This window comes from Juglans regia, chromosome 8, assembly GCF_001411555.2.
Source record: "Juglans regia cultivar Chandler chromosome 8, Walnut 2.0, whole genome shotgun sequence".
NCBI classification, from domain to species: Eukaryota; Viridiplantae; Streptophyta; class Magnoliopsida; order Fagales; family Juglandaceae; genus Juglans; species Juglans regia.
The window spans coordinates 28,892,395-28,950,649 of NC_049908.1; the positions used below are offsets into that span (position 1 = coordinate 28,892,395).

At 35.3% G+C, this 58,255-nt stretch overlaps 3 protein-coding genes across 3 annotated transcripts; 1 reads left to right on the forward strand and 2 right to left on the reverse strand.

Moving 5' to 3' along the window:
• Window positions 1-2,450: 2,450 nt before the first annotated feature.
• LOC109009742 (probable linoleate 9S-lipoxygenase 5) lies at window positions 2,451-7,047 on the reverse strand. Its single transcript, XM_018990345.2, has 9 exons — window positions 6,770-7,047; window positions 6,142-6,434; window positions 5,703-5,943; window positions 5,234-5,572; window positions 4,783-4,868; window positions 4,486-4,593; window positions 4,054-4,358; window positions 3,687-3,950; window positions 2,451-3,434 (listed from the first exon to the last, which is right to left on the reverse strand). Exons 1-9 carry the CDS (start codon window positions 6,951-6,953, stop codon window positions 2,681-2,683), a joined length of 2,574 nt encoding a protein of 857 aa, XP_018845890.1. The 5' UTR covers window positions 6,954-7,047; the 3' UTR covers window positions 2,451-2,680.
• A 16,247-nt stretch (window positions 7,048-23,294) lies between these two features.
• Window positions 23,295-36,470, forward strand: LOC109009740 (aminopeptidase P2). The gene is made up of 13 exons (XM_018990343.2): window positions 23,295-23,695; window positions 24,322-24,447; window positions 24,616-24,735; window positions 25,590-25,865; window positions 26,152-26,324; window positions 28,148-28,402; window positions 29,521-29,672; window positions 30,175-30,365; window positions 31,376-31,484; window positions 31,570-31,724; window positions 32,487-32,579; window positions 33,793-33,873; window positions 36,105-36,470. Exons 1-13 carry the CDS (start codon window positions 23,381-23,383, stop codon window positions 36,174-36,176), a joined length of 2,118 nt encoding a protein of 705 aa, XP_018845888.1. The 5' UTR covers window positions 23,295-23,380; the 3' UTR covers window positions 36,177-36,470.
• Window positions 36,471-37,190: 720 nt separating this feature from the next.
• On the reverse strand, window positions 37,191-46,008 carry LOC109009739 (long chain acyl-CoA synthetase 7, peroxisomal-like). The gene is made up of 23 exons (XM_018990341.2): window positions 45,781-46,008; window positions 44,354-44,414; window positions 44,167-44,244; window positions 43,932-44,003; window positions 43,756-43,837; window positions 43,248-43,353; window positions 43,098-43,174; window positions 42,558-42,602; window positions 42,357-42,443; window positions 41,790-41,879; window positions 41,562-41,641; window positions 41,370-41,463; window positions 40,710-40,798; window positions 40,537-40,625; window positions 40,186-40,315; window positions 39,954-40,072; window positions 39,677-39,800; window positions 39,506-39,592; window positions 38,503-38,606; window positions 38,341-38,426; window positions 37,821-37,907; window positions 37,658-37,744; window positions 37,191-37,488 (listed from the first exon to the last, which is right to left on the reverse strand). Exons 1-23 carry the CDS (start codon window positions 45,902-45,904, stop codon window positions 37,390-37,392), a joined length of 2,097 nt encoding a protein of 698 aa, XP_018845886.1. The 5' UTR covers window positions 45,905-46,008; the 3' UTR covers window positions 37,191-37,389.
• Between the last annotated feature and the right edge of the window lie 12,247 nt (window positions 46,009-58,255).

Sequence of the window (58,255 nt, forward strand, 5' to 3'; positions counted from 1 at the left end):
ACGAAGTCGTTTGATCTGCGGTACTAGATCGAAAAGTCTCGACAATTAGCAAATTAGAATATATATATATATATATATATATATATATATCCAGAAAGAAAATGACTGGAAATTAATTAATTAGTTTGAAGCTTCGCCTTTTATTTCCACTTGCTAAAACGCGTATGCATCATGCAGCATGAAATCATCATGATATCAAATTGATAGATATAATGAACAACTTAATTCTTGAGATCTTGCTTGGGAAAAAAAAAAAAAAAAAAGAAACATAAATCAGATTTTGGGTCTTTAAACTAACTAATTTTAAAGCATTCTTTTGGTTTTGGGGTTGGATGATCATCATCATGCATTTGGTTTTTAAATTTTGGGGGCTTTATGTCAATGAAATCTAAGCCATGCATTTTAAATAATATTTGTCAGTGAAAAGTGCTACCGAAACTTTAAAAAAAGAAAAAAGAAAAAATAAAAGATGGCCGAGTTCTTGATTAATTACCCCGTAGAAAACTTAATTTTTATTTGTAAGATCTTGTGCAGTTCAAATAAGATGAGATAAAATATTTTAATTGTTGAAAGTTGAATAAAACATTGTTATAATATAATTTTTGTTTTGAGATTTGAAAAAGTTGAATTGTTTATTATATGTTGTGTGAAAATTTAAAAAATTTATAATGATTATATATATGAGATGAGATGTGATGAGATAGTTTGATTTTGTGTAATCAAATCAGTCCTAAATCTTTTTTTTACACACAACATACTGTTATAATAGGTCATATTATAAGTGGTGTGTTAATTACACCGATTTATGTGTAGCAAAACTGTATCCATTTTATCAGGACTTTATGACTTAAACAATAATTTTAGAATAATAATTTTATAACCAAACAATAATTTGAAGTGCTTCAAATTTGCAAAATTGAACTTTAGAAGGTCAAGCTGGTGAGTATATTTCCTTCACCTACCATAAGTTATAAAATTAAAGACTTCCTACCAAAGAAAACAAACAGAGAAAGGAAAAAACTTTAATAGCCAGTATAATTAATACTGTTCACTTAGGATCATGGGAAGAGGAAAAGTCTTTTAAGGACCAGTTGGGTCTTTGTTTTTTCATTTAATAGAATAATGTAGTGTTCCCCATCTCATTAAGGATGTCTGACCCCATACCTCTTTCCCTTTGAAAAAAGTAATAGAAAAGGTAAAAAAGTAGAACGATTTATGTTCCTCAACTATAAGTTAATGAAAATGAGAGACAGTGCAATATCAACGAGAATGGCAGATATATATGTGTGTCTGAAATTAATCTTAAATTTGTGTTGGATGGATGGGGCAGCATTGGAATAGGATACTTCATAGGAAGAACCAACGAGGTACTGATCAAGATTCTTTTTAAAAGCATCACTGAGATAGGCAGCCATTTCAAAACATCGCAGAGATATCTACAACAAAAATTGCATTTGTCGTGAGAAAAAAAAAAAGTTTTTTTCATGAACTTGTGATTTGGTGAAAAAAAACTCTGTCTCTATCAATTATATGTCACGAGTCTCCAACAAAATAAATTGGTGGCAAAAATTTTTTTCCGACTACGAATATACTTTTTTCCACAACCATCGCTCTCCAAAAAAGAAGTATTTATTGTAGTGGTTGGTTTAAGCCTCTTGCATGCTCTATTTGGTTCATGTCTCAGCCTATCTTCATCAGCAGCTTTGTCATGTTGTTCATGTGGTTGTTGTTTAGTACTAAACGGATGAAGTTCAGATAAGTGTTTGGTTTTCAATGACATGAGTTAAATGACCACTACTTGTTTTAAAAATTTAAATTTTTTAAATAAATAGTAATTTCATATAATATTAAAATAGAGATCCTGACTTTGAGTTTTTACTCTATATTTTATCTTATTTAATTTATTATTTCATGTATTTATTATCGTTCCACTTGGAATATTTGATTTTAAAACAAGTGGAATATTTAACTTTGATAACCAGCAATATTAGATATTTGAGACAGTACCAAAGGGAATTCCATTGCCACTATTGGCGATACGCATTTTATTTTTGTTGTGCCACGTCATCCAACTTCAAATTATTACTAGCTAATTTCATCATTTAAGTTTAAAATAATTTGAAAGTCCGTTTAAATAAATATTAGACGACTTAACATTTTAAAAGTTAAGAATATTTTAAATTCTTCCCTTTTATATAATTTATGAGCCAGCTTGTTAGGTACAAGTGGTTCGACGCACTAAATCGCATATCGACATTGACATGATTTTTTTTATTGAAAAAAAAAACAAAAGAAGGAAAATTTTGAGAGAAAAAGAATGTCACCACGAAAATTATTTTCGTCTCAATTTGTACCGTTTCATTAAACGAATGCCTTATATGTCAGCATTGGAGCGCGGTTTGATGCACAAACTCGCTTGTAAGAAGACTTTTCCATTTATTACTTTGTAGTAATCAAATAATATGTGACATTCAAAAACTTAATCCACAATCCACTTATAAATAGAATTAAAAAATAACAATTTTCCCGTGCATCGGGTGCACTATCAGTACTTATTAGTAGTACTAATTTATTCAAATTAAAGTTACATGTGATTGACATCATAGAATTTCTAGTTACATGTCCTTACTAAGGAAAACACCACTGCCAAGACTCTGGTAACAACCCCAATAGAGGAGCATTAGATCGAGACACTATTGGGAATTCCCTTGCCAGTAAGTCCGCCTTCACTAGTGGGATAGAGCAAAGTATATGGCAACTTCACTGGTCCAACTCGGTTTTTCCATTGCTTGTCATTGTTCATGCTTATAATTCTATCCTCAATTTCAGCCAGTTTCTTTCCAAATTTCTCAAAGGATTTCAATGGTTGTGCATCCAATGTCCATTCAGGAGTGTCTCTTTGCCCAAGATAGACCTCATCAGTGGAATGCCTTGACAGAATCTCTATCAGAGACACGCCAAGAAGAGTTTGGAGCTGGGCAGTAATTGTCTTCAAGAAAGCCTTGTCAGGGTTTGATTGGAGTTCAGCATATTCAGGAGTGCCTTCTTCAGGCAGGAACCGGCGGCTAATTGTTGGCCGGTTTGGTAGGTAGCCTGCATAAGGATACTGTCCAAAGTTGACTGCTGCATGGAGTGCAGAAGCTACCCATATGATGATAGTGCATGTTTCTACAAGCTCTTCTCGTTTCTGCATTTTAGGCCACCAGGGCTCATCTTTTTTGTCCCCATGACCCTCCTCTCTGAGTTCTTTCCACCAGGACTGCAGTTCAGAGTCCTTTTGGACCATGTCATCTGTCTTGTAATAGAAGGAGCAGTAGTCTTCAACCCATGTTTTGATCGCTGACCAGATTTCTAGCCCATCAACAGCATATGGATAGTCTTCAATCAGAAGGCGCAGACCATGAGGGGAACTGGAATCCTTGACTGCTATTCCTCTGAATGCAGCAAAAGGTGTAGCATGTTATTTGAGATATATAATATCACTACCACAAATTTTGTTAGGGATTAATTAGGCAGATAACATAACCAAAATTTGAAGCCTGAAATTTGGCTCAACTTTTCTTTGAATGTTAGGCCTTTTGGAGCAACATTTAGCTGTTCTTAAGTGTTTCATGATGACAGTTACTACTAATGGCAAATACCTCATGCACCAAGGATGTGTCATTATGTTCTAGTGTAACATTTACCTCTTGATGAGATCTGCAGGAAGAGCTTGCTCAGGAAAAACCCAGTCCTTATAAACTATTGATGACATCTCCATGGCATACTTTGCTGGAAAGACTGTCAATTCCAGAATTCCGCCAGCATTAATCAGGATCTGCCGGGCAAATGCATTTATATTCATGGTGTCTCGGAAGTGAGGATGCAGAAGCTTGTGAATAGGGTGAAGCACACTCAACTGCCTGTTTGTTGCTATCACAAATGGCTCAATTGCAGCATGGGTATTTAGCCTGTCACCAACACAGATGGTATTAAGATTCACTAATGCAGAAGTTCTTCGCAATAAAACATGGACTGAATTTATTTTCTAAGCTGTATTTGAAAGAGGTGTACCAGTGGCTAATGAGCTGATGGTAGCCGGAGTCATTTACAGCCACATAAGCTTTGGCCAGTTGCCAAAAGGAGCCTTCAACACCTTGTTCAGCTGGTGTGAAAACTTTGCTGATGGCACCAAACTTGTCTCCTTCAGGATGGGGCAAGCTTAATTCAATTGCCACCGGCTTCAAAGTCCCATCACTTTTCAAAAACAGGATTGTCCTGCTAGCATAAGTCTTGGTCGTAGTTGAGTTTATTCGCCTCAGGTACGGCATGAAAGCATCATGATGATCTAATATGAACAATTTGTTCTTCTTGATTGCCTGTAACGAAATACATTTAAACAATTATAGTTAACGATTATAAGAATAAAACACTGTAATTGCAAAGCAACTTAAGACTGATTTATCCAAAGTCCTCCTCTGGATGAACTGAAACTTGGACTTTTACCTCCTCTATGCTGAGTCCATCGATGCTCTTCTCTACTTGTTCTTTGGCTATTGTACTGGTTTGATCACCATATACTTTAGGATCAAGCTTGGTTGTGGGTGGAAATTCCTGTGTTAAATTAGAATCAAGTAATGAGTAAAGACGACAACTCATCATCCCATATTTGGCACGTGGAGGAGACGGAAGGAAAAGAAAAATATAAGTTTGAGACAGAATAAAAGTCCAAACTTTATCTTCTTTTAATCCATTCTTTTGAGAAAAATTGTAATGCAATTAGTAGTGGAAGCTTGAGATTACTTCAAGACCACGAATGGAGACAGGGTTTACTCCAGCCAGCATCTCTCTTGCAAACTCTTCATCAGTCCTCCATGCAGATCGATCCTCTGCTCCAAAACATTAAAACGCCATTATTAACTCAATGCAAATAGTATTCGGGGGCACATGTCCTAAAGCTCTTGAATTTTCAAATGAAATTAACTAAAGCATAAAGTTCAGAGATTCGTCGTCAGACTGCACCCTCAAATACAGGGGCGGAACTACCTTATGGCTTGGGGGGCTTTTGGCCCCCCCAAAGTTTTTAAAATTTGATAAAAATTAAGTTTTAGAAGGTGTTTTTATAAAGTAGACTAAATAAAAATTAGTATTTGACCTCTCCAAATTTTTCTTTTTAACTTAGCCCCCCAAACTAAATTTTCTGGTTCCGCCCCTGCTCAAATAAAATGGGCAGTTTCTTTAAAAGGTATGATACCTTTAATCACTTGGGGCATTGGATATTTGAGGAGTCCTTCGCCATCTGATCGGAAAATTTCCTTGAGCATCTCCGCGGGGATGTTGTCCTTAATATGCTCAAGTACACCGTCAGGCAGCTTAAGTCCTCCTTCATAGAGGTTAATTACATCTTGGAAGCTGTCAAACTCAGTTGGAGTGCTGTCGAATAGAGATTCTAGCTCAGGTTTAAGGAATTGAACGATGGATTTCAGTGCATAAGCAAGGAAGTCTGACATCTTCAAGTGACCAAAACGTTCGTCTCTTGGAACATAAATGTTTAAGCTCATGAGAAGCTTCACCCTGCTCTCGGTGTTGGGATCTGAAAGGTTTAATGATGATAAAAATGAAAATTAGTAATAGGCACCCAAATCATTCCATTTTTTTTGTGAAAAGCTACTAACAAATTCGAACTAGAGCAGGTGCCTGAAAATTGAATTGAAATATCTTACCTGTCTCAGTTGGTGGTCGTCCAGTTCTTCCCCTACGAGGATAGGGGTACTCAGTAGACCCTCCGAGAACTGGACGGGCATATTTAGGGTCCTGATCTGGATTCCCCAAATCATTGTAGTAAGCATAGTCATAGACCCTGTCCCATTCCTGAAGCTCTCCTGTTCCATCTCCTCTCAAGTTCAGTAGTTCTTGTTCTCTGTACTTCAGCAGTGGCCTTGGTGTTTCACTTGGAAGATATGTCTGAAAAAAGAAATAATAATTTCAGCTACATGTTACTTTAGGATGCAGTTCTCAACTGAACAAGGATGTGTGTTTTAACAAACTTGTAGGAGGTTTCACTTCAAAATCTATATTTTTTCTTGTGATTTTAGTTGGAATTTTTTGAGTTTCCGAACTGGGTGAGCACTGCATAATTCCTCATCTCATATAATTGATTACCTTGTTGGAGAAGAAAAACCGGTCTTTTTTGTATTTGTCTGTAGGGTAAACCCACGAGTTGCAGACAAAGTGGATCCGACCATGGCCTGGAACATCTTCGAGTGTAAGAGTTTTCAAGTAGAACTCACTGTGATGATCATTTCTTATTAAGAATGCTCCTGGAATTCCTATGTCCTCGTCCCAGTCAAAGGTAACCTTGAATGAAGACTCGCCCGCTATTAAGGGGGCGATTGTGCTTATCCAGTTTTCCAAGTATGCTGGCTTTCCAAGCTTCCCAGCTTGCAACCCATTCTCTGCAAAAAAATAAGAAGATCAAATCCAATAGTGAATTGTGGGCATTTCTTTCCATGATCAATAGCCATAAAGAAACAAGAGTAAGTAAAGTAAGCCTTTAAGATGAGAAATAAAAGAACAGTTCCCTGAATGGAAGATATGGTCTTTTGACTCACTGTTGTTGAGTCTAAAATGACTGTTACAGAACTGATCCGTTCAAAAAGCCCGTGCTAAAAGATGGGAAAAATAGAAAAGAAGAGCAAAAGCAAGCAAAAGAACGTGATGAATGATGATTTATATATGCAAGAAGCAGATGATGAAAAAGAAGAAGCACTAAAAGAGCAAAGAAACTAACCAGTTGAGTCGCCATAATTAACAGCACTAACGAGCTGCAGAGAAACCCTCTGGCCGAATAATTCATGGACACGATCAAGAACCGATGCATTAAAGTCGTTGAAGTCCAAAACATTCTTCTTCATCAACACCACGGTCCCTTCGATCTTCTTGCCGACGATGGCGTCGATAATGTTCTTAATCATCTTCAAGCAGCAAGCAAAGAATATGAATGATAGAGAAGGATTTTTTTATTTTTTTAAGGGAAAAGGCTAGTTAATTTGGTAGGAGGAATGCATGAGGAGAAGATCATCGAATGTGCTGCTTTTATAGAGAGAACATTGGGCTACGTCTGGACATTTCCCATGAAGCTTCTTTTCATGTTCTTGTGGATACGTACTTCCTTTTAATTTATTATTACTTTTCCACATGAGGAAATACAAAGTTTGTAATATATCATTCGAGGACGGACGTGCATACACGTTTATAACATTCCAACTTCAATGGCAACGGTCCGTCAAAGCTGCACATGATGTTTATAATGGTCTCAGTACTACTGTAGAGTAATAGTACTGTATAATTTTGAAAAATGAGTTATACAGTTACTTTTGAAATGTTCTTTAAGCATTACATTAATGTGATTGGTTAAAATAATTATTTTATATTTAAAAAAATAATGCAACTACTCACATTAATAAAATGTGCAACGAGTACATAAAGATGACGGTATATGAAATTTTTTATTAAGTATCATTATAAGAAAAACAGACTTTTGTGACTATTTAATTGCGGTGAAAAAATTATTTGTAATTAAAACAGACTCATTTTAACTATAAATAGTCATTTCGCTAGAATTACTTAACCATAAATAAACAGTTTTCTTGTAGTATATACTCCACATTGACTTGAGAATAAATTTTTTTAATAGTACTCCACTTGATCTTCCAATAACTTTATCATATTTCGTAAACATTACTATTCTAATGTGATTTCTCGACATGCTGATCTTCTAAGTGGGAATTCTTTATTCTTACTGTCCGTAGCTTTAAACACTACTTTGTTTAATCATTTGGATTCTATTTCACTTCCTTTCCCTTCCAAAATGTTCATCCATCGATCCGCACTTGTGTGTGGTTTATTCAATTCGGATAAGAGAAATGAGGAGCTTATTCTTCAATTTATTCTTATGTTCCTTACATTTATAATGACATGTTTGATATTGTGTGGATAAATATATAAACTTATAAATAATAAATTTTTATTTTTTTAGATAATTTTACGACGTATGTAGAGAGTTATATTCTTTATACTTTTCGTTATAAAGAATGAGTCGTCCATGCATGTACGTACAACTTGGGTATTGCATGCATTATAAGAAAATTACTTATTTGTAATCAGTTTATTCTAACAAAATATTATTTGTAATTAAAATTAATTATAAATAATCTTTTAATTATAATAAATTAATCATAAAAGTTCATTTTTATTGTAGTGATGGTATATATGGAGTAGGCCGAGGCTAGGAGGAGTCGTCTAACATGATGTGCATGCATTAAGATAATGTCAGCATATAACGTGGGCGACACACATAGATAACTCCGTCCTCTTATTCTAATATTCTTGGTCAATTAATAATGTTATAGACGATCATATCATGGCGTCACGTGCTGGAATTAATAATATGGTTTCGTTTCAAACTAGTAATTAGAAAAAAATAAATTAATATATACGTACGTTACCCAATTGATCAAGAGGGCCGGGCGTCAACGAAGGATAATTTCGACGTAACACAGCGTAAAGGACAATATAAATATGCGTGCTTAGGCCGGCATGCATCTCTAGGCTTATTAATGCACGATCGAGTATTAATGCGGGATCTTTCCTAGCTTTGCTGTCACCGCAATAATCCATCGATTCAAGAAAATGTTGGTTACTTGAGAACTCGAGGATATATAGAAATTTTCTTTGCATTAATCTTATAAGGAAGTTTCCATGATTCGTCCCTTCGCTTTGACATGATCATGAAGGTCAAATACGAAAAACTCATCAATTGCAATGATCAGATGACAAGATCGATCAAAATACTACAGGAAAATTGTTTATTTGTGGTCATTTAATTCCAGCGAAATGATTATTTACAGTCAAAATGAGTCTGTTTTGATCACAAATAACCTTTTCGCCGCAATTAAATGGCCACAAAAGTCCATTTTTCTTGTAGTGAAACCAGCTTATCCAAAAACCAGTTTGACCGAAGAACCATTTCCAATAATCCAAACAACGCCGGCTGCTTTGAAAAGAAAATGGAAAATAGAAATGTCCTGTTCGTCATAGAATTAAGGGCGGCCAACAACGTACTAGATTCATGAATACCAACCAATAAAATTTGACCGTACCTCCTTTTAAAATATATTCGTGCATGCTGCATGCAGATCATCGATCGGCCGGCCTTGTTGAATTGGTATCTTATTTTAAATTAATATTACTTAGGATAACTGTTTAATCATACCTACGTACGTACGTAATGTTCCCCTTTCTTTTGGGTCTTTAGATCGATCTTGATCAAGATGACCGGAAAGTCAAGGAGAATGGTGCATGGACAGTCCATATGTGTGACCAACAGTTGTATTTGAATTATTGGATTGAGATCATATTGAATATACGTGCTCAAATTGTCTAAATGGATTGAATGGTCTAAATGCAATATGCACATATATATATATATATGTATATGTAGCGATAGATACATTAATTATCAAATATTCTATATATGCAGTACGTACGTATTAAATGTTGTAAATTTACATGATTTATATGTTTCGTCTTAAAATCGGATTGACCATTCAAATGTCTCTTGATTAGACGGAGTATTGGTATTGGACTAGCCAAATGCCAATGTATCTTCATATTTTGGCTAGATATGACTAGAAAAATCATCTACATTGAACTAGCCAAACTACTAAAACTCAATATATGAGTTACAGTAAATTAAGAGAGTTAGTCATATTTAGAGAGTTATTGTTCACAAACCAAATAATTATTTTAATGTTTTCCACCAACCATCCCTCTCTCTTTCCCTCACTCTTCTCTCCCTTGCATGAAATGTTTTCCACTTCAGTGCATTCTTCTTATATTTTCTTTTTGGATATTTTCATTTTCTCCTTATTTCCTTATTTATATATTTTCCAGTAAGTTTGAGAATTGGGGTCATTGTTTTTATTTTTATTTTAAGCTGAAAGAAAGTTTGGTTTGTATGTGTTTGTTGGATAATTAGGATGAGGAAGAAAATAGTTAGGAAATAATAATTTTAAGTAACAATTCAATTATTAATTAATATATGAAGTGTATTTATAAAACTAAAAAAATTATAAAATATTATTAAAATATATAATATTATATTATTATTTTGACTTTAAGATGATTAATCCAATATAGATTCTCCTAACAAAAAATTAATACTATAGCTAAAACTTGAAATTCTAGCTAAAATTTGAACTTAGTAGCTAGACCATTGTCAATGCTCTAGCTTAGACGAACGGAAAAGATCTCTATTTCCAGGCTTATCTTGATCCAAATAATAAAAAAAAAAAAATAGACTACAAAAAGTCAAGGACTAAATTAAACAAGGGCGGCAAAGAAATAAAAACCATTTCAAACATGATGCATAATTTTTACATTCTTTTTGTGGTATAATAAAGTAAGATAAAGTGCTTTAGGAGAAGTAAAAAAAAAAAAAGTGTTGGAGAAGGGTACGTACTTGAAGAGTTTGGTCTTGATTTTTAGTAAAGAAAATGCTACATGCCCCGCTGGGGGCTCCCGCTGGGCATGTAACATTTTTTTATCTATTTATTTTAGTTTTTTTAATATAAATATTATTAATAATTTTAAATATTTTAAAAAATAAAATAAAAATTATAATATTATTAAAAATATTTTTTTAATCAAGAAATAGAATAAAAAATAATATTTATTTTACTTCGTGATTAAGGAAGTATTTTTTAATAATTTTTTTTACTTTCTGATTAAGAAAGTGTTTTTTAATGATATTTTAAATTTATTTTATTTTTTAAAAGTGTAAAAAAAATCTATATAAAAATAAATTAAAAAAATACACATAAAAGAGTATATATTAAGCCCAACAGGAACCCCAGCAAAGCTGTAGCATGTCCATTTTAAATATTTAAAAAAATCATAATATTATTAAAAATACTTTCTTAATTATGAAGTAAAATAAAAAATTATAAAAAAATATTTTTTATTTTACTTCGTAATTAAGAAAATATATATTTTTTTACTTTCTGATTAAAAAAATATTTTCTTAATAATATTTTAAATTTATTATTTTTTTAAAATATTAAAAAATATTAAAAAATCTATATAAAAAATTATTTAAATAAAAAATATATAAAATAATCCTACAGCCCCCAGCGGGAGCTCCCAGCGGGAGCCCCAGCGGGGGCTGTAGCATCACCCTTTTTAGTCAACAAGTTGCATGCATGCATGCATGCATGGCAATCCGATCCAATCATGCAAGAACGTTGACTCGGACCAAATCATCCTCAAATGACAGATAATATTACTTACACGTTATATATATTATATATATATAACTTATAATTATTAAAAATTCCTTGATTTCTCATGCACGTGAAAAATAAAGGTATTAATATATGATCATCTGCATATTATATATGATCTGATCATCGATCATTTTCTCCTACGTACCACCTTAAACGTCCTTATATTATATTATATATATATATATATATTGCACTTCATAGAATTGAGCATGCATTAGCGTATAATGAGGATGATCATCCACAACGTTAATTGTTTCTTTCACATCTTGATCTATAATTGCATGATCTCCATAAAGATAAGTACTAGCTAGAGTTATAAAAAGAACTACAAAAAAAAAAAAAAAAAAAACTCTATAAATTTACATGGCTTGATTTGTTTATAAGTCGTGAGATGGTAAAAAGATCTAATATTAATATATATATAAATATAATATACAAAAAGAAACTTGGAGGGCCACAAAACTCCCAAAACTAAAGTTTTATGAGAAAATCATGTGAACTGAACCGTCATGATCTATACAAGTATTCAATATAATCTAAACAAAATCTATAAAACATTATAATATCTGAAACAGAATCTAAACAAAACAAGTCATCTTATTATAAAAGATGGAAATTAGACTCGATTTATCAAGCAAGAAAATACCATGGAGCTCATGTTCATGCTTTGGCAATTGATCAGAAACTGCAGAAAAAGATGCATATATTATATCCAACAGAACCCAAATTTGCAAATACATCTATTAACATGACATACATCAAAGATATCAATTTGTGGAACAACTAAGGCATGCATGAGGTAATTCATTGGCATAATAAATCTAAAACTTCACGGTTAACATCAACGGATCTCAATACCAAATTTTACCATCTCTCAACAACCGTTCAGAGATGCAGATACGCCATCAACTCTCTCAAATTGGGCCCAAGTAATTGGACATTAATGGACTAAACTATTATTAAAATCATCTTTAATTATTTGATCTAATCCATAGACACAACCTTAACACCATCTTTCTTAGGACTTCTTCAAAATCTTTTTAAAAAGAAAATCAACGAATTGAGATAATGCTAATTATCTTAGTGCTATATATGCCAAATGAAAAAAAAAAAATATTTGTTGCACTAAAACAAATTCCAACTCAAAACGTCTCGAGGCCAGACGACATAACTGCTCTATTTTATAGATACTATTGGGCGATCATAAAAAGAAAAAAGAAAAAAGTCATTGTTACTGTACATCTTCCTGCATGAAAACTCCTTACAGGAATAAATTATACAAATCTTGCTTTGATCCAAAAGGCTCCCAGGCCCTAACCCAAGTGCATCCAATCCCGGCTGCTTTGAAAAGAAAATGGAAATAATATAATAGAAATGTCCTGTTCGTCATAGAATTAAGGGCGGCGGCCAACATGTACTAGATATATATATATATATATATATATATATATATATAGCGATAGATACATTATCAAATATTCTATATATGCAGTATTAAATGTTGTAGATTTACATGATTTATATGTTTCTTCTTAAAATCATATATTACATATGATTTATATGATTTACATAATTCTATTTTTAGTCCTTTGACTTTTTGTAGTTTTATCTTGATCCGGATAAAAAAAATAAACAGCCTACGTACAAAAAGTCAAGGACTAAATTAAACATGGGCGGCTAAGAAATAAAAACCATTTCAATCATGATGCATAATTTTTACATTCTTTTTGTGGTATAATTAAAGTACATAAAATATATTTCGTGAATTGTGCAACCGCCACGTAATCATTTTGAAAAAAATAAATAAAACATGAGACCAACATGAAAAAATTTATTTTTTTAATAATAGACCCTACTATTTTTCAAAGCGATTACGCGGTAGTTGCACACTTCACGATTGTATGTAGAATTACTTATATATATATATACACACACACATACGTCCTAGCAAACAGTCTTGGATGCGTTAGTCCTGGGGTGAACTTAACATAATGATTTAAATAAATTAAAAAAAAAAAACGAAAAAGTCAGTAGCTTATTTGGTTAGGAAAAAAATACAAAGTTAAAGAAAGACAAACAATCAAGATTAAAAAATCTAAGCTCAACAATGTATCTAACCGTATGGCCGGCTATTAAGAGTCTTTTGGTAAAACATGACCATTCATTAAATTCTACAAGGGAACTATATATCAAATGATCAAGGGTGTTAAGGACCTTTTGGTAAAACATGATCATTCATTAAATTCTTCAATGGAGCTACACGTCAAATGATCAAGCGTTTTAAGTGTCTTTTGGTAAAATCGGACTTAACGGAAAAACAAGAAAATTTAACGGAAAAATAACAAAAGTTACTAGTCACAGTTAGATAGCCACTTATTATAATAGAGTAGATATATATAACTAATTATTAAAAATACCTTTCTCATGCACGGGAAAAATAAAGGTATTAATATATCTGCATATTATATATGATCTGATCATCGATCATTTTCACCTACGTACCACCTTAAACGTCCTTATATTATATATAATGTTACCCATGCATGCACTTCATAGAATTAAGCATGCATTAGCGTATAATGATCAGGATCCTCATCATCCGGATGATAATCCACAACGTTAATTGTTTCTTTCACATCTTAATCTATAAGTGCATGATCTCCATAAAGATCATAAGTACTAGATAGCTAGAGTTATAAAAAGAACTACAAAAAAAAAAAAAAAAAAAAAGCCTATAAATTTACATGGCTTGATTTGTTAAGTCGTCGTGAGATGGTAAAAAGATCTAATATTAATATATATATATCATATATATATATATATATATATATATATATATATATTATATATACAAAAAGAAACTTGGAGGGCCACAAAACTCCCAAAACTAAAGTTTTATGAGAAAATCATGTGAACTGAACCGTCATATATACAAGTATTCAATATAATCTAAACAAAATGATCTATAAAACATTAATATAATACTGAAACAAAATCTAAACAAAACAAGTCATGCATCTTATTCTAAAAGATCATGGAAATTAAACTAGATTTATCAAGCAAGAAAATACCATGGAGCTAGCTCATGTTGCTTTCATGGCAATTGATCAGAAACTGCAGAAAAAGATGCATATATTATATCCAACAGAACCCAAATTTGCAAATACATCTATTACATCATTGACTTCTCTAATAACATGACATACACCAAAGATATTGATTTGTGGAACAAGAAAATATTATGCCAAAGCTCAAAAAACTGTTTGAGTGGTTGTTTTCCTTCCTGGAACCAATTCACCACTGGTTCACTAGCAAGGAATCAATTTCAACTATTATACCAAGCATACCAAGCCAGTAGCATGGCAACAAGCTGTTCATTGGAACTCCTACTTATATACTTTGCAAAAGATTATATCAGGTAATAATTCAAGAATCATGGAGCAAATCGTTCAATGGAACCCTTGCCTATATACTTTGCAAAAAAATCAAGGCCACGAAAGAAGCCGACCTCAAACATTGGAACAAAGTCCATTATGGGAAGAATCAAGTTAACATTCAAAAAATAGAAAATGAACTTATTTAAGTGCATGTAGAGTTGCAATCCCTCTCTAGGAACAACTACGGCATGCATGAGGAAATTCATTGGCGTAAAAAATCTAAAATTTCATGGTTAACATCAACGGATCTCAACACCAAATTTTACCATGTCTCAACAACCATTCAGAGACGCTGATATGCCATTGACTCTCTCAAATTAGGCCAAGGTAATTGGACATTAATGGACTAAACTATTTTTAAAATCATCTTTAATTATTTCTAATCCATATACACAACCTTAACACCATCTTTCTTGGGACTTCTTCAAAATCTTTTTAAAAGGAAAATCACGAATTCAAATTATGCTAATTATCTTAGAGATATGCCAAATGAAAAAGAAATATTTGTTGCACTAAAACAAATTCCAACTCAAAAAGTCTCAGGGCTAGACGACATGACTGCTCTATTTTATAGATACTATTGGGCAATCATAAAAAAAGAAGTCATTGCTACTGTGCATCTTCCTACATGAAAACTCCTTATAGGAATGAACTATACAAATATTGCTTTGATCCCAAAGGCCCCCAAGGCCCTAACCCAAGTGCACCCAATCATTGTCGCCCAATTAGTCTAATCGATGTCATCTATAAAACCATCATGAAAATATTGGCAAATAGATTCAAATCCACCCTACCTCATATTATTTCCCTACTTCAAGCTGCTTTTGTCCTTGGTCGTAACATGAAATAAAACATAATGATTGCCCATGAGATGTTCCACTATCTAAAGTAAAAAAATCAAGGAAAATAGGACTTACGACAATTAAACTCGAGATGGAAAAAAACATTCGACTACATAGAGTGAGATTTTTTGTTCGAGGTGATGAAAGTATTGGGATACAGTAATGTGTGGATCAACCTAGTTAAAGAATACGTTACAATTGCAACATTCTCAATCTTCATTAACGGAACACCAAGAGGCTTCGTCAAGGTGACCCCATCCCACCTATTCTTTTTCTACTAAGTAAAAAAGTGCTATATAGATTAATAACTAGAGTAAAAGCACAAGGTAATATTGAAGGGATTCGGGTAAATAGAAATGACCTTCCAATTTCACATTTATTATTTGCAGATGATCTTATCATATTCAAGAAAGCCAATGAAAGGAATGCTCAAGAAATTTCTAAATGTCTGGAACAATATCAAGATTGGTCAGGCGAAAGAATAAATCATAAGAAGTCCTCAAATTTTACTAAAAGGAATACAAATCTTGCAATCAAAGCAACCATCAAGTGGATAATGCCTTCCAAACCATCTTTAGCCAAAATGAAATATCTTGGATTTCCGACATATTTCAACAGAGCAAAAAAATAGAATTATAAAGAACTATTGAGGAGAATCAACAAAAAGCTAGAGGGTTTAAAATTAAAATTGCTATCACAAGCCGAACAAACCACGCTAATAAGAACTGTGGCAAACACCATTCCTTCTTATCAAATGTGTTCGTTTCTTTTGCCAAAACCAGTGTGCAAGGCATTGGATACCAACTTTAAAAATTTCTAGTGGGATTTCTCAAACGATCACAAACAAAATCTGACTTTGAAGTCATGGAAGTCAATATTCCAACCCAAAAATTGAATTGGCTTAAGAATAATGGAAAATATGAATATAGCTATGTTAGCAAAAATAGGCCAAGAAATGACTCAAGCCAATTCAGGTATCTAGCAATCACTTCTCTTAGCAAAATACCTCAACGCTCCAAATTCTTGGAATGCACAACCAAAATTATCAGACTCTTGGCTATGGAAGGGAATTCTAAAGACAAGAGCTACTCACAAAAGGTAAATGCTATCAAATCTTTAATAGATTATCAGTCAATATATGGTTAGAGTCTTGGATTCCCACACTGGAAAATTTCAAACCAAGACCTCACTAGTATATGAATGAAGTCCTCCCATTCTTGAAGGTTTCTGATTTAGTTACACAAAATTCTCAGTCATGAAATACTGCAAAACTGCAAACTCTGTTTGAACAAGATGGTATCATAGAAATCCAAAAAATTCCCCTCTCCCAAAATAATCAAAGGCAAAACTCTTTGATTTGGACACCAACTCATGATGAGAAACTCTCTGTGAAAACAGCCTACCATATAGTGGCCAAAACTCTTCGAACATTGTTACAGAATTTCCCAAGTACAATACTGAAAAAACTTTAGAAGCTGAAAATCCATGATTGATATAAGCTGTTCATCTAGAAAATCATATGGAATATACTCCCCACCCGAGTAAGACTCAGCAGGATCATTCTAAATTTTCAACCTAGAAACTGTTTGATGTGCAATGGAGAAGAAGAAACATTGCTCCATCTCTTCGTCACAGATACTATGGAGTCAAAGCAGTTGACCATTAAATCTTGTATCACTGCCGATCAATTCAATGTCTCATTGGATATTATTGATAATCAACCCAGAGCTGATCTTAGGATTAAACGCTTTAGAGGTACACCAATTCCAGATTTTTGCAGTCCTAATGTTGAATTCATCTGCGGAAATGAAATGAAATACTACATAATCACACAAAACCCTCTTTAAGGAATATTGATCCAACAACCATCTAGAGACGCAAGTACGCCATCAACTCCCTCAAATTGGATCTAAGTAATTGGACAATGGACTAAGCTATTATTGAATCATCCTTTATTAATTATTTCCAATCTATATACACAACCTCAACACCATCTTTTTCAGGACTTTTTTATTTTATATGTAAAAATAAATTTTATTGAAATAACGATAGTAAAAGAGTACACTAGAATTATACAAACAACTCATAAAACCTAATTACATCTAGGTACTAGAGAGAGATACAAGTAGGTTATGAAAATTGTCTGTATTACAAATAATAGCCTAAGCCCAAGAAAATAAAGTCTTGTAGAAGAATTGCTCCAGCTCCTCCAAAGAACGCTCCATGTCTTTAAAGCACCTTTTGTTCCTCTAGCCACAAGCACCACATAATGCAATGAGGGATCGTTTTCTACACAGCAGCTATACATGGATTCTCCCTGATTCCTATCCAACACCCCAGAATATCTCTAACTTTTCTGGGCATAGCTTAAACCACCCCTGTCCTATTGAGGATCTCATTCCACAAACACCAGCTTGCCACCTCACAATGTAACAAAAGATGATCCACTGATTCCCCATCACTCTTGCACAAGAAGCACCAATCTGCTATGATAATACCACATTTTCTCAAATTATCCGACATGAGGATCCATCCAAGAGATTCAGTCCATACAAAGAAAATGATCTTAGACGGTACTTAACATTGCCAAATTACAAAAAAAAAAAAAGCGATCTTTTTCTGAACTTCTTGAAAATCTTTTTGAAAGCAAATTACATATTCGGATAATGCTTATCTTAGTGCTACGCCAAATGAAGAGGAAATATTTGCTGCACTAAAACAAATTCCAACTCAAAAAGCTCCAGGGCCAGACGTCATGACTACTCTATTCTATAAACACTATTGGGTGATCATAAAAAAAGAAGTCATTGTTGTTGTGTATAACTTCTTACAAAATGAAAAACTCCTCACACAGATAAATCATATAAATATTGCTTTGATTCCAAAGGCCCACAACCCAAGTTTATCCCATCATTATCGCCCAATTAGTCTAATTAATCTAATCTTAAAATTATCACAAAATATTGGCAAACAGATACAAATCCACCCTACCTCACATTATTTCCCCACTTCAAATTGTTGCTTTGGTTCCAAAGGCCCGCAACCCAAGTGCACCCCATCATTATCTTCCAATTAGTCTAATCAATCTCATCTATAAAATTATCACAAAATATTGGCAGAAAAATTCAAATCCACCCTACCTCATATTATTTCCCCACTTCAAACTGCTTTTGTCCCTGGTTATAACATTAAAGAAAATATAATGATTGTCCATGAGGTGTTCCGCCATAAAAAAAAAAAAAAGAAAAAAAAAAAGAAAAAGAAAAATAAGACTTATGGCAATCAAACTTGATATGGAAAATACATTCAACTACATAGAGTGGGATTTCCTGTATGTGGTGATGAAAGTATTGGAATACAGTAACCTATAAATCAACCTGGTTAAAGAGTATGTTATATCTGCAACATTCTCAATCCTTATTAATGGAACACCAAGAGGTTTTTCAAGGCACAATAGAGACTCAGACAAGGTGACTTCATCTCACCTTTTCCTTTCCTACTAAGCACGGAAGTGTCATCTAGATTAATTGCCAGAGCAAAAACACAAGGTAATATTGAAGGGATGTGGCTAAATAGAAATGGCCTTCCAATTTCACATTTGCTATTTGCAAATAATCTTATCATATTAGGGAAAATCAATGAAAGGATGCTCAAGTCTAAATGTTTGGAACAATATCATGATTGGTTAGGCCAAAGAATAAATCACAACAAGTCTTCAATTCTTATCACAAGGAATACAAATTTCGCAATCAAAGTAGCCATCACGCGGATAATGCCATACAAACCAAGACCCCCCAACATATGAATGAAGTCCTCCCTTTCCTGAAGTTTTCTTATTTAATTACACAAAATCCTTGGTTATGGAATACCTCAAAATTGCAAACTCTGTTTGATCAAGACAATATCACATAAATCCAAAAACTTTCCCTCCCAAAATAATCAAAGGCAAGATTCTTTGATTTGGACACCAACTCACAATGAAAAATTATTTGTGAAAACAACCTATCATATAGCGGCCAAAACTCATAGAACATTTTTGCAAAACTTCCCAAGTCTAATACTAGAAAAACTTTGGAAGCTGAAAATCCATGATCGACATAAGTTGTTTATCTGAAAAATCATATGGAATATACTCCCCACCCAAGCAAGACTCAGCAGGATCACTCCAAATTTCAAGCTGGAAAATGTCTGATGTGTAATGGAGAAGAAGAAACATTGCTCCATCTCTTCATAGAATGTCCATTCACTCGGATACTATGGAGTCAAAGTAGCTAGCCATTAAATCATGCATAATTGCCTATCAATTCAATGTCAGATTGGATATTATTAATAATCAACCTAGAGCCAATCTTGGGATTAAAAGCTCTAAAGGTACACTAATTCCAGATTTTTGCAATCCTAATGTTGGATTTCATTTGGTGGCAACGAAATGAAATACTACACAATCACACAGAACCCTCTTTAAGGAATGCAGATGCCCAATTGGAAAAGTCTTACCTAGATTATAAACATGCATGAGAAGAAAAATTACAAGTCTCTCCAAGACTAAATTGGCTACCACCACCTTGGAACTATTGGAGCTTCTCCTTTGATGCAATAATTAGAGATTCATTCTCCACAAATTTGACAGTCTATCGCAATTCATAAGGTCAGATCCTAAAAATATGTATATAAAAAATTCCTTCCACAATTCTAGTCGTAGCTGAAGCATCTGCCGCCATTTTGGCATCACAATTGGCAAAATTGCTCCAAAAGAACCCCTCTATTCTGGAAGGTGACGCACTAGAGGTTATAACAACAATTGAAAATGTGAACTCTTCACCAGGTTGGCAAATAATCCCAATTATTGATGATATCCAGCAAAATCTACATCCTTGAGAAGATTGGAGAGTTATCAAAATTCTTCGATCGCAAAATTGATATACTCACTTAGTAGTGCAATAGGCAGTAGCCAATCAAATCTTTGGTTGTATACATTTAGATAAACTACCTAGATGTATTTTGTATATTGATAATGGGAAGGATCCCCATGAGGCAATATGTACTATATTATTTTAGTTCTATTAATATTAAGTATGCTTGATTAGGGAAAAAAAAAATCTGGCAGCCATTATTAAAGAAAGACCAGTACCGTGTAGCTAGCTTGTTTCTCTCTAGAAGCCTTTCTCTCTCATCTTCTCTATCCGTGACTTCTCTCTAGGAAAAACCCATCTTCTCGTTCAGTGTTGCCGGAGAGGAAGGTCCTCTCCATCTCCTTTTACTTTTCCTTTTCTTTTCTACTACCTATATGTGAATATGTTTATATGGTAGTTTTTCTTTCCCGGTTCGGATTTTCTAAGATTTGCTGCACTTCGCCATGGAAAGTTGACACGTGCCCCACCATGAAGTTCCCCTGCTGCCGATCTGCTGGGCTGATGCCGAACCGTGCCCAAAATGTCTGCGCGTGGCTCTCACGCACGGCTTGTTTCCACGCGTGGCCTTCACGCACCGCACCAGTAGATTCCCTACCCTCCGATCATTCAGATTGACTCGACCCCACCTCCATACCACCGACGCGTGGCTCTCACGCGCCACTCCAGAGGCACGGGTTCACTTTCCCTTCACAGATTTTTTTTTTCCGATGCCAGTCTATCCAGGTTACTGCTTACCCTAACTGGTGATCTTGTAAAAGGGACTAAGGATCTCTCCAAAAAATATCTCAAGACAACGGACTACAATGCACCCACTTACACCATTTCCAATGGTGGCTTGCCTTTTGAATGTCATTTAAGACAGTATCCTCTTTGTATGGTTTGGGTAGAGATTAAGAAATTGGTCTCAAAACTCGTTTTATTTTCTTTTTTATCACCACTTTTACACTGTGATTGTTGTATTGGGGTATTTGTTAGGGAACTCCACCCCCTAGCATGTACCGTCTTTTATTTTAATGAAGTTTGCTTGCTTAGAGGAAAAAAAAAAAAAAAGAAAAAAAAAAAGCTTGTCCCTCTGACCCAAAGAAATGCAACTGAAAACTCCAAAAATCCGAGTAAAGTGAGCCCAAGCAGAAGATGCATATATACACACACAAAACAGGCTTGGATCTTATTAACACTATTCAATAATTTCCATATGAATACAAAAATTTTAGGTGGCAGAATTGGGGTTCGGGATGAATTTTGAAAAGGTAAACGTACCCAAATGAGGGCTCAATATTAAATCCCAAGCAGATATAGAAGTGAAACACCCATTAATCATGCTTGAGTGCTTCTAGAGCCCAAGTACTGCATCTAGCCCCTCCATGAGTTTTATATTGGAGCTAATCACTTATTGTATTAAAGATGGATTATATATTCAACATTTTCAACTTATACATCTGCCATCGGCCTGCATGCTTCTAAACAAAAATCCTACCTTCAACGGCAATATTTCATGTGAGATGATGGGATAGGAGCGGCCTTAATTTACATGCTATGAACCATTAACCATCTACGTATCCAAAATAGAAAAATGATAGTTACAATTGGAAGTATACAAATACTGCGTAATGATTTTTAAAAAAATAAATAAATACATGATCTACATGGAAAAAAAAATTATTTTTTTAATTGTAGATCCGGTCTCACTCTTTTTTAAAATAACTACACGGTATTTACAGACTCTACGACTATACGTAGCGTCATACATTACTCATTTGGATATTGACTTGATCAAAGTAAGAGAATGCCAAGATTTATAAGTAGCACGACTTTCCACACATTGGACAAATATTTTTGCCGCATAACGGGCGCCCATGGCATGAATTTGAAACTAAAATGTTCCAAGCTGCTAGCTTCATGTATTGTTGAGCCTTGTCCTCATCAAATAAGCTCCTAATCTCAAGACCACTACCCTCTTCATGTGTTGGCTTGCAAATTTTGGACCAAGAAACCTATGTTGTCTTTGTATGTCCCCTAGTATAAAAGAAGTGAATGGTTGATGTATAAGGTCAATGATTCTTTTTTTTTACTTCCCTACTAGATTTGAATGTAAACTTGATCACAATGGAATGAAGAGATATAATGTAACGATTTAATAAAAGGTCCAAACCACATGACCTATATTTTAAAAGGATTAATTAATGATATAATTGTAATCCTATTGTAATCTTATAAAGAGTAAGAACTTTTCATTCTCAAATAATGTGAGATCTCATACACTGTCTACTCTTATCCTTATCATATAGGGTGTCACATATAAGCAATCAACTAAGTTCATAATCAAAGGTACAGTCGAGTTGAATTAAATATTATTAAACTCTTAAATTTAGTTCGTAACTTCGTTTAAATTTAAAAAACTTGAACAACATTCGACTATGTTATGATTACGGTCTATTTATTTTTAGAAAAATATTTGCATCAGCCCCACACCAGCACACACTCAACCTATTGAGTGTAAAAAAAAAAAAAAGTGATGTGAAGTGTGTGCTGGTGTGGGGCTGATGCATAGCATTTCCCTTTATTTTTATTTTGAATGATTTGAACTTGTTCATAAATTATTTAAAAAATGAAATAACATTACAGAAATATTTTACATTTTATTTACTTAATTAAGATAAAAGTATTAATAAACACGAAAAATCTCATGTTTTTCCCTCTGGTTTCTAGCCATTAGGAGCCCATACCTTATCCACCAAACGTCACCGTTTCATCACTCTCCAATTCCAAGGGCCAGGCCCCCCTCCCCTCTTCGACAACCTGGGATTCTTTTCCTGTTTGCCTTCTCTGTATCTCTCTCTAGAACTCAGTTTCCCTCTCTAAACATGGTTACCATGGGCTCGTTACCGTCACCCTTAATGTGTACTCACACACACTCTCGCTACCTCCATTTTCTCTCTTTCTCATTCCCAGTTCTCCAAAAATTTAAAAGCCGCCCCAAACTTTTCACCAAATCACCAAACGCCCCAATCCTCACTATCCAGAATTGCACTTCCATCACGGCCAAGACCTCTTCCGAAATCAAAAGGCACAGCACCGTCTCACAACCTGACGAGAAGCTCCGCAAGCTCCGGGACCTCTTCTCGATACCCGGGGTTAACATCGACGCGTATATCATTCCCTCTCAGGACGCTCACCAGGTTGGATTCTTGGGTTTTAGTCGAAGTCTTGGTGGTTTTTGCTGTTGTGTTGCAGCTGGATTTTCAATGATTAGGCTGAACTCGTGCTTTTTTTCAAATAAGTAATACAGCTTTATTGATAAGCGCGAAAGGCGTAACTAAGTAAAAAAAAAAGTATAAAGAGATGCAATGGTCAAACTTGTAGTTTTTGGGGTCTGAGATTGTTTGTTTCGGGTTTCGAATTCAACCGCGTTTTTTTTTGAGTGATTGTGTCGAAAAACTTGAGCTTTTTGGTTCAGATGGATGAAACTTTTTTTTTTTTTTTTTTATCGTGTCAATGGAGACTAAGCACCTAGGTTTTGAATTTTTGAATGCCTTCAGTTTTTGTGATGAAAAGTATATGTTTTTCGACCCCTCCAACTATCTCCTCATTAGATAAAATTTTATTTGCCCAAGCATATATTTGTTGTTTGTTCTCGTACACCCCCGGTGCCAATAAAAAGAAAAACATATATTTGTTGAGGACAAACTGAAATCTCTTAGTATTTATGGGGTTTATGTTTCTTTGTTATGGGACTAGAAGTAATATTTTGTGCATTCGAATGTTGCCTCCAGCAAATTTTAATTGCCTTCATTTTGGCTTCCAGAGTGAGTTCATAGCTGAATGTTATATGAGGAGGGCCTATATATCAGGTTTTACTGGCAGTGCTGGTACTGCTGTTGTCACAAAGGATAAAGCAGCTCTTTGGACGGATGGCCGTTATTTTCTCCAGGTTTAAGAAAAGGATAATCTTTGTCTATTCCAACTCTTCAGCTTTAGCTCTGTGCCACATGCAAGTCAAAATGTTTTTACTTTTCTCTTATTTTTTCTTTGGTCCAGTCTAATAATAGGTGGTGGGGACGATATTAATATTTAATATTTTTTTCTCTCTAATGATTAGGCTGAGAAGCAGTTGAGTTCTAGTTGGATTCTTATGCGGTCTGGTAATCTTGGAGTTCCTACCACAAGTGAATGGCTTAATGATGTTTTGACTGCTGGTAGTAGGGTTGGCATTGATCCTGTAAGCAATGCATTGCTGCTTAAGTGGCTGCACAATATTTCTTGTTCTTTTTTAGCATCGTGCAATCCATTGTTTCAAGTGCTGATTTTGACTACTCATTTGGTTGTTTTTTTTTTCATATTAAAATTTAGATCCTAGTCATCTTTTGCACTTACAATCATGGAGAGTATGCCGAATTTCATCTTTTCATTATTTATGGGACTTTTTTCAAAAGTTAGGATATTATACATAATAATCTGATTCATACCTGACTGTCATGTTATACCTTATTCTATCTGTTAGAATATATTCACTGCTTTTCTCCCCATGGTCAGCCCCCCACGTGATATCCCCGTATTGAGTGAGTATAGGTGGCAAATGAGATCTCACATTGCTTGTGAGGGAGAAATTCTTACTCTTTATAGTGATTCTAATGGGATCCAATTGTATAATTGATTGTCGTATGGCCCAGACATGGCTTGAGCCTTCTTTGGATCATTACAAATTGCATAAGAATCAATTCCAGCAAAAATGTGGGACTTGAGCAGTGCCAACTATGATGGAATGACCCAACGAAGACGTCGGGAATTTAAGGGGAGGAGATTGTGATACCCCGTATTGAGTGAGTATAGGTGGTGAATAGGATTCCACATTACTTGAGAGGGAGAACTTCTTGTTCTTTAATAATTCCAATGGGCTCCAATTGTACTATTAACTAGTCCTTTTGGAGTAAATGGCCTTGATGTGAGATGCCCAAAAAAAAAAACACCTTTTGATACATGCAATATGTGCTTTAACTTATTCATGCCTACTATAGCATTTTCCAGACTTTACTGCCTCTGATGCTTCTGTCTTTGGTACTGTGAAGGGAGCAGTTTCTTTTTTCTTCCGATGCTGCAGAGGAACTGAAGGAGGCCATTGCAAAGGAGAATCATGAGCTGGTTTACTTATATGATTTAAATCTAGTGGATGAAATTTGGGGAGAATCACGACCTAAACCTCCAAACAAACCAATCAGAATGCATGACCTAAAATATGCTGGTTTAGATGTAGCATCGAAATTGTCTCTGCTGAGATCTGAACTTGTTGATGCTGGTTCATCTGCCATTGTCATATCAATGCTTGATGAAGTTGCATGGCTGTTGAACTTGGTAATGTTTCTGCACAGCACCTTTAGATTGGAGATGAATGTTGTAAACCATTTTTACTGAAATTTTGGAAATTCTTGCTTCTTGCTGTTTCATGCTTCTCCTTAAAAACAGGGGAAGAAATCTAGAGACATGGGACATCCTCTGCAGCATCAACCTTTTTTTTTTTTTTTCTTGTGTGGGCTGCCCTGCCCCTCACAAGATTGAAATGAAAAGTTCTAATAATTTTTCCAATGATTGTTGCTCTTTACATTCTAATTAAATTGAAATCTTAATTTTTGTTTTGCAGAGAGGAAGTGACGTTCCACATTCACCCGTCATGTATGCATACTTAATTGTGGAGATTGATAGAGCAAAGTTATTTATAGATAATTCTAAGGTCACGCCAGATGTGATGAATCACTTGAAGAATGCAGGCATAGAGTTGAGGCCATATGATTCTATTCTTTCTGAAATAGAAAGGTAAATTTGAGAGCTCTCCTATCTATCTACCTCTACACGTGTGTGTATGAAGCACCCCCTTCCTGATAAGATTAGGAATGTTACTCCATAATATTTCATGTGAAAAATACACATTTCAGTTTTGACTGGATCTATGTCTTTTCTATTGATTTTGTCCTGCAAACTTGTCCTCATCATTACCTAGGTGGTTCTAACACAACAAATTAGACAAATACTCAGTAAATAGCTCAGCATTCAGTAAAAATGTTATTAAGCTAGTTTTCTTTGAAAACATCTCCAAAAAGCATCACATACAAACATAAAAACTTTATCTTGAAACTCTTAATGGACCATACACGTTAACCCTTGTGTTCCTATGCTGTGAACCAAGTCCACATCCTGTGGGCAATAAAGGTAGCCACTCTTCAAACATATGCAATCTGGTGGACCACTTTCCGAACTTCCTTCAGCGTGGCTCACTGGCTTGTGCATCCAACCTTTTGCTCCATTTCTTTCACATAATCATCATATGGACAAAAGAAAAACTTCAGAAAACTATACGTTCATTTATCTTATTTTCTTTCCTTTCTCTTAATTTTCATGACATTTATATGAATTACATACATTTCATATCCTAGAAGCGTACACATTAAAACATCTGCAACCTTCACTTTCATAACATATCATATAGTAGGTGCATCAAAAGGGGTATACAAGAAAGGCTTAATATTACCACATATAATTTGGAAATTCTTTTGTGAAAATATAGCATTTTACTTTGAAAGAAAAGGACATGATCATACTCCTTACCTTGCTTCCTCAACCTTGCAAATCAGTACTTCCTTTGCAACCTTAACAAAATATTCATAGTTATTGTTATCTTAATATCTTACCCTTTTTATACTCTTTACTAATGTTTGGGTACACAAGGTCAGATCTGATTCCCTTGCTATGACATGTGTTTTTCTTTTCACAGATGATCACATTACACATCTAAGTTGACTTGTTTCTCATGTAGTATGCAATTTGGTTTTGTGTTTAGTCTCTCTAGTGTGCTAAACTTGGCCCCACTGAGTCCTAACTTTCCTGTGGTTGTTAAGTGTTTTAAGGAGACCACTTTAGGCTACTAACGCCTTAAAGGTTAACTGCTGTATTTTGTTACATTCAGACCCTAGGCTGAATGATGCAGAGTGTATGCGCAGCACATTTCCAGCAAGCATGCACTCAATTTAGGTGATTCTTAAGGCCCTCTAATGAAGTGATTTGTACACTATTCCGAGGGTTTAAAGTTAAATTAAAGCCTAGTGATTGGGTCTGGATTTGGGCTCCAACAGTAAACTTTTGAGCCTCAAGATTTTGCTAAGTGTGCATGCGGGCATGCTGTTAATGTTATTCCAGCACTTGGACAAAGGTTTAATATCAAGTATCCTAGGAAGGCCCAAACAGCAGTGATTAGAGACTGCTGTGGTCAGAAGTTCTCCAGCAGTCTAAAATCCCTTCTTTTGATTCATGAGGTGATCATTACGTTAGACAGGCTTTTTAAAACGAAATTGCGAGGAAATCAGTTTGTTCTCACATTGGACAGCACGTGTACAAAACTCCACCTTTCAAGGTGTAGCACGTGTAAAAATGCTGCTGTAGGTGGAATTGAATTTCTAACCCTTCTGGTTGGTTTATTCACATGTTTAGTGCTGCAAATGCATCCTTTCAGCTTTATCTGTCAGATACCAACCTATATGGAGACTATGGTGTCTGTAGGCTTGCTTTTACATGCATACTGGAGTAAACTTGGTTCATAAGCACTACAAACTGAAAACAAATACCAGATGATTACGTTTTCTCAGTTTGGCAGCACAAGATACTCACCTTTGGCTGGATACATCATCTGTTAATGCGGCCATTGTCAATACCTATAAGTCTTCCTCTGAGAGATTTACTGGGAGCCATGGGAATAAAACCAAGGGTAAGAGTAAGATGCATGATAGCTCCAATGGCCAGTCTGGGGGGCACAGTGGAGTATATAAGTCATCCCCTATCTCAGTGGCAAAGGCAGTAAAAAATCATGCTGAGCTAGAAGGGATGAGGAATTCTCATTTAAGGTAATTCGTTGCTTCCTTTGGGACCTGTTATCTTTTGATGATTTAATGTTTAGATTTTTCATCTTATCATTTTATTTCAATGCCTTAATATTAAGCTTGAATCATCGGTTTTGTATATGCAGACCATAGAGTGATTTAGAATGTAAGCATTAAGGTCAGCATGTTTGTTATTTGCCAACTTGTTTTAGTAGTTTTTTTAAACTTATTTTGATGAATAGTAATTTTTTTAACTAATAGAAGTACTATGAAGGAATTAAACTTTTTCTCATTGTTTTTGGTCAGACTATCAGTGCTGGCACATTTCTTGTTTTCTTCTAGTGCTACAAATTATTCATTGGAATGAACTCTGATCAATTCTAGTTCCTGAATGCAGATAACCTCATTATTAAATCCATTTGATCTTTCATATGGTGTCAGAGCTCAAATCTTCCTTTCTTAATATCCTCTTTCATTAAATTGGGGCCCAAAATTGCACTGCTTTTATATTTCACCTTTTGAGAATTCTCAGCACTTTTTCCTTTTGTAGTTAGGTGCATCTCTTGCATACTTCCTGTATACTGGGTAACGCCCTCTTTCATCTTTGTAGTTAGGTGCATCTCTTGCATACTTCGTGTGTACTGGGTAATGCCCTCTTTCATCTTTGTAGTTAGGTGCATCTCTTTCATACTTCGTGTGTACTGGGTAATGCACTCTTTCCTCTTTATAAAATCTAGCAGATTTTAATGATTCCATGTTTGAGAGGGTTCGATGATCATACCACATTATTCATATGTGATTTATGAAATTCCTGTTGATGCCTGATTAACTAATTCTGTCATTAGTTCATCAGTTTATTACCCTCTGGTTAAGTCTCTTAATTTTCTCATGACTGTGCAGATAGATATAGCTATCTGGGGAATTCTTTATGAGAACAATATTTTCTCTCAGCATTGGGAAAAAAATTCTGAAAAAGAACCTGTAAGCAAGAGCATAAAGTAGTCATTCTCCATAGGCATGCGTGATGCTCTTTTTTGTATCAAACATGTTATTTTGCTACAAAAGCTTAAGTATATATTATCAGTTACAAAGATGAATTTTGCTAAAAACTGTGGAAGACGTGTCTTATATCTTCTATGCAGGGATGCTGCTGCTCTAGCACAGTTTTGGGTCTGGCTGGAAGATGAAATTCACAAGGACGTGAAACTAACAGAGGTCGAAGTTTCTGACAAGCTTCTTGAATTTCGTTCAAAGCAGGCCGGTTTCATTGATACAAGCTTTGACACTATCAGCGGTATATCCTATTCTACAATTTTATCAGTTTGTTTTCTACTTTTAGATTTGTAGATCAAATTAACCTTGTAAGAGGTGTGTGAACCTCTTTTGTTCTGATTGCCTGTTCTCAAGTCATAGGGTAAAGGCCAAACCTCCCAAGTGGTGTATCACCTTGGGTAATAATTAGTTACGGTGAATGTCCACTGTGCAATCTTTCATTGTAGTTCTGAAGTACGGTTTTGTTTGTCCCACCTCCTATGGAATAAAGAACTAAAAGTGTATATCTCTGTAACATGCTTGGCTATGTCTTGAATTTGTTTTCCATGCTTTTTTTTATTGATATGTAGAAATTAAAATCTTATGCTTCAATTCCTTTTGTGCTTATGCAAAGGATTATTGTGTTAGTTTCTTTGCAAATGGTGTATAATAATGTATATAGATGTACTTATCAAAATAATGTATATAGATGTTTTATTATCAGTTATTAAACCTCACTGCTCACAGTTAGTATGTTCTTCCAGCTACTGGTGCAAATGGGGCTATCATACACTACAAGCCAGAAACAGAAAGTTGCGCTGTGGTGGATTCAAAGAAACTCTTCCTATTGGATAGTGGAGCTCAATATGTTGATGGTACTACTGACATAACAAGGACTGTACATTTTGGTGTACCTAATGCACGACAAAAAGAATGCTTCACTCGAGTGTTACAGGTAGCTAAATGTTTGTTATTTTATTTATTTATTTATTTTATATGGTAAAGAGAAGAGATGGTTTTTCTTGAAGGTTGGCTCCAATCAGAATTCAGATGCTAAAACAAATCTGGGTGGGGTGGGTCCAGGTTTTAAGTTCAAATGTTGATTGGAAAATGTTTGTCTGGTTGTTAACCACTGATATTCTGCTTACTGCCATCATGCTATTTCTTGTCCTCTTGAACTACCACGATAGAATAGCATGATGCGACAAAAATATATACAAGGGAAAGTACACTTCCCACCCCCTAACTAACAGGTGTTTTACACTTTGCATCATTCAACACCTGTTAATATAGCACCCACCATTAGTGGCCAAGGTTGTGATGTAACCTATTTCTCCATTAATGGCTAGACCTGGATAGGGTGCTATTTGACAAAAAATGGCAGTTGAAGAGTGAACTTTGTCGATTTTGGTAGTTAAGGGTGAAAAGTTTAAAACATCTGTTAATTAGAAGGTGAAAGGTGTATTTATCCCAATATATACATCATTTTTTAACTCATATTAAGTACAACTCTTTTTTGCACTTCAGAATATTCTTGTATCTAACCTTTAAGCAATCTGGTATTTTTTTATGTGTAAATAAAGATTTTATTGATGATGAATAGGCAACAATCTGGTATTTGGTGCATTGAAAAAATCTATTTGCAAGTTTGGTTATTGACACACCCAACAAACCGCTGATGTGAAAGGCTAACATCAGCAATCATAAAATGTATTGGTGTTTTGACTTTTCTACAACTGTAATGAATTCTACAGTAAGCTGTGTTTACAGACATGCTTGCAAGTAGCAGAACTCTTGTGCATTATAGTTGTGGGTTTTGTTCCCCAATGATCTCTGAGTAGATTATAAATTGTAATGTATGTAGTGTGGTTTTCATTTTCATCTTGTACTTCTTGAGGGTTAGTAGGGCCAATTTTGTCTATGAACTTTTTATTTTTGGATTTTTCTGATAGTGGCCAGTTGCAGGGTCACATAGCTCTCGATCAGGCAGTATTCCCTGAATGTACCCCTGGTTTTGTGTTGGATGCATTTGCTCGTTCTTTCCTTTGGAAGATTGGGCTTGATTACCGGCATGGTATGTGTTTGTGAAGTTGTGAAGTAACCAATTAAATGAATCTGTTGACATGATCAAATGATTTCTCTTTCCCTTCCATCTTTAGGAACTGGGCATGGAGTAGGAGCTGCACTGAATGTTCATGAGGGCCCTCAAAGTATTAGCTACAGATATGGAAATATGACCCCCTTATTGAAAGGAATGATTGTAAGCAACGAACCTGGCTATTATGAAGACCATGCCTTTGGTATTCGAATTGAGGTACTCTTTCAGCTGCTCTTTTACAACCTCAAAATTCATCTTTGCTGCAAATATCCCTGGACTTTCTATTAGTGATGTCCCCTTTTTGTTAGGTTCTAGTAAAAAACAAAAAGGTTCTAGTCAATGAACGTGAGTTTTTTTTAATGATATGCTTCCAACCATCAGCAGCTGGACGAAAACCAATGTTTTTCTCGGGGTAGAGAAAAAAAAATTTATATATAAATAGATATTAAGTTCTAAGTGGATAACTATGTTTAAGAGGGTTCTCATTACCTTCTTATTGAAAATGGTGGTGAAGAAGACGATGGATAAATAATTTTTGTGAACTTGATTGCAACTGTTATTTTCTATACTTTTCTGAATGGACCTGTATCTTCATTTTGGATGTTAAAATTTAAAACCTTCAATAGTTCAGAAATCTTTAGTTATTTATACATCCAGTGTAGTTGGCTACGCCTATTGGTATTAATAAATTTTCACTTGGAAAAAAAAATCTTTAGTTATTTATTTTGTGATTTTACAAGAGGTTCAGCTTTTTTTTTATCAGAAATGGGGGATGCTTTGATTTTTTTAGTCACATTTTTTCTGATAAAGAAAGCTCTGTGTGCGTGTGGGTGAGATATGCTTATATTTGTTCGTAATGCTGGTTGATCTCTGTTAAAAATGTTCAGATATCCTCTAGATGGTTAAGGTAAGACTTTCTCTCTTATTGTTCTTGCACATGCTTGTTGCATTGTAGCTTAGGTTCTCTTTTTTCTGCAGAACCTCCTTTATGTGAAAGAGGTTGACACACCTAATCGATTCGGAGGGGTTGGATACCTGGGATTTGAAAAACTTACATTTGTCCCCATTCAGGTATGCTAATGTTTAACCTGTAAATGTAGCTTTGTCATGAATATCAGTGTAGAATATCAATGGTTTGGGTAGTTTCCAATGGGCTCTTAGTTGAAATTCGGTTTACATAATATTTGATCATACATACTGGGTTCTGTGGCTCTACTGGGCTTTGCAACGAGTATAGTAGAAATGATAATTTTTCTGGCAATCGAAGTGATTTACTGATGGTTTAAATGCATGGATAAGTGAAATAACAGTCCACCCATCCCACAACGATTTGTGGGTGCACATACACACATGTATATACTGATAAATGGATATTCAGCACTAATGTGCGAGACATCTCTATACCTATCTACTTGGATACTAGTTTATTTTGCAATATTTGTCACTATTACATACCAAATTTCAGATTCTTTTCATAATTTTTTTTTATGAATAAATTCTTTTCATAAAATTATACCATGCTTAGAATGAGCAGAAAAGAATATGAAAAAAATGGTTGTAACTAGTTGTGGAGTTCTTTTTTTTTTTTTTTTAAGTAAGAAATTATTAAAACCATGTAATTAGGCATAGCCCAAGAACATTTTTTGTTTATCGGTAAACAAGATTTTTTTTATCAAAAGAATAGGCAAAAACCCAAGTATACGGGAATATACAAGAGCAATGCCTATGCATGCTTAATTTAGATATACAAGGAATTCATGAAATGACAAGCCATGAAAATCAATTACAATTACCAATGGAATAAAGGATTTAAAAATAGGCTTCTAAGCTCCTCCGTTGACTGCGCTTGATCTTCAAAACTTCTTTCGTTCCTTTGGGATAAGTAGCCAATGACCTTGTAGCCTTATTGGCATTTGCTCCCCATCTCTCATGAGGGATGTCCAGGGGTCAAAGTCCCCATACCCCAACCACCCTAATCAAGTGTAATTGGTAAATGCACAAAAGGACTCTCTCTCTCTCTCTCTCTCTCTCTCTCTCTATATATATATATATATATATATGACTACCTGTGGTTTCTTTCTGGAGATCTAGATCTTAGTAATTATTAACCTGGATTTTGGAATAATTCAGAAAGCATTTTAAGATTTCGTGCTAGCTGCCTGTTATAAGAGCATGATTTATAATTAAATAATGGACAAGAGCATCCTCAAAAGATTTATGTTATTTAATAGTCTGTCTAAAACAAGTTATTTAATTACTTCTTGTTTTTGGTTTCATCATGCAGAGTAAATTGATCGATTTATCTTTGCTCTCAACTGCGGAAGTTGATTGGCTGAACGAGTACCATTTACAAGTTTGGGAAAAGGTAATATTCCACATCTAGAAACTATTTCTAGCTCCACGCAGTTGTCTTCCATGGAACTCAGAATTTTGGTAACAACTGCTGAAACGAGTTTTAATGATCTCTTATTTCTGATTTACTTATATAAAAAAAAAAAAAATGATCTCTTATTTCTCATAGCTTTGTACCCTAGAAGTAGGTTTCATCAAGGGCACATCTGTTTTGAATGTACCTTGTCACATGGAGAGTATTGAAATCAATTGGTTTATTAGACTGTACGATTAATCGACTAGTAAAGATGAAATGTTACTACTTTAGGTCACCTAGTTTTGTCACTAGTTTAGAATGAAACTAGTTGTAGATCCTCGATTGTGTTGGGAGAAGTATAATTCATCTAATGAAAAATAAAGTTTATATTTTCTAAGTTTGTTCTATCTGGTTTTCCTGATGAGGAGAAACCCCAGAGACTGCAACATAACTTTATGGACAAATATGTATTGTTAGAAGACGTAGCAAGAAAACTATAATTTTTTTTATCAGTAAATGGGAACTTTATTAAAATTATTTTTTGATAGGTAAAGAGAAAAGAAAATAGGAATTTTATTAAAATTATAGCAAGAAAACTATAATTATATGAAGAATACATATGACTTTTCAGGTGTTACATATAAGTTTTTATAAATTGTATAAACTTAAATTTAAATAAAACTATAATTTTCAAGTATAGGATAATCAACCTGAAATTGCAATTTGCTTATAAGCTTCCAAAATTTATTTATTGGACTGCAGGATTGAAGTGGTCATAATTGAGTGTAAGCCTTTTGGGTATGCTTGGTTAACAGAATAGGATGCTGAAATAGAATAGCTTCCCATGGAATGGTTGTTATTTAGTTTGATTATTATTATTATTATTTTTTGACAAGGAAGGATAAAGAATAACTATTCTTCAAACTGAGAGGGATAACTATTCCTCCATAAAATGAGAAGAATAGCTATTCCTGGTGCATTGGAGTAGTAAGTTTTTAAATTCCTTATTTCTAATTAGTTTAGAATAACTTTAAATGCCCTGGTGATTGGCCAATTACAAACACCCGCGTTGCCCAGATCAGCCCCATATCGTGCCAGCCCTGGAAGTCCATTTCGAGGGCCACCCTTGGTAGGTTTTGTAGGTGGCCTGCTAAAGAGGCTAAAGAAAGGCCTAATTGAAAATGATAGCCTCTTTATTGTTGAAACACACTGTAACTTTCCCCTAAGTGACTCGTATCAAGGAAGCTTTTTGCGAGTTCTCGCTAGGATGCGTTATCTTTCAAATGCTTTCTTTTTGTCTTGCATCTAATGGAATGGGGTCTTCAGAAAGCCTTTACCCCACTCAGAATGGCCGCTGTGTGATTTTATTTTTATTTAGGCTTACAAAATTGAAAGAATTGTTTTTACAAAATTTGTGGGGTTGGATATTATGCCAACGAGACCTTATGTGTTGTCACCAAACCCTTAGGGGTTGGCTCAAGTGGTAAGGATTTTGATCTTAGTAGTATGCTCTCTTCATGTCTAAGGTTCAAACCGTAAATGCAAACAATTTCTAGGGGCCACATCAAATCTGTGAAAAGCCTTTGATTTACGTGACATGTGTGATGTGGATGCTTTACACAAGCCCAGAGTTTAATCGGGCAAATGACATGTTACGTTTACACGGTCTTTCGGCATTCCTCGTCATCGACAAAATGTGTTGCCAAACAAAAGAATAGCAATGTCTATTTCCATTCCTAAAGGAATTGGAATGGGCATTCTGCATTCGGTCTCTTTGGAAATAAGAAAATCCATTTCACGAACTAAATGTACCCTTAAGCTTTCAGAATTTATGAGTTAGGAAAGGTTGTGGTTTCATAAATTTAGAGGGTTGGAACCCCCATATTATGTGAATTTTTGTAGGAAAAAGAGAATACTTGTTTTTTCTCACAATTGTCAGATATGATGATTAGCCTTTCTGGCATAGGTTGCTTCATGTGTGGAATTTATGCCGGAATAATGATACAACACCAACTATATTACAATTTAACTATTACTACATATTAAAATATTAATATTTTCTGACAAAAAAATATTAATATTTTCTGCTTGAATTAAAAAAGTTCTATTCTTGCAGTGCTTCAAAGTAATTAAAAAAAACAATTTTTGTTATACTCAGTTTTCAACAAATTATAACGTAGTTCTTATATCATTGTCCATTTATGATAACTAACCTAGACAAGTTGCAGGTCTCACCACTGCTGGATGGTTCTGCTCGTCACTGGCTTTGGAACAACACTCGGCCACTTGTCAAACTGTGATTCCCTACTCATTTTGTTCTGTTTATAATTCAATTTATAACGAATTGTCTTATTTATTTTAATCCTTTGCACGTACAATGTAGAACTCTACCAGAGTTGGGAAAAGATTACAACTTGTACAGGACAAACATTGTAGGAATTAGTAGCTTTGTTTTCTCGGACAAAAAACTATGAAATTATTCAAGATCATCTTTTATTTTGCAGTTTGAAACTATAGACTTGCATTCCAAGCTTGTATAATTGCCGAAGTTAAAGCTTGTATAATGGCCGAAGTAGGGCCTGTATATGATGTAACGAGATCTGTTTAATGGTATATCATCCATCTTCAGGGGTAAGAAAAGTTAATGTCACAGGCCTCTCATGCCTATGATCCCTTCAACTGTTGGGTCTAAAGATTTCAATCAAATTTTTGAATTTTGTACGTACCAGCCGGTATGGTTGAAATATATCATTTTTGTGGTATGGTTGAAATATATCATTTTTGTGGTATAGACGTTTCGTATCGGTCAAAATTTTGGTCATTTTAGCCCTTACAAGCCTATAATTTTTTTTTTTTCATTTCTTTAGACTGTAAACTTATTTTTTGATCCACAGTTCAGACCAGATTATTTATAATTTATTTACATATAGACTATTATTTTAGAATATAATTTAAATATATATATTTATATATATAATCTATTTATATATAGACTATTCTGAAACAATATTGATATTGAAATTTCTTGTTTCAATGCCTTGACTGAAACGGTGATCAGTACAGTATTCAAAACATTCATTTCGAAACGTTCACAGTACCTGAACTTAACATGGTGACTTCAGCTCCTGTGGTTTTACCTTCACGACTTTAACGTATGGCTTAACACACGCACGATGGAAACACAGGCATGATTCTGGGCAAAGTTGGAGATATGATTTTCCCCCTTTTCTTTCTTTTGCATTACGCGGTTTTATCATACCCGCTGCCTCTGGGTCAAGCGAGGACAGCAAAACGCAGCTACCCAATTCGTTATGGAAAATGGTGACAAGTTTTTGCATAGAGTAATGTACTGATGAAAACTAGATTCCATACAGTACAATGTACTGAAAATCACATTTCATCAGCAAATACGATTTCTGATCATATGGAACTACAACAATCAGCCTCGTGATCTCACATGAACCTGCGAGTATGAATTATTTTCCCTTCATGTTTGCTTCTATAAACTTCAGGTCATGACGTTTTTCCCGGTGCCGGATCTGATTGAGAAAGCCCAGCATACATGTCTGCTATTGCTTTGGCAAAATATGCCTTTGCTTGAGGCCTCTTGATCTGCAGCAAAATTCATGTCAATACAGTGATATATACTCTTACCTTCTCATTGTGCTTACTGCTTTGTTTGGAGCAAACAGAGCCGAGGAAAAATCTGTTCAAACTAATTTTCATTTCGTCTTTTGACATTCAAATGGTGCCATTAGGGTTATCAGGGCCAACTTCTTACCTTGAATGTTGGAGTGAGAAGGCCATTCTCCAAAGTGAAAGGTTCATGCACCAAAGTTACAGCTTTTGCAAATTCGAAACCTATCAGCTACAGAGTCATAAGAAATACATCAAAAAGCAAGAACTTCAGAAACTAATCAGTGTTTCTCAACACAATTACCTACCTGAGCTTCCCTTCCAACATCATCCATATCCGCCAAAACTGCAGCTCTCGCTCGTGGATCATTGCACAATTGTCCTAAATTTTCAAACTGAAAAAAGCAATAAGAGAAAACCATTCAAAATAGGAAAAAGAGTCTGAAAATTACATTGTTGGCCGGCTTCATAAGGAAGCATAATGACTCTGGGCACTGTACAGAAGTAATAATTAGTTATGAATCTGGCCTCCCACTCATGTAAGCAAACAGGGGAAAAAATATTCTCCTATAGAACAAATGCAGAATACCCATCGACATTGTTGCCCGATTATGGAAAGAGCAGGCCATGCAAACCTCAAAACATACTTTCTAAACCAATTAAAAACTCTAAAATCCAGAGTTAGCAAGAACCTATAAGTCAATAATATAACATTATCATGCTGTGCATAATGCATAGTGATGAAAAGATATGGCACCGTCTGGTGGGCTTCTAGATGGCATTAAAAGGAAAAAGCAGTGCGAGAATGAGTTTTGCAGAATCCAACACCTTGATGCCTTCTGATGCGGCCCAATCTTTCAACACATCAGGGTCCACTGCAACAACAGCAACTAGACTCGAGTTCAGGCTATCACCTATAAACAAATTTAAGCAGTTAGCATAGAACATAGCTGAAGAGTATGATATACAAAGTAACATCCGTTTCCTTACCATATATGAAACATTGAGAAACAAATTTGCACTTGGCATAAACGTTCTCAATCTTCTCTGGTGCTATATATTCACCCTGAGCTAGCTTAAATATGTTTTTTTTCCTGTTATAAGTTGCAACAGAAATTCAACAGTATAAGTTCAGAGTCTGTAAAATTGGCATACTATAACAAAATGATTTCCAGTAGAAAACCCCATAAAAGGAGGGTCATAAGATGTATTTTTGTAAGGTTTGACTTGCCTCAAGGACATGGTCAAAGCCATTGGCCTAATTAGATGGATGCTTACAGAGATTTATTTTCTCCATTCGGGAGATCAATAGGAAAATATAGGCTTTATTTCTATAAGTTTGCCTGTATTTGCCAGTGCAAAACTAAAGGATATTGATATTCAGAGGCAGAACTAGTTTTATAGCTGATGTACGAAGCTGTGCTACATATTTTTGTATTGTGCACATTTTTTCCAAGCATGAAGTTGGACTTGGATAATATTTTCTCCCCATGCCCTTCATTCATGGCATATATTTTGTTATTGTGAGAGAAAACAGCTTATTCATTCGGTCATCCTAGTTACCAAAGTTCAAACTCCAATATGTGAGCAAATGGATGATGTCTACTGGCATGTGATCGATGTGATTTTTAGCATACATGACATGCAGGGGAGGGTATTTGTGCCACATTGGGCATGATGATGCATAGGTATTCAGTGAGGATGGAAGAAAAGTTGTGTTGCGTCTATTTTCCACCATCCCCTACAAAATTATGTGTACAGCCAAAGGCCTGGACCCACAAGCATTTACAATGAATCGCCTGAAAAACGTCATTTCTTGAGAAGCAATGCGTACTGGTGGTAATTGACTTTAATAGAAAATTATCTAAGATGTAGTTCAAGAAATACTTATCAAATTCAACTGGCAGTCATCGATATTCAGAGATATTAACTTAATCACTGTCGGTATTTTTTTTTAATATAAATAACATGATAAAGTATAGTAAAATCTTACCTATCAATAATCTTAAGGCGGCCTCCAGGTAACCACAACCCAATGTCTCCTGTGTGCAGCCATCCATCACCATCAATTACCTCTCTCCTGTCCAATCAACTCTATGGTCAGGTAGATTCAAGAAGTAATATTTTAGTAAAGTAAAGCAATTAACATTTGCAAGATGAGTACGTTTGGACTTCGTCTTTGAAGTAGCCTTGAAACAAGATGGGACCTCTCACACAGATTTCACCTCGAGGATGAGGCTGATCTTCAGAGGTGTAGTTCATTTCGGGAACATCCACAAGTTTTATTTCTGGAGGCGAAAAAGGGAAACAAAACTAAGCACAATGCAAGGCAAACATACTGAAAAGGGAAAATCAGAATCTTGTAACCAGAAACAGAAATCCAATCAAGTATGCATGTGCAACATAATTTTCTTGAAATAATTTCTGTCATAAGAACTTACCACAGGCAGGATTAGGGGACCCGACATGACCGGATAAAGTGTCACTTTCGTCCATTATGCTTATTACACAAGAAGTCTCGGTCATACCATATCCTTCAATTACTTGACAGCCAAAGCACCTGTGATTTGCAGTTATGTTCACCATGATAACATAATTGGTCCTTACTAACTTTTAAACAGAACCTTTGTACATTCAAACTTCTACAGTGCATATCCAAAATAATCAACTTACACCCTCAAGAAGTCCAAGATATCAGGAGACAACGGTGAAGCACCCGATCCCATAAAACGAACTCGGCCTCCAAGCTTTTCCTTTATTTTGTTGAATACCAATCTGTCCCAAATTGGTGACGGGTTCTGGCCTGAAATTATTGTATGTTTGAATCAACAAAAGGCACTAATGGCAGTAGGCCAATTCACATTAGTGAAATTATGTAGTACAGCCTGTGGGGACTCTCTTGGACTGGGATTTTACAATTCGTTTCTTTCATCATTTGAACTTCAAAACATTATGGTGGGTGGCATGAGAGTCCGTACAAAGATTCCTGAAAGTGTGAGGACAGTCTAATTTTAGCACACATACCACTCATTATGGCTTTCTTCTTGGAGTTGTAGGCAACTCTAAATATTTTCTCCCTTAGCATTCCAGAAGCTGTTACGGCATTTATAATTCTGTCAAAATAAACTGAATCAGACCGGATGGAGTCATAATAAAATAACAATAAAATGAGTAATTAAGGACATAACAATGATTACCCAGCATATATTCGATTATATAAACGTGGAACGCTGCAAAATATTGTTGGTCTAAGAGAAGACAAGTCATCCATCAGTTTCAAATTATCCTGAAAATAAGGACAGAGTCATTTATAAAGCTTTTACAAAGAAAACCTATGAACATTCCTTAAACTTATTCAAAAGCCTAAAAAATCCTACATCAAAGGAAATTGGCTATCTATTGAGGATGCATGGCAATGGGAACTTTCTGTTTGAAAATGAATATAACTTTTGTACAACCATCAGAGGCACATTACATTCCTTGAGGAATCTATGCGGAACAAAGCTATGCTGTTATTTTATATTTACATATCCCCTTGCTAGATTTGGTTTGGTTATCTCCAGTTAATGCGAACATTATCCTTTGCTTTATGGTCATAAGAACTGAAACTAGAATGGTTATTTTTATTTAAGAGCTGCATGAAAAGTACTAATGTGTCATACTACCTCAGGCACTAGAGTTGTAATACATGAAATGCACTAAAAATAGGGTGCCTTTACACTAGTTGAATATGAGAATACTGAGAAGTCATTTTCCTTTTGCTGGGTAAGAAATGCAATAAGACTTTTATTAATTCAATGATACAATTTTAAACTTTGAACATCTTATCTCGTTGTGTCATGTAATGCATCACATACCCCTTGGTAGAAACCAATAGCAACGCCGTAGTACACTGAGACAACTTGGTTTGTTCGTTCATATATGTGTGCCAAAGGAAGATAAGACATGTAACTGAGAAAAGAAACATATAAATGAAAAATAATTTCGAGAATTGACAAATTAAAGTAACTTTAAAATTGGTGGTATCTGCAACCAAGTGTAGAACTCACACATCAGAGGGGTAGAATTTGGTCGCATGACAAGAACCAGCAGCACTTGAAATTAGATTTCTGTGTGTCAGTACAACTCCCTTTCCAGAAGGATAAAGTAAAGAAAAGTAACAAAAAAAGCACACAAAAATGTCATTTGTCACATGATAAACAGTGTAGGTGATAAAATAATACAAGGCGTTTTGGCCACAATTGAGAGCATAAGTTCGCATACAATAAATGTGCCACCTTTGGTGTTCCAGTAGTACCACTAGTATAGCATATGGTTGCAATATCTTCAGGCTTGGGAGGGCAGAAAGGCTGCAGACCACTGCGGCCCTAAAAGGAAACCATCTGTAAGGTGATGAAGCATACAAAATTCTTCACAAAAAATATTCACAATCTGTCAGGAAACGATTTGGAATCTTTGTTTTTCATTTCAGATCAATGATACTACTTATAGACTGTGAATGGAAATGAGGTAAAATCTTAGCAAGTTATAGTATTTTGTTCACATACAGACATTCATATAGGATCAATAGAATCAAGAAATATACAGAAGATGCCATGTGATGGAGTAAAGCCAAAAACTCCCACAATTATAACACAGCCAATTTAGTTGTGTTCAACATGAAAAGTGCAGTTGAATAAATGGCTATTCATGTTGGAGTTTTCCATGATTTGGGCTTACTATCCAATAATGAATAAATATTGCAATTCAAAAGAACCTTAAGCAGACGGTTCCCTTTATCCAGGTCATGAGTACACTAGTATCCTCAGAATATCAGAATATTATTCGTAAAATTCCAGTTTTACCTGACTGATTAGTTTTAGATATGATATAACCTTCACTCCAGATGCTGGTGGAAGAGAAGGTAAGTATTCATCCATGCCTCCCACGACCTATGTCATGATGGATGCAGGGGAAAACAATAAAAAACTTGGGTGACAATCATCAAACATTCTTTTAACTTTATTTAAAAGAAAATACTGCCATGAGATTTTAGGGGTACCAACCACTATAAGATGTACAGATGGAATCTCAGATAAGAAGCTCAACAACTGCAAGTTCCAGAGAAAGGATATAAATTATGTTGCTGATTGGGAATCAAAACGCAGAACTGAGATACAAACAAAAACAAGAAGCAAAATGAATCTGAAAAGGGATTTGAGTTCCAAAGAGATAATTGAAATTCAAAGTCCATAAAAAAGCAATAGCTTAAAGAAATTCAAATTAGCAGTAAAAACATCTGTTATACAGCGAAAAGGGACACTACACTACCATCCCACTTTCATCCCACTATGTAAGATGTGGCACATTTATCACTATGTAAGATGAAAGTGGGATGGGAGTGTGGTGTAAGCATTACTCAAAATATAATCTATGAGAAAAAATTGAAATATTTAGGGTGCAATATTGGATTTAGAAGACAACATATTTTGGAAATTTATTTTAAAGTATAAAAGAATCAATATCAAATAGACAAATAAACCCATCCATGGGTATAGTTTCCCTAACATATAAGCAAAGCTTAAAGAAGAGAAGATCAATCTCACGCTGTTCAACGTCTCGGGTACACAAAAAATAGCCTGTAGGTCAGCATGATTGACAACATACTTGACAGCTTCTGGACCTGCACAAAGAAAAATACTGTCAAAATAGGATGAACAAACTTGGAAGATATGTTTAGACAATTAGATGCGTACCAAGAGTGTCATAAAGGGGAACCGAGATATATGAATAAGCTGAGCAAGCATGATCCACGATCAGCCACTCTGGTCTATTTATCAAATAAAGTCCAATGCAAGCTCCCTGTTCCATGAGAGACCAAATGCTACAATCATATTTGCAGTCCTATAAATTATGTGACATGATGACTTCTAGCTGAGTATGCAACAAAGGGATCCCTAACATTTCTCTCTGTTTCTCTTTTCGGATTGAATGCTCCAATTCCGAGAAAGATAAACACAACTTATGGATGTCATATGGCCCTGATATGGGCCCATGACCACGAATGCCACACAGATAGCACTAAATGTTGTAGGATCCACATGATGTATCTAGCTTATTCTAAACTGAACCCATCCAATTCGGACAAAGAATTGAAGATGATCTCAGTCCAAATAACAATTATGAGCTTATCCAATTGTAACTATGCTGAAGAAAATAGGATGATTAAAAATTGAGAATCTTTTCTCTCTAGAAGTGACTCACTTCCGGTAACCCATGATGCCATAGGCCAGAACCTATTGCTTCGCGAGCAGTTGCTGCTTCCCCATAAGTCATCCACTTGTACCTTCAGTTGTGAAGAACATGTCAGACAATGCTATGTGGAGAATGCAAACTTATCAACCTGAGATACATGCTAAAGTAATTGATAACTAACTTACTCTCCAACAGTACCATCCACCCGAATTCGCGTACCCAAATACTTGTAATCACAGAAAGTTTCAACAGCATGCCTGTTTTCACAACATTTTGAACAATATCTTATCTCTCCCTTTCAATAATAAATTTAGGCTAAAGCAAAAACGTCCAAGTACATGTAGTTGCCATCATTCTCTTAAAAGCAAAATGCGTAAACAAAAAAGAAAGAAAAACTCAGTTAGAAGTTAGAACCCTCACAAAAAGTTATCATGCAACGTCCCAATTTCAGGATGGTCAGGGAATTTACTTACAAGCTTCAAAGGAGAACGTGCTGATCTGCAACCCAAAAGTAACAAAGTTACATATTATCATAGGAAAAAAATTGAAAGAAAGAAGCAGGGTACATATGAGTAACCAGTTGAAGTAAAAACACCAACAAGCATACCTATACACATTCCACTTGCCTGTTTGCAACTTTTCTGGAAGAACTACACTATACCCCTGGCCTGCTCAGAATTGAATACAAACACTTTGATGCACGAGAACAAAAAACGAATGACACTGAAATTCAAACATGATAACAAAAAGAGAAGTTGACAAATTTGATGAAGCCATATTGAGTAACACTAGTTCCATTCAGCCAAATGTGTAGGATTTTAATTTCAATAATTACAAAGCAATAAAAAGATCCAAGATTTGTATTCCTTCAGCTAAAAAGGCATGATAAAAGCGTGATTAAACTGCCAATGAGCTCTAGATGAAACTTCAAATTTTTATATAGGTTTAGGTGAAACTTCACTTTACTTTCCTTGTAAGAACAATGGACGGCGAGGTTATGGGTTCACAACTTATTGGGAGTGTGTAAGTTTTTTTTTATAAGTAAGAGTAATTTTATTAATACAATGAAATAGACATAACCCATGTAGACATGAAGTATACAAAAGAACACCTAAATACATTCTAAGATCAATTGGGAGTGTGTAAGTTACCAGTAATTGAAAAAAAAAAAACAACATTAATCAACTAATTTCTAAATGCAAATTTCTAAATGCATAAAAAAAACTCAATCCTAGTGGAAAAGGCATTGTTCTTTCGATGAAAAACAGAGGAAGAAAGCAAACAAAAGCTTACAGAAACTCGAATTCGGTTGTTGAAAACATGGAAAACAGAACAATATGTAAGTCCCTGACAACAGTTTTTTTTTTTTTTTTTTAATGAGGGGGAACCACTCCACGGCAGAGCCCTTAAGACTCACCCATCGAACCGGGGAGAGTAGCACAGGAACCCACCGCCCTAGCCTCCCACTTAAATCACAGTTTGATTTCAGAGGGAATGGAAAGTGTGACATGGAGCAGATGCATACAAGTTCGCCATTACAACTTGGCTACCAACGGTTGGGGGTTGGGTTAGTCCTGACAATAGTTCTCAAGAAAAGAACAAAAAAATCTTAGAAACTACGGATAGGTTGTGAAACTATAGATCAGACACGGAAAAGAAGAAAAGAACTAATTTTCTCCTTGCTCTCAAAGACGAAAACGCATTTATCACTATAAAGAGAACAATCAAAACAACGAATTTTCATTGTTTTCGCTGCAAATCAGTTTTGGAAACAGCTAGCTTGTGAAAGATCTTTAGTCTTCCAGAGCTACGAAACAACGTGGCCGAAAAATCACAATCACAAGCTTACAGAAGTTATTAAATACCGGCAGCTACAACTTCTACCGCAGCTCCAAATTTCATCTGATCAGATTGAGCTTCCATTGCTCAACTGCTCATTCGCTTCAGACACATATGCACTACATAGAAATCTAAATTTACACACACGCACACAAATATATGTATATCGAAAGAGGGAGGGAGTGGGGAGAGTACCTTGAACGAACTTTCCAGCAGTGAGGTTGGGTTGAACAAGGGAATGAGGATCGTTGGAGGAGGTGTAAGCGGGGAGAAGGTGGCATTGGACGGCATGGAGGCGACGCCGTGCCTGTGCTTCCATGGGAATAAAGATTTCCTCGAGGAGATTTTTTCTCGGAAAATCGAAGGGTGGGAGAGTTGGTTGATGATTGATCCTTCTTTCGTGCCTTTTTTTATGTTTCTTTACGTCTTGACGAGGAAAGTGAAAGCGGGGGCACGCTTTTTAATGCCTGATGTTGACATCAAGATCGGTTTACCGCCCACTAGCATTGGGCCATGCGTTGCGGTCGCGTTGGGCTACGTTTGGAACGTTCAAGCAGTTTAGCTCTTCTGAGAGCAATTCTATTGAATTCTCTCTAAAATTTCTTATAATTTAATTAAAATCATATTTTTTAAAAAATTTTCTTAAATTTTATTCAATCTTTTAAAAATTTCATACATCTCATTTTTCATCTTTATCTCTATTCTATTAAATAATATTTTTTTATTCTTTTTTTCTCTCACTTCTATTTATAATCTTAACTATTAATTCTTTTGTCTTATTATCTTTTTTTTCAAATATCACATTCTACTAAATATTTATACGATTTTGATTACCGAATAGAGTATTATTTTTCAAACCAAAATCTGTATTATAGAAACATTAAATTTTTTTAATATGTGCATTTTCTAACGTGATGATATTTTTTTAATATCTATTTTTTATCAGTTTCTATAATGGTAATACCTAGCCACGTATTGGTGATAAAAAATCTTGTCATTTCTGTAATGGTAATATTTTTTCTCTTTTCTCTAATGGTAAAATTTTGAAAACTTTCTCCAACGGTAATAATTTGAACTCTTATCTCTAACAGTAACATTTTTTGTCTTTTCTCCAATTGTAACTTTTTTTATCCAATCTCAAACAGTAACATTTTTTTATCCTATATGTAATGGTAATTTGTTCATTTATAAATATGCATTATACTTTCATTCACATTCTCACTATCGCAAATTTCATTTGATCTAAAGAATCGAAATTCAACAACCTCCCCTGATCTCTCACTCCCTTCATCAAATGACTCGTACATTTTTTCACAAATTGTTCACATACTTATCCTTTAAAAATGAGTTGGATGTTGTTCTTATTTCTTAATGACGAGGCCGATGGATAGACATCGAGACATTGTGGCAATCGCCAATGCCGTAAGTTTATTTGGCTTGATCATATTTAAAGGCACAAGCGCCTATTTCGCGATTATTTCGAAGAAAATCCAGTATATCCCTCGAATTTATTTCGAATGAGATTTTGAATGAGTCGTCCCCTATTTCTCCGTATTCTAAATGAGGTAGAGTTTTACAAGCCGTACTTCGTCCAAAGAAAAGATAATGCCTGAAGACTAGGTTTATTTTCTATACAAAAGATAATCGCAACACTTGGAATACAGATATATGGGGTTACTATAAATTTTATGGATGAAACACCGCAATTGAGAGTCTTAAAAAATTATCTGAGACAATAGTAAGTGTTTTTTAAGATAAATATTTACAGTCTCCAAATGTTAATGATATTGCTTGATTGCTTACGGTTGGTGAACAACGGCGATTCCTGTGAATGCTGGGAAGCATTAACTGCATGCATTGGAAGTGGACAAATTATCTCGTAGCCTGGAAAGATATGTACTCCGGCCACATTCGTGAGTCAACTATTATTTTAGATAATATTTTCATATGATCTGTGGATATATTATGTATTTTTTGGTATGCTCGGTTCATATAAAGATATTAATGTGCTAGAAAGATCTTCTATTTTCACGAAACTTGCCCAAGGGCGTGCTCCTCCAGTCAATTACACAATCAATGGCAACCACTAGCAGATAGAATATTACCTTGCTGATGGTATTTATCTCAAGTGGCGAAATTTTGTGAAGATGATTCTATCACCTCAAGGGAATAAGAAGAACAATTTTGTGCAAGCACAAGGATCCGCAAGAAAAGATATCGAGCGTGCATTTGGGATACTTCAACAACGATTTGCAATCCTTCGTGGACCTTTCCGAATGTTCAAAGTCAAGAAACTAACGAATATAATGATGTCATGTGTTATTCTACATAATATGATCATTGAAGACGAGCGTGATGATAATGAGGATCCGAATATTGAGTATGATCAACTTGATGATGAAGTCCCGGAACTGTCACGACTGATTTTACAAACTTCATCTAGCGTCATCATCATATTAGAGACAACTCAGCATATCATCAGCTCCAAGCAAATCTAATTGAACATCAATGACTATTATATTCCCAACAGTAGACATGTCGCATAATTGATTGGTATTTCCTTCATGTTATAGTGACTATATTTGAGTTAATCAAATTTTCATTCGTATTTCCTTCATGTTAGTAGTAACTATATTTGAGGTAATCTGTAATAGTTTTTGAAATTATAATGGCCAATTTTCTTGTTTCAAAATATCAATTTACACAATCCAAATAAAAATTAAACTGTCTTAGTATGAATAATATTTTCATCCATCATTGTCTGAAATAGAAAATAAAGAAATAAAATTATTATAGAAAAAATTAATCAATCCAAATGTGCTGCAGCATTGCGTCTCGCCATGATTTCCCTCTACAGTTTCTGGAAATATAACCGTTGCAATCCTGGCATGGTACTTAGGTCCATCATCATAATGCGTTGATCCGTTTCTTTCTTAGTGAGCTCTAGTTTCTTCGCCTCTAACCTCAGTCTTTCGTCCTCTTAACGGATTTTATTTAGCTCTTTTTTCTTGTCATTTTCCATCTTTTCGGTGTCCAACCTCAGTCTTTTATCCTCGAGACGGATGAAATTTAACTCTTTTTTCTTGTCATACTCCATCTTTTCGGCTTTGAGGCGAAAATACTATTTTTCCTGAGTACGTGACTCCTCCAAAAGTGTATATTTGAGCTTGCTGAGCACAACAATCTCATGTGCTGACATGTCTTGGGCTTTTTGTTTTCCTTCTCATTAGTCGGTTCAATTCGATCACGTGATTATCTATCACATTATCCGCCTCGAGATAAAAAATTGACTCCACCATAACACCCGAACATCGAGTCGAGGTCGGGGACAGGGACATCGTCTTCCTTCACTTTGAATCCTCCTTTGAGAAACGTCAAATCCATTTAGATTGGTCATTCAATAGGTGCTAACAATGCTCGAACTAGAATAAGCATTTCTCTAGCGATTGGTACATAACCTTGGTCTTGTCAAACTTGAATGTAAACAAAAAAATTTATGTTAAACCAATATATAAAAAAATTAATTATTTGTAAAACAAGTAAGAGTATAGATATTTTATCTTGTTTTGCTCGGTCATACCACTTTGATTCAACCATTCAACCTGGGCTAATTTTGCACAAAATTTGTTTGTTATCTTTTGAATAACTGACCACCAATGTATTAAAGATTTTATGGTCCGGTCATTTGTGATTTCTTTAAATTGCTGGAAGTATTCCAAAATAATTTCTCGAAGTTGGGAGTGTTTTTAGTCTATTCACTGGACGGCATCAAGGCTACAATTAAGCCATGCGGAGACAAGTAACTTGTCTTCTTCGGGGGTGAAGTTCGCACCCCTGACTGATTTCCTATCGCCGATAAGATTGTTATGGGGTAGGGGTGGAGAGTCATCAACAGTCATAGGAGAGTTTTCACTTTATCCACCTTAAGTGTGGTCTAGTTGAGGATGATCACTTAGGAGGTTGTGAAATACATATGTCCAGGGTCTTGTGAATCTATCTCTAAAAATGCATTGAAATGTTAGTCACGTAACTATGAAGTTTGGGGTTTTTCCATCGCCGGCTCTGGAACTGAATGGTGACATCTACGAAATTTAGCCATCCTCTCATGGCTGCAACAATCGGTTGCCACTACTTGTTGGCCGTCCTGGTTACCTAGCCATTGAGGAAATGACCATAAATTTCTTGTATCCTCACTAAGCTTTGTCATCATCACAACCAATAGGGTTTAATTTACACGTTACTTTTCTATCACAACATAACACAAAACAATGACACAACAAAAAACAATTTAACAGAACTAACCAATTCATATATTCACACAAAGCAACAACCAAACAGCATGCAAATCACAATAATGCTAAATAAGAGCATTCTCATCTAGTGCATTTATATCAAATGTATAAATAAATGGGATTCAGAATGGTAGAAATATTGATAGCATGCGTAATCAATGAGCCATTCACATCGAATGGCTGCAAAACCCCATCCGAACGTCTATTGCATTTTCTGGAAAGTACCACAAACTGCAATATGGCAATCCAGGTGAAGATTACCCCGCCATATCGATGGGACCCTATTAACACTTGTGAATTAAACCATACTATAACACTATCATCACAGCCTAATAACAACCCCCTCCCCCGAGAGATACGAAACACTGCAATGGACCTAACAAGACAGAATAAATTACCCATGGAAAGAGCAATGAAACTGATTTAATTTAAGGAATTGAATATGCATTTTTTGGATATTAAAAAAGCAATGCTGGGAAGCAATAAATTCATCCAACACAACAAAAAATATACAGACAAACTTAATAAATGTATAACCACAAACAATTATTTGCCCATTCCATAACTACAAACTCCATCAAATTCTCCTCAAAACCAAAAACTCCACAAATTTCATAACCACAAACTCCACCAAATTCTCCTAAAGAAAAACGGTTGGACAGCAATGAGAGAAACAGATTTAAAAAATAAATTTCATGTGATAGCATCATCTATTTCTCAGCAGCCAAACAGTCAACACAGCCAACCACATACACAATAAAAAACCCACCGCAGAGCATCCTAAAAAAGCTATAGTCGCAAACCTCAATGAATGGATCGATCAAGAAAAATAGTTGGACAACAATGAGAGAAACATATTTGAAAAAAAAATCCGTGTGAAATTACACATCACTTTCTCGGTAGCCAAACAGTCAACACAGCCAAAAACTCAACGCAGATCATCCTAAAAAATCCACAATCCTAAGTCTAAATGAATAGATCGATCAAGAAAACGGTTGGACAACAATGATAGAAACAGAGTAATTAAAAAAAAATAGTGTCAAATCATCATCACTTTCTCGGTAGCTAAATAGTCAACACAGCAAAATAAATACAAACAAATCATGGCAACGCAAGAAAATAATGAGAAGCGATCACCTCAAATAAAGCCCAAAATCAAAATTCTAAACGAGAGTGACAAAAAAATAAATGAAGTTGGTGAAAGCATCTCAACTTTCTTGGAAGCCAAAAAGTGAAGAGATTGCCGACGCAGAGAGAGAGAGTTGTAGGCTCTCCAACGTATACTTATACCTTGATCATGGCGTCATGAAAAAGAAAAATGAGAAGAGAGAAACAAAGAAAGAGAGATAGGAAAAGAAAAATACAAGAAAATGAGGGAAGAGAGAAACGATAATGATTTTGAAGAAACCGAAATCAAACTTACAAAATTGTCGATGAAGAGGGGCTACGATAGTTGGTGTTGCGAGGGAGGGGCCAACCGAGAGAGAAGAAGACGCAGGACGAAGGCCAAACCGAATGCGATGAGATGTACAGGTGACTGTACACACCGTAAACCCTAACTGGAAAATGGGAATTGGGATGGGGAGGAGTTTTTCTTCAAAACCCTAAAATTTTCCTTAAATTATCGGGATAGAGGAGATATGAGGAACTTAATGGGAACGCTTTGAGAGCATTAGTATTGAATTATATAAATGCAAATATAAAATTTGTATAATATGGATATGATTTTGTATTTACCTATTCCACTCAAAATTTATTCACATATTAGATTATCTATCCATTAATCAAAATAATAATAAAATATTATAAATTTAATAATATTTTTTTTCAATTTTTTTTCTATTAATTTTTTAAAATTAAAAATACATTAATATAAGTGTAGAGCAATATTTGTAGAGTGTAGCAAATCCCAGCCCTGGGAGCACTAAAACAAAGCACAAATCCCCCATAAAAAAGTCCTAAATCTGAAATATTGAATCTAACTACAACAGGCAAAAAAAAAACAAAAAAAAAAATGAAAGGAAATAAATGGTGCAAAACAAAAAAAAAGAGAAGCAAATGAACGAAATAAAAATAGAGAAATGGTGTATAAGAAAGGAAAAGTCTAAAGGCAGGCATACCTCATGCCTGTACGCGGACGACATCTTACGTGGAGATCATGCGCACCGTTTTATTTAATTCAAAACGGTGCGTATTAGACTTTTCCTTCATGAAATGTATTCTCATTCTCCCAGGTCTGATAACGAATCCGAACCCTCCGTACCCTCCGAACCCTAACATTTTGAAGCTCGACTTCGTCCTTCTTCTTCTTCCTGTTTGGTTTCTCTGTGCGAAGAGGGGTTGTCTTGCTCGACGGTTTCCAAACGGTTTCTCTGTGTGATTCTTGTTCGAAAACCCAGATTTCGAACGTGGTGCGAATCGATCTGTGGTTCCCAACCCATATTTTCTCTCCTCCCAGGTATGTGATTTCTCTTCTCCCAATTTATGTCTATTACTATCACCTACTTCTTAGCTTTGCTTTGAATAGAAGACTGACAATTCCAACCTCTCTAACCGCCAATTTCTGTGTAAAATAGTTCTCAAGAAAATATTATTTGGGTGTAAATGGAATAAAAATTGGTCCTCAATTCAAGTGACGGTTGGGCGCCCAAGATGTGCCTTCAAATTTTGCCGTGCGTTGTGTCCTACAAGAGGATGGGGTTGTTTTAGGTTTGTCGGAATTTTTGTAGGTAGAATTATAAGTTTTCAGTCCAAATTGATTTGCAAGTGATGGTTAAATTCCGCACACAGAATTATGCTTTGGGTCGGATTGTTTTAAGGTGGTTATTTTGGCCTGGTGGGAGTACAAATACCGTCACTCCATTTTTCTAAGTGGTCAACAGATATTACCTTCATTTTTTTTTTTACTCCTGGAGTCTAGTGCACCATTTTTTGTTGGGTTGTAGAAGTATATGCATAATGCTTACAGGAAGTCTAGTGCACCAGGAAGTGATCCTTCAATTGGAAGGAGAATTTCATGGGGAGATAATCATGGTAATCCCAAAACTGTATTACTTAATGGATGGAAGGATGATTCTGCAAACCATACTGCTTGTAAGGGAGGCCATGTGGGGAAAAGACATCTGTGGCTTCGAAAAATCTGGGTTATTATTCACTAGAAAAATCTGGGTTATTATTCACTGACTTGTGTGTTTCTGTTATTATTCCATGTCAATCATTCCAGTAGTAGTGAATATAAGAATGTAATATGGAAGAGAAGCTGATTTATTTGTGGTTGGGTATTAAAATCATTCCATGTCAATCAATAAGAATAAATTGGATTCTTGAGCTAAAATATCATGTCCAGTAGAGAGAAGTTCATTGGTGGATTCCCCATAAATATAGGGCTGTATGCTTAATGGATTCCCCATATATATTCCCTTATACATTGGAAATGTCATTTGACTTATTTCAATTATTACTCATGTCAATGCACGAGTGTACTAGATTTGCATCCTGCCAAGCTTAAAGTCGACGAATGATAGATGAAATTTGCACCATTTCTTGCTTTGCTTGTCATGTATTGGTATGATTATTGGACATGATAATTTCCATGTTTTGCTTGTTTCTCAAGTTCTGGTGTTCATTACTATCAAGTCTACCATTTCCATAAAACCTCACTTGATTTTATAATGGTGATGCAGATAGTGAACTTGTATGTTATAGTGGGCTGTTATAGATTGTTTGTTTTGGGTGGAGGGGGCTGCAGAGGATGTTATGAATATGTTGACTAAGGTGTATGAAATCACCATGTATTTGTTGAGGCAGATTTATAAAGCCATGAGAACATTCCAGATTTACTAAGTGAGATGCAGTCTATTTTGAAATCACCATGTATTTGAGATGCAGTCTATTTTGATGGTTGATGGTTTGGACTACTGATTGTTTGGGCTGTTTCATTGTTGGAGGTGCTGTGCAGGTGTCGTGACAGATTTAGAATGTCGTCATCAGTTGCTTCAACGTCGTTGCTTAATCATACATCGAGTAACGTCCCAATGTGCAGCTGTGGGAATGAAGCTGTACTTAGAATATCAAATACTCGAAGAAATCCGGGCCGAGCATTCTTTGGGTGTCCACTGTACAACAAAGAGGTAGGTAAACGTAATTAATAGTACTTGTGTTTCTGTTTTCATATTAATGTTTTATTCAAAAAATTGGTTATTTATTTATAATCAGGGGTTACCGCAGTGCAAGTTTTTCAAGTGGTCAGATAGTAGTGAATATAAAGAGCAAGCCCTTGTAAAGAGAGAAGCAGAAGTATTAAGGAAAGAGGAAGAACTTAAAAAGAGAGAAGCAGAATTAAGGAAAGAGGAAAAACTTAAAAAGAGAGAAGTAGAAGTATTAAGGAAAGATGAAGAATTTAAAAAGAGAGAAGCAGAAGTATTAAGGAAAGATGAAGAACTTCAAAAAAGAGAAGCAGAGTTCGGGAAGAGGGAGTTGGCACTCCATAACGATCAAGCCCAGTTTCGCCGTCAAGAAGCCGACATGCTGCATGCACGCAAACTATTTCTTGTACTTTGGCTAATAGCCATATTTATTTACTTGTATTTGATACTCTCACTGCGTTGACGAGTTTGTATTTGTATTTTATACGAACTTAGCGTTTGTAAGTCGAGACTTTAAAATTATGTATTTTAGACGATATTATGATTTGTATTTGATCTTCAATCCTGAGACTTCATTTTGTCTGAATGTGCCACTGCTTATTAAAAAAGTATATATATGCGTGAAAATGAATTGCCACCCTGATCATTTTGTCAGAACATTTGACAGGAATAAATTACAGGTTTATTGATTTACTTTTTTCCACGTTGACATAAGAGGCTATATCAAACACAGTATAATTTCAAACCATAAACTGATGACAGTCACATTCAATCAAAACCACATAAATTGAGTACTTGGATACAAACTCGAATTTACATATATAGCGTACTTGGATACAAAATGTGCAAAACGTGGGCTCAAATACTAAGCTGCATTTACAGAACGTACACTTTTACCACTAATACATAGTCTACTCCAACATACCAACACATGCCAACAAACTACATCCAACCCAAATTCAACACACAACATAAGTAAACATAATGGATTTCTACAATCATGCTACAAGACGCTGCTTGGCTGCGTTCCATCTGCCGTCTCCGGTTGGGTTCCATCCATTCCTAGTTGCATCTGTGAACATAATATAAGATAAAGTAAGGATAAAGTAAGAGCCACATAAAAAACAACGAACTATATAATAAAATGATTTCAAGTGATAATTGTACACTTTCTTGTGTCCCCATCACTGGATGTTGTCCACTTTCTTCATTGACCATTATAGGAGTTTGTACATTTTCTTGCATCCTCATTCCCGATAGGCCCGGTTGGTTTTCACTGCTTTCTAATAGTTCGGTGTCCAATCTACACCTCTGAGAACATAGAAAATACGAATGAGCTAAATACTCGAATATGAACATTATGTAATAATGACAATAAATATGCTCTCACCAGTCTACTTTTTCCCTTATCTTGTTTCTTATTCGCAGCCTTAGTTTTAATTTTCTTCACTTGTTCCTCCATCCTCGACATCCTCCTCTTACACGGGGGTCTTCCCTTGCCTCTGACAACATAGGGACTTAGCACCTTTTTGGAACTTCCTTCCGTGACTGCATTCACAGTACTTCCTCTAACATTGAGATCTATGTTGGAGGGCTTCGATGTGCGCCATACCTCATTCATCGCATACAACTTCGAAATCATTTCCTCAGTATGCCCATCGCACGAAACTGCATTTGTTATTACCTCATTGAAAATTCTCAAAATACGTTTATACCTAATAGTTTCGGGCCTCTGATCAACAGCGTCATAACTGCTCGAAATAATAGTATAAGCCCGTTTTATGTCTTTCCTCCACCGGTCTAATATGTACTTTTCTGGCAACTCACGGACTTTCTTAACTGAAAAGATGGCAAGAATATGTCTACATATTATCCCTCGCATCTCAAACAACCCACAAACACACTTCGCCTCACACTCGGCCTCATTAAAGTAAAGAGTATACGTAACCTCCTTGATGAAATCTTCAACCTTAACTTGATCATCGACCGAGTAAGTTGCGATTACTCCATCCATTTTCTCGAAACGACAATGACAGTATATCATTCCCATTATCTCTTGTTGAACCTCCTTAAATTTTGCATTTGTGTATACATCTTGAAACTTCTCAAGAGCCAAGTGTGATATGCAAGGGATAGTGAAGTTAAATGAATTGAAGTCAGCTTGGTTTTCGTTCTCAACTTTTTTCTTGAGAGCATTGTCGAACTGATCAACAAACTCTTTAAGGTTTGTTCTGGCATGCACGTAACCATCGAAGAAAGCATTCATGCTCTCACTGCGTTGAGTTGTACTCATTCCAGCCCAGAACGAGTTCTTTAAATATACCGGCACCCAAAACTCTTTTTCTGCATATAAGCTTTGCAACCATGCATTTTCATGCAAGTTGAAAGTATCATTGAGGCTTTTCCAAGAATTCTCAAACTCCTCAATTGTAAGGGAGTCATATACACAAGATAGCAACTTACTTTTCAAGCCACATTTGTATTGACCATGTGAACCAAGTTTCTCAGGGACCTTTCGCAATATGTGCCACAAGCAATATCTATGCCGCGTGTTTGGGAAGACAATGGCGATCGCATTTTTCATTGCACGATCTTGATCTGTAATAATAGCATTCGGCGCTTTTCCATCCATGCAATCAAGCCAAGTTTTAAATAACCAAATAAACGATTCTGTATCCTTACTTGAAATAAGGCCTGCACCCAAAAGGATTGACTGTCCATGATGGTTTACACCCACAAAAGGTGCAAATGGCATTCGATACCTATTTGTCAAGTATGTGGTATCGAATGTTACCACATCTCCAAAGTAGTTGTATGCCCCTCTACTACGGGCGTCCGCCCAAAACACACTTTTCAGTCTATCATCATCATCTAATTCCATGAGGCTGAAAAAACCATCATTCTTGTTTTGCATCCTTCTAAAATACTCAAACAGCGCTTGAGCACCACCTTTACCAAGACGCAGGTGTCGTGCCTTGTCAATATAGTTACGACAATCTTTTTCTCCAAATGGTACGTTCTCATACCCACCCGCTTCAGTCACAAGAGCATGGAAACTCTTATTCATCTGTATGCCAGCCTCATCATTAGTATCCAACACCCTCCTAACAGACTCGTTAACTTCTCTGTTGCATCTGAAAAACCTGGATTTTCTTGGACTGAGCCCATGATTGTGTGTGTTAATGACGGATGTCACACACAGCTTCCCATCCTTTAACATGACATTCATCCTTACCTTGCAGTCTGTCTTACTTGTTGGTCGATGCTTCGAGACGTTTGACGACCTATTCCGTGCCTTGCCACCCCGAGCACATCCCATAGTGACATATTTCACAGTCCCATCTTTCTCTCTTTTACTCCTTTGTGTCATTACCGGGAAACCACATTGCTTTCCGTAATGTTTATAATAATTCATCAACTCAGTCTCCGACTCAAAACACAACCCTGGCTTTGGCTCCTCAGTAATATCAACCCCATCAGTGCCAGCCTCGTTCGTATCAACCGTATTACCCACAGAGGCAGTAGATTGCGCTTCAACTTCTATTGAGTCTGATGTGGCCTCACCAATTTCTTCAACAGAGTTACTTTGCTGCACTATATTTTCCTGTAAATTAGTAGAAAAAAGTATGACATAAAAAAATATGTTTTGAATAATAATGTAAAAGACACTGCATGTGGAGAATCCAAGACATCACCTCACTGGCACATGGATATGGGTTGGTAGAAGTTGGAGAAACGAATGCTGGTAAAGCCGAACAAGAGCTAGCAGCAACACTAGCGCTGGTTTGTACACTAGAACTGGCAGCTACACTAGAACTGGCAGCTAAACTAGAGCTGACACTACTTGAGGAACTAGACGTGGGAGCGGAAGTAGAGATCCATGGATATTGCTGCAGTTTTCCAAAAGGTATGTCGTAAACATAAGCAGTTAGACCAAATATTCAAGTACAACATTAACTACAAAGGCATACTCTACAAAATGATCACCTAGCTGCTCCATGGATATGGGTAGGCAGTTGGAGGAGGTCTCATCATTTGTATAGCGGAACTATACAAGGCAGCAGTACTTGACGCGGCACCAGAACTATTCAAGGCATCACTACTTGACGCAACACCCAGGCTACTCAAGGCAGCAATACTTGACGCGGCAGCGGAAGTAGAGTTCCATGGGTGTTGCTGTAGTTTTCCAAAAAAAATTTAAACATAAATAATTAGACAAAATAAATTTCTATG

What these genes read in the sequence shown, in the direction of transcription:
- LOC109009739 (XM_018990341.2), bottom strand. Translation starts at nt 45,904, where the DNA reads ATGGAAGCACAGGCACGGCGTCGCCTCCATGCCGTCCAATGCCACCTT. An exon ending in ACGTTGCATGATAACTTTTT is followed by an intron (nt 44,004 to 44,166) that starts GTGAGGGTTCTA and finishes TTGTGAAAACAG; the next exon opens with GCATGCTGTTGAAACTTTCT. An exon ending in CTATTGGTTTCTACCAAGGG is followed by an intron (nt 40,799 to 41,369) that starts GTATGTGATGCA and finishes CCTTATTTTCAG; the next exon opens with GATAATTTGAAACTGATGGA.
- LOC109009742 (XM_018990345.2), bottom strand. Translation starts at nt 6,953, where the DNA reads ATGATTAAGAACATTATCGACGCCATCGTCGGCAAGAAGATCGAAGGG. An exon ending in ACGACCACCAACTGAGACAG is followed by an intron (nt 5,573 to 5,702) that starts GTAAGATATTTC and finishes TAAACCTTTCAG; the next exon opens with ATCCCAACACCGAGAGCAGG. An exon ending in CATCAGCTCATTAGCCACTG is followed by an intron (nt 3,951 to 4,053) that starts GTACACCTCTTT and finishes TGTTGGTGACAG; the next exon opens with GCTAAATACCCATGCTGCAA.
- LOC109009740 (XM_018990343.2), top strand. Translation starts at nt 23,381, where the DNA reads ATGGTTACCATGGGCTCGTTACCGTCACCCTTAATGTGTACTCACACA. An exon ending in CCTCTCAGGACGCTCACCAG is followed by an intron (nt 23,696 to 24,321) that starts GTTGGATTCTTG and finishes TTTGGCTTCCAG; the next exon opens with AGTGAGTTCATAGCTGAATG. An exon ending in GTAGGGTTGGCATTGATCCT is followed by an intron (nt 24,736 to 25,589) that starts GTAAGCAATGCA and finishes TGAAGGGAGCAG; the next exon opens with TTTCTTTTTTCTTCCGATGC.